General features: G+C 34.8%; 1 protein-coding gene across 1 annotated transcript; it reads left to right on the top strand.

The window, feature by feature from the left end:
• Positions 1-51997: 51997 nt before the first annotated feature.
• On the top strand, positions 51998-53855 carry LOC128043010 (uncharacterized). The gene is made up of 3 exons (XM_052634801.1): positions 51998-52091; positions 53246-53322; positions 53502-53855. Exons 1-3 carry the CDS (start codon positions 51998-52000, stop codon positions 53853-53855), a joined length of 525 nt encoding a protein of 174 aa, XP_052490761.1.
• Positions 53856-72089: the final 18234 nt, after the last annotated feature.

The raw sequence follows: 72089 nt of genomic DNA, 5'->3' as shown, positions 1-72089 counted from the left end.
TTAAGTTATCATTACGAACTGTATGAATCAGGCTATGACAAGAAAAACAGAATAACAAATTTGCAAAGGATAATCACATATACAATATTAAAAATAGATAACTAACTTAAAATGCTATGGCAATATAACGAGACAAAGTTGAGAGGAAAAATATTGTTCAATGGCAAGGTTGGAATTACTCAGATTACATCCTTAAAAGGTAATAATGCCATGGAAAAGTTGTAACCAGTTTACTGTTCAAATTCTAGCTACAGTAGTCTGCTTCTTTCGAGTGTTAACCTTCAAGCTACCATTCCTAAGGCTTTGTATATCTACAAGCTTCAAGGGTGGTACCCAATATTTTTCCTTACTCTGTACATAGTGCAACTCTATGTCTAGAGTGTTATGAATCTTCTTTCGAGTACTTGCTTGTATCATTCGATCATAATCCAACTAGTCTAACCTTTTCAGAATTAAATCAAGTTTGTGAACATACCATACATCCATTTATGTTTACAGATTGCATGAAGGCATTCAAAATACTACAAATAGACTGAAATAATAAATCTAGTCACGATAATGCCTGATCATTAATGGACATAAAGATTCATCAAGTAATTCCAACCTGATGAGATTAGCTCATGGCTTGGACATTAACATCCAAAATAAAGGTATCGTTCAACAAAATTATTTAACAGTTAAAAATCCACATAAAATAATCAAGGTAATGAAGGAAGAACTTCAGAAAGCTTTCTCCAAATCAGCTCCCAACTCCAGTGCTACAATTTTTTGCAAGACCGAGGATTGAATACTTTGTCCCCTTCCTTGTGTCTCTACTCTATGCTTTAGATACTACCCTCTCTTCTTTCTCCAAATTATTTCACACGAGTTTGTTGGAGAATAAGAATTGCTCCTCAAATCTCATGTCAATTTTCTCCCCTATATTTTTTCTCTCGTTTTTTCTTATTTCTTTCCTCTTTTATAGGGTAGGTCCCCTCTCTGAACACACACTTTTCTCCCTTTTTTTCAAGTGGATTTATCTGGTACACGTCTATCTAGCTGAGAGTGACAAGGACTGAATGCTACGTTAGAATCTTCCTAGAATTGTCATGGCATTTATGCTGGCAATCTGCCCAACCTTTTTCCGTGACAATACTTCACTCCCTCATTTCTCTTCTTCCTTCCTACACCTGCTATAAACACAAACAATTCCTTTCCTTCCACCAACAAAAGTAACATATAGTAACATTGAAAGCACATTCCAAGCTTCATGATGCAATGTTATAAAAATATCCTAAAAAAGTAAATCCACTTAAGTACAGACAATTAATCAAGTTTAGAGGCCTGCAATATAACTATTTTCAAGAGTTATCACACCTCAAAACCTAAGTTATTGCTTGTCCTCAAGCAAAATATGTATGAACGCATATATACATAACTGCAAGAATTTCCATAACACATAATCAACTCTTATACTACTAGACCGTATGAAGCATATTTCTTTTACTGTAACCTCCCAAACACGACCTAGACATTATGGCTAGATTGAGAAGGCTACATTAGCCACCGAAATGGCTAAGGTAACTTACGTTACTTTTAAAGACCTAAAATAAACTCATTTTAAAGAAAATCATAGTTGTACTTTGAGTTAGCTTAAAAGCATTCATTCATTAGATCGTGTATATTTAGGATTCATTTTATTATTGATAGTGTTGTTTTAGAAAAATAGTTTGCTTGTCGCTCTTCTTTAAGAAAGAAAATCGATGTTAAACTAATGCAGCGGAAAAAATATTTTTCAAGTCATTTCAAAAACTTAGTTGCCTTATAGATTTGTTTTTCAAAAACGGTTCCTTTGCAATGCAGCGAAAACTAGGGAACAATATCAAATTTTACTTAAGCCTGATATCATGCATTATCCGGTTAATATGCTTGAGTAATTCATGCATGCAATAATCCCTAAAAGAAGAGTTACCAAACCACAAACCAAAAATAATTAAAAATTGCAAACCAAAACCAATAAAGACTTAATAATACTTATTTGGAAAAATAATCTGAGGTCCAAGGTGATTCTCCGAATGCCGAGTCCGATCTTAATTTTAAGGTTTACCTGAAAAGCTAAACACTACTGGGGGTTGAGCTTATGAAAAGCTCAGTGTGAGTCAAACAATTATTTAAACAGACATAAATATCTAATACAGTGACACAGATTAGCTTTAATAAAAGTAAACAGAACTGTCATAGGAATTTCATATCATTACATAGCCATTAATCAAATTGATGTCAAATGGTGTATGAGCATGGGACATCATTTATTCGAGTAACAATCATTAATTTCAATACCATTCAGTACAACACAATACAACACATATCATAAATAAATAAGATTCAAATATGTCATGGGCATGATGCACTACAAAAAAGGTTCCTACCCATACCATCCGCTACACACCACGAGTTACCTAGAACCCATCATCCGAACTCCAAAACATTATGGGTTTAAGCCCATTGTGGTTAAAACCACCGATAATAATATGATAAAAATTCTACCAGTAATAATGCAGACAAGTTGCCAGTAAAAATGAAATAAATCAACATTCCCATTGATACTCCAAGTACCGTGCATTGACTACGAATATTACGGACTTAATATGTTGTCGGTACTCCACGGACCTCTTCCGTCAGCCCTAAAATCCCAACCCAATCCATATATAATATGTCACACAATCTCATACATAATCATATCTCAATACTTTTCACATTTATTTAACATGCTCAGCATGTCCTCAATAAAACGACAATGACACTTTCTTGGTAATTTTCGGGATCGATCTTGGAGTTCAAGATTTTAGAGTTGGGGCTGATTTGAATGAGGAAACATGACAGAAATATGGTAAAGTATATGTTAACAAATCTTGTGGCAAAAAGAAAAAGAAAAAAAAAGAAAGACATGGTGAAACTAGGTGTAGGCAACGACAACAATGGAGGAAAGGAAAAAAAATTAAAATCAAAGAGAAAGAGAGGAGGAAGGGTACGGCTAGGGAAATGAGGAGGAGGATTAAAGGCTGGTTATTAGTGAAAAATTAATATTTATACCTAGGTTAACTAGGCTTGGATGGCCCACACATTAAAACAAGGGGTTTTTGTCAAAAAAAATTAAATTATTTGCATGGGAAGTGAATTAAAGTTAGGACCTCAAGGGTAAATTCACTAATGTTTAACCATCAAACCAATAACCCATTCTTGATATAATTTGGAATATTTATTTTAAAAAACAAGGCATGTCACATACTAGGGTTTAAGCCAAAATTTGTAAAATAATAAAAATGATGCGGTAAAAGGGATTTGAACTTAGGTTTCAAGAAACGTTACACTAACACTTAACCAAGAAACCAATACCTCATTTATTTCGTAAAAATGCATATATAAGCTCAAAATTTAAGGCATGACCACTTTCTCTCGATTCACAAACTCAATTCTACTAACCCCCGATATTTAGGATGTTACATTTACCTCTATTATCATCTATCTTTAGTCTCCGAGAATCGGTTCAAGTTTCATAAGCTTATTTAGCAAAGTAAGTGTAGAAAATATTGCCCTAAAAATAAAACTTTCTAATTGCTCAAACAATTTCGACTATAGCAAGTAGCTCATAATGTACTTAGTTTATCTTTCATCTAAACTTAGTTTTTTTATTAAAGTTAAGATAGCTATTCATAACTCAGTTACAAATATTTTACTAGGGAATTCGTCTTGTCACATAGTTTTTGTACTTGACAATTTCAATGGAGCATCCACTAAATTGCAATGTATTCCATACTGTCACAATTTGAATGAAATGCACTCATGAAGTTAAGGCCTTTAACTAAAATGATGGATGGAACAGACAACTACCTCCCTAGCTACTCTTACTTAAACTTACTTTTCCAATCAACAACATAATGGAGCAAACAAAATGTTGCTGACCTACTTGCCAATTTCAAGCTTTGGAGTAATTTATGGAATTTATTTATTTTATGTTTATTTATTTATTGAGAGTTACCAATACCCTGAACTTAGCCTCAAGAATTTCTAATATTATTAAAAGAAACCTACTATAGACTAATTGTAATTAGAATAAAGGCATTCTATTTTTAAAGGTCAATTCTCAAGCAACCAATAAAAGCTAAACTCACCTAATTCATTGTCACAAATTTTTAGTTATACCGAAGAATTAAATTCCTCATCGAACATCATCAAAAATATACTCATCATAGTCTAACAGTTTTCTGGCATTTATGTGTCATGACAAAATAAACAAATATTAAAACAACTATCTAATGCACAACACACCCCCAAACCTAAAGGATGCATTGTCCTCAATGCATAAACAAACAGTAATAATAAATTTTGGAAAGACCTATATAGAAAGAAAATGGAAAGACAAAAGTTATGAATGCATGATGAAATTGAATTTTAAAATGAAAGCTTGGAAAGAAAATGTTTTTACTTTAGTTTGGGCGAGTGGTTTTGCGGCTAACATGCTTGTAACGTTGCTTCCATTTCAAGGAATTGATTCGCACCTCGTCCTCATCATCATTTGATTTGGTGAGATCATCAATCAACTTATTAACTGCACTATCTTTCTCTGATATGGGCGTAGTCGATGGAGGTGGGATAGGTGTAGTAGTAGGTTCAGTTGGTGTACAAATTGGATTTGCTTCTTCTCTTTCCTGGTCAGATTCAATGTTCACAGATTCTGTTTTCTCTTCCTCTCCATCTGGTTCTATTTGGTCATTCTCCTTAGTGGTAGTGTGGATGGTGGTAGGTTTGGTTACATCAGCTTTAACTTCATCCTCTTCCTTTGCATCAGATAGTAATTCCTTAGGAAAGTGTGGGAATGCAGGCATAGGCCTGGTAAAATTCTTCTGAAGGGACTTCTTGATAGTAGTGTCTCTCTTCCTGACATAGCCCCAAAATAGACACATCTCCTCTTGCACTCTGCCTAAGTTTATGGCAATCTGCACTTGCTACTTTTCGAACATACTGAACTACTTGTGCAACTTCTCAAGGGAATTGAGAACATGTTGCTCAAAGGCATTGTGAGAAGTGGAAGGAGTTGCTGGGGCACAAGTGGGAGTGAAGGATATAGATGCAGAACCAGGGGGTGGAGAACGTGGCATTTCCTCCCCTGCAAATCTCATAGCAATTTTCTTTGTGATGGCATCTTTGTTGGGAGTAGTATCCGTATTGGCTTGAAGAGGAACATTAACACGTTGACACATTGTCGTGAAAAGAGACAGAAAGTTGAGGCTTCCAGCGTTCTGCTGGGTATAGTGGTGGATTTCTTTGAATATAATTTTTCCTACATTTATTTTCATTCTCATCATAATGGAATGAAGTAGTAAGATCCTTTCGAAGGGCTGAGACATGATTTAAGGAAATGATACCATACACGATAGTTGGGTTTTAATGAGGTTCTTTCCACGGTGTAGAGGTCTTGGCGTGACACTGTCCATTTTGTTCCTTCAATATAGAGGTCTTACAAAACTTGAGTTAGAGAGCCTATGGTGATTGTAGCGGCAAATTGGGTGTGTTCATCTTGTTCATCAGGCAGGGTATACTTGGCATTAATAGCGTATGCGTAAAAAAGCACCTAAGCTTCCCTTACATAGATAAAAGCATTGTTGGGACATGTCAAATGTGCATAAAATTCCTTGACAAACTTTGTTAAAACATCATCAGGATGGACACGAAAAACCTACCATTCATGCTGTTCAATGATGAATGCTATAGACTTATCATACCCCATGAAAAGTTCATCTTTAAAAATAAATCATTTTTCAAGACAAAATGACCGCTTGGAGATATTATGGGTATATATTTCTTCTGCTGCATGGTTGAAAAAGGTTCTTGGTGGCGTATTAGCTTCTTGAAGAGGAACACGAGGAGCCATTCAAAATAAGTTAGAGTAACTGTAAAAAGAAAAAAAGGTAAGAACGTTGGAGTTATGGAAGAAATAAAGAAAATGCTGTAGAAGAAGAAAACTGATAGTAACTGCTAAAAAAGATGAAATGATTAGGGTAAAGGAAAGAGAAAAATTAAGTTGTGATTTGGGTGATAAGACGGCTGAAATTATGGCCTGACATGGTAAAAAAATGTTTAGGTGGGAAGATAAAAATTTTTATTGGGGGTAAATAAAGTAAAAACTGGTAAGTATTTCTAATGGGCTAACTACTAATCTACCAAGCACAATCCTTAGTATAACTACAAAAGAAAAAAAAAATTATCCCAATCAAATAAAGAAAAAAATAAAGCAAAAATGAATAAACAAAGAAACTAATGCAGAGGTGGGAACTTAAGCATTTCGAAGAGTAATGGATTGTTTATCCGTAGTTATAGGGACACCCCAATAATGTTTCAAACGTTGGCCATTGAGTTTGAAATTAAGGGCAGTCTTGCCATCTTTGACTTCTATAGCTCCATGAGGGTAGACATGCACTATCTCAAATGGGCCAGACCAACAAGACATCGATTTGCTAGGAAACAATTTTAGCATAGAATTGAATAACACCTATTGTCCAAGTTCAAATTTTCGTGGCAAAATCTTCTTATCATGTCATCGCTTGGTCCTTTTTTATATAGTTTGGCATTCTCGTAAGCCTGAGCTCTGAACTCCTCCATCTCATTCAGCTCAAATAGACGGTTATTTCTAGCATTAATCCAATCCATGTTCAATTTCTTAATTGCCCAAAATGCCTTGTGTTCAAGTTCAACATGCAAATGGCAAGATTTTCCATGTACAAGATTGAAAGGCAACATTCCTAATGGTTTCTTGAACACAGTACGATACTCCCAAAAAGTTTCATCCAATCTTGATGACCAATCTTTGCAAGTTGGATTCACTAGTTTCTCCAAAATTTGGTTAATTTCTCTATTAGACACTTTAGCTTGTCCATTTGTCTGAGGGTGGTATGTCGTGGCAATCTTATGCTTTACCCCATATCTCATCAAGTTAGTAGCAACTAATTTGTAATCAAAATGGGAGCCTTCATCACTAATAGGTGCCCAAGGTGTACCAAACCTAGTCAAAATATTCTTATGCAAGAACTTTAGTATTGATTTGGCATCATTTGTAAGGAGAGCAACAACTTCTACCCACTAGGAAACATAATTTATAGCCACAAGTATGTACATGTTGCCCCAAGAAGCTAGAAATGGTCCCATAAAATCAATTACCCACACTTCAAAAACTCAAATTCTAAAATATTTTGCAGCGAAATTTCATGCCTCCTTGATAAGCTCCCAGTTCTTTAAAAATGATCACAAGCCTGGTAAAATTCATGAGCATTTGTAAACATTCTTGGCCAATAAAATCCAGATTGGAGAACCTTGGTAGTAGTTCACACTCCCCCCAAAGTGTCCTCCATGCGACACAGAATGATAGTGGTGTAAAATACTTTGAATCTCATCATTTGAAACACACCACCAAATTATTTGATCTCACAATGTTTGAATAAAAATGACACATCCCATTAATATTTCTTGGCATCATGGAGAAATTTCCTTCGTCTCTGACTATTGAGCTCGGGTGGTAGTAACCCACTCACAGTTGCTGACTATTGGTAATACCATGGAAACTGACTGTTGCTCGTCTGGGAAATCATCCTTCATGAGTTGAATATTGCTGTCTTCATTGCATGCTACAAGTCTCGACAAGTGATTAGCTATTTGATTCTTGGTTCCCTTCTTATCTCAAATTTCAAGATCAAATTCCTGCAGCAGTAAGATCCATCGAATTAATCTTTGTTTGGCATCTTTCTTAGTCACCAAATACTTAATTGCAAAGTGGTCCATATAAACTATAAATTTGATACCAACTAAATAAGATCTGAATTTGTCAAATGCAAATACCACAGCCAATAGCTCATTGTCAGTAGTCGTGTAATTCAGTTGCACATCTGTCATGGTTCTGCTCGCATAATAAATGGCTTGAAACACTTTATCCTTCCTTTGCCCAAGCACTGCTACTATAGCAAAATCACTGGCATCGCACATAATTTCAAAAGGTAGTTTCTAGTTCGGTCCTATGACAATCGATGCTATCACTAGTTGCTTTTTTAATTCTTTAAATGCTTGTAAACATGACTCATCAAACTTCAAAGATCCATTATGCTCTAACAATGCACACAAGGGTTTGGATATTTTTGAAAGATTATTAACTCCAGGTAGCTGAGTACAACATCTGACTGTAATGGTCTTGAAGTGATCTTTCCCTTGAGATCTTGAATTTTTAGTATCACTCGGTAATGCTCCTTGGGGTCTTGAACTTAATGCACTGGCAATAAACTCTACTTGATTTCCAAAGCTCTTAATGATGCAACTTGACTTTGTATTACAACATTATTCTTGGCCATGTATTCCTTAAAAAGAGCTTCCATCGATAAAGAAAATGGCTCTAAACTTTGTTGAATATTTTACTGTGGCATACGCTGATTACATCCAGGTGGTGCACTTATGACATTCTATCGAGCAACATCACTGGAATTTTCCAATCGTTGATTACTCGAGCTGAAGTTGGGATGTTGTTTCCACCATCGATTATACGTATTGGAATATGGATTATTGTTTTGATTGAAATTTCCCATGTAATATACTGATGCTGGGTTCGATGGGCATTCATCAAAAGCATGATCTTCTCTACAGTAACCACATGTTAGCTCGACTTCTTTCATTTCCTACACTACACCAGGTCTCTTCCATGTTTTAATCATATTAGCTAGGGATTATACCTGTGCTATTAATGAGGTGATCGCATCAAGCTCCATTGCTCCAACAGCTCTTCTGCCTATACTTACTCTTGTTGTCGGATATTGATAATTATTGATAGCTATCATTTCTAGAATTTCATATGCCTAATTGTATGATTTATCTAGCAAAGTGGAATTGGAAAATGTATCAACTACCATCATTGTATGTGCGTTTAATCCATTGTAAAGCATTTCTATCTGTGTCAAATGTTGGAAACCATACATCGGGCATTTTCTAAGTAATTTTTTGAATCTCTCCCAAGCTTTATGCAACATCTCATCATCGGATTGCCGAAAAGATGTAATATCATTACTTAACTTGGCATTCATGTTTGGCAGCTTGTATCGCAACAGAAACCTTTGACAAAGTTCATTCCAAGATTCCACTGTTCCTAATAGCAAAGCATTTAACCATGCTCTGGAACAATCTTGCAATGAATAAGGAAAAATCTTGAGTCTCAATGCATCTTCAAGAACACCTTGTTGCGTGAATGAATCATAGACCTCCAAAAAGTGTCTTAAGTGCAACCGTGGATCTTCAGTAGGTAATCCATTGAACTGTCCTACTGTTTGTAGCATTTGAAACATTATTGGTTTCAACTCAAAATGCTAAGCTTGAATTTATGTCCTTACAATCCCTGGATTCAAATCATCCAAGATAGGCACTACATGTTCTCTAATTGGTCTGTCTCTATCATCTATCACACGAGGAATATCAGTGTAACATCCTGAAATAGGGCCCAAATGGAACAGTGGTTGCGAAAGCATGAATTTGAGATTGAAAAGTTTATTGTGATTAATTTTCATGATTTACTGATTGATTGGATGCATGTGTTAGAATATCGATAAGAAATTTCAGCGATTGCATGTCTGAATTGCATATTAGGGTTTAATTGCAAAAGTGGGTAAATATGAGTTTTAGATGATAAAGGATTTAATTGAAGTGCATAATTGAAGTAGAGGTCCTTAAATGGAAATTATACCATTATATTTTCATGGACAAAAATGGACATGAGATAAGTGAAATAGGATATTTTTATGTTAAGGGTATTTTAGTCATTTGGTAATTAAATGAATTAAAAAGGAAAATTAAGCCAAAATGTGCTCATATTTCTTCTACCATAGCCGAAACTTACAAGTTCTCCATAGCTAGGGTTTTGGCCACTTTCAAGTTTGATTGTAAGTACATCCAAGCCCCGTTTTTAATTTTTTTACGTTTTTGGAGTCCTCGTAGCTCGGTTTTCCTTATTCTACCATTAATTCATGTTAGGGTTCATATTTGGAACAATACTCATTGGTAAAATGTGTTTATTTTGATGTTTTATGGTAGGATATGAAGCTTGAAATTATGTTAAACAACTTTTGCTAGGCGGTTTTAAGTGAAAATGAGTAGAACGACATAATCGGTAAAAATACCTAACGTTCATAAGTAAATGTTAGAGTGGGAATTTGATGTTGCCATACAAGGGAAAGATGTTTAGCATGTCATAAAACATAAGATTAAGGGATGAAATCTAATTTTCGAGCTTTGGCGCAAAAGTGTAAATATATAAAAGTTTAGGGACAAAATGGTAATTTTCCCAAAATTCGAGTCAAGGACTGTTTTGATGAATGTTAGTATTAAATAAGCTAAATTTGCTATTATAATCAAGGGGAATGAAATTTGGAGTTAGACCGGGGAAAGAAAAAGGTTGAGGACTAAGTTGCTAGATTTGATCGTATTTTGTACTGAGGTAAGTTTATGGTAAATAAATGCAATATTTCAATAATTAGTATTAATGTTGTTAATTTTCCAGCAATTATGTACTCATTTCATGAAATTATTTAATGTTGACTCAAGTATGAGATGATAGAGAATCAGTGTTAAAAAGTCCAATTGAAACATTAGGAATGTATCGGATACAAATGTCATGACATTAAGGGGATGAGATCCCTTGTAAGACCATGTCTAGGATATGGCATTAGCATTATTGGGGTTATGAGAGGTCCCACGTAAGACCATGTCTGGGACATGGCGTTGGCACCGAGATGAGAGGTCGCTCGTAAGACCATGTCTGGGACATGGCATGGGCACCGATATGAGAACTCTCATGTAAGACCATATCTGGGATATGTCATTGGCAGTATAGGAAACATCCCATGTAAGACCATGTCTGGGACATGGCTTTGGCATGTTAATATGAGACAGAAGACCCGAGTATCTTTAGTATTCCAAGTGGTTCAACGGGCTAGTAAATAGACTATGTTACATGAAAGTCCAGGTGAAAGCATAATAAATAGATTCAGGTGAGTTATAAGGATTAAGAATATCTCAATTATCAATTGAGAAAAAGAAATTTCAGCAAGGGAGGAGAAGTTATAATCATGAGTTATTTAAGTAAGCAAGTAAGTAAACAAGTAAGAGAGTAAGTAATGAAGAAGCAAAGACCATGATACTTGATGATCATTTATGAGTATAATTATTTATGATAAATGTTGTTATTTATTTGCTTGTAAACTTACTAAGCTTTATGCTTACTCCTTTTATTTTCCTTCTTTATTATAGTAGTGCCAAGCCAATTCGGGGATCGTAAAGACGTCGGGGATCGTTTCACACTATCAAAAGATTATCTCGGTATTTTGTGATTCGAAATGTTTTAAGTTATGGCATGTATAGGGACTTAGTCATTTTGTGAGTGTGTCGTTATGATATGGCTAATGGCTAGCATGTAAATATTCGATAATTATTAGCTATTGAAATGACTATTTAAGAACATGTTTTGGTGTTATGTATGCCTAAATGATTGTTAATACAAAGAAATTATAAAAGAGTAAAAAAATTACAATGGAACAGTTTTTGGAAAGTAGCATTGACGTGATTTTGAAAAATAACCAAAAATATTATAAATGGAATTAGAGAGTGAATGAGATATATAATTAAATCTTATTGGGTCTATTTTCATATGAAAGAAACGGTGTAGGAAAAGGAATTATATATTATGAGATATTTGAATTTTAGTGAGATAGGGGCAAAATGGTTTTTGAAGTCCCCTGTTCTGACTTTAGAAAATAATTAAAAATTGTAAAGAAATAATTATGAGTCATAATTTATATGTCTAGATTACTTAGTTAGTCTACTTTCAGGAGAAGCAAACAGGAACCTTATTCGAGTTCTGTACAATGAGATAATTAATTTTTAGTGAAGGGGGGTTAGACCTATCGAGCAGTGAAACAGGGGAGAATTTAAAGAATAAACTGTACTATTTGGCTAAACCAAAAATTCTAAACATTTTATGGTAAGAAGATATATGAGTCTTATTTTAGGGAAAATTTATAGATCTAAATTTTGAGTTTTGTAACTCAAGTTATAATTAAATTAGTGACTGTTACACAGATGGACAGTTTTATTGTGAATAGTTAAATAAATTATTTTGATTTGTTTAAGTATTCAGAAAATTTTTAATGTTCCCGGTTCAGACCCGAACCATTTTTGTTGTATCTTTTAGGTTCTCGAGGGTCCTTTTTAGGGATAAATTGATTGAACGTGAGCAAATTAATTTTAAAAGTAAATTTTTATGCTCCGAACTAGTAAGTTAAGTCAGATAACGCCTCGTGCTAGACTCCAACATCGGTCTTGGGTAAGGGGTGTTACAATCAGCGTCCCTACCATTTGACATAAAAGATCTTTTCTGTCTGGAAAATTTCCAATCCTTACCATCTCTCACAATTCTTTTCTCCTCCTCCTCAAGGTTCTCTCAATTTCAGGATCAAAATAACACTTTTCGTTTTCGGAAATACCTCTACTCATAAACTAGCAATAGACTTGATGAATAATAAAAAAACAACATAATAAGCTAAAAGTAACAAAACTAAATCAATAATAACAAACCAAAGTTCAGTACGTTGCCAATCCCCAGCAATGACACCAAAAACTTGTCGTGTGTGAAATGATATGGGAATCTGAAGTGTACACGCTGAATCAAGTAATAAATTAGTAAATAAGAACGTCTCCATAGGGATCAGTTAGGATTAATTTGGTTAACTTATCATTGCGAAATGTATGAATCAGGCTATGGCATGAAAAATAGAATAACAAATTTGTAAAGAATAATCACGTATGCAATAAGAAAAACAAATAACTAACTTAAAATGTTGTGGCAATGTAATGAGACAATTTTAAGAGGAAAAAATAATGTTGAATAGGAAGGTTGGAATTAATTAGATTACATCCTTAAAAGACAATAATGCCATGGAAAAGTTGTAACCGGTCTACTGTTCAGATTTTAGCTACAACAGTCTTCTTATTTTGAAAGTTAGACTTCAAGCTACCATTCCTAAGGCTTTGTATAGAGTTCAACTCTATGTCTAGAGTGGTATAAATATTGTTTTGAGTACTCGCTTGTATCCTTCGATCCCAATCAAACTAGTCTAACCATTTTAGAATTAAATCAAGTTTGTGAACATACCATACATCTATCTATATCTAGAGATTGCATGTATGCATTCAAAATACTAAAAACTGAAGAAACAACAGAACTAGTCACGATAATGCTTGATCATTAATGAAAATAAAGATTTATCAACTAATTCCAACCCAATGAAATTAGCTCTTGGCTTGGACATTAACATCCAAAATACAAGTATCATTCAACAACATCATTTAACAGTTAAAAATCAACATAAATTAACCAAGATAATGAAGGAAGAAGTTCAAAAAGCTTTCGCGAAATCAGCTCCCAACTCTAGTTCTGTAATTTTGTGCAAGACCTAGGGTTGAATACTTCGTCCCTTTCCTAGCGTCTCTGCACTATGCTTTAGCTACTACCCTCTCTTCTTTTCTCCAGATTTTTTCACACGAGTTTGTTGGGGAAGAAGAACCGCTTCTCAAGTCTCGTGTTAATTTTCTCCCCTATTTTTTTTCTCCTGATTTTTCTTCTCTATTTCCTATTTTATAGGGTAGGTCCCCTCTCTCAGCACACATTTTTATCCTTGTTTTTCAGGTGGATTGATCTGGTTCACATCCATATAGGTTGCAATCTGCCCAACCTTTTGCCATGACAATACTTCACTCATTCGTTTCTCTTCTTCCTTCCTACACCTGCTATAAACACAAACAATTCCTTTCCTTCCACCAACAAAAGTAACATATAGTAACATTGAAAGCATAGTCCACGCTTCATGATGCAATGTTATAAAAATATCCTAAAAATGCAAATATATCCATTTAAGTAAAGATAATTAATCATGTTTAGAGGCATTTTCCAAGTAGCCTTTTTCGTTTTGTGGTCGCACCAAAAAATCTTAACTAATAGAACTCTCTTATTTCATAAAACCTTCTCTTCATGAGCTAGAATCTCAACCGGTTCCTCTTCATAAGAGAGATAAGGTCAAACCTTCTCCTTTAGTTGCATAACATACGATGGATCTGGACGGTACTTTCGTAGCATAGACACATGGAAATTTCATGAATTTGCTAAAGTTCTTACGGAAGCTTGAGTTGCTAAGCTACTGGTCCAATCCTTTCAACAACTTCATATGGTCCCACATACCTGGGACTCAACTTACTCTTCCTTTCAAACCTCAGAACATTTTTCCATAGAGAAACCCTCAAGAACACCTTATCACCAACGTGAAATTTTATGTCTCGACATTTCAAATTCATATACGATATGTGCCTATATGTTGCTGCTTTCAACCTCTCACATATCAAATTCACTTTCTCTTTGGTCTCTCGAACTAATTCCGATCCAAGAACCCGTTTTTTATCTAATTCTATAACACCCCTTACCCGTGTCAGACGCCGGGACAGAGTACGAGGCATTACGGGACTTAAACATAACCAATCATACAAAACCGAGTTATAAAATTTCATCCAAATTAAAACTTTTCATATTTCATCATAAAGTCCCTAATATGGGCTTACAAGACCCAATACATACTTTGAAAGTGGTCTGGGACCAAACCGAGAACTTTTGAAATCTTTGAAAATTTCTTGAAAAACAGCGACACACGCCTGAGCACATGGTCATATGGCCAGCTGTGTGGATGAAAGTTAGGCTATTTACCAAGCCTTTTTCCATCCAAACATTTACACACTTGTACCAAATCTATCAACACACAACATGGCATAATCATAAACGTACAACTTAACCAATAATAGCCAACATCAATGGCCTTATACAAAATGAACTATCAAATAACATAGGTCAACATTTTAGGCCATAATTCATAATATTGCGTTCAAAATATGAAAAGAGTGTTGATAGTGTGGATGGATCTCCGACGATCTCCGTTCCCTGAGCTAGCTTGGTGACACAATAAGACAAGGGAAAGAAAAGGGAGTAAACATATAGCTTAGTAAGTTGGTATGTAAATAATAAACAATTTATTAACATGCTTTTATCAATCCTCATAATGTGTTCTCAAGATAATAGAATCATATTTGCACATAGTTTTACTATTCACTCATGTTCATATCAAGCTGTCTACACAAGTCATAGTCAATAAATTATTTATATCTTGAGCTACAGAACTCCAAATTAAGATCCACTAATTTTTTCTGAAACTAGACTCACATATCTTTTTACCATAAAATTTTCAGAATTTATGGTTTAGCCAATAAGTACAGTTTATTCTTTAAAGTCATCCCTGATTTACTATCTGACAGTTTCGACCCTTCTTCACTAAAAATTAATTATCTCCTTGTATAGGATTGAAATGATGTTTCTGTTTGTTTCTATTGAAAATAGACTCATTAATAATTTTAAACATATAAATTCTAACCCATAGTTATTTGTATACAATTTTTAATGAGTTTCCAAAATCAGAATAGGGGATTCCAAAATCACTCTAACCCCGTCTCATAAAAATTCAAATATCTCATAATATGAAATTCTCTTACTTACACTGTTTCTTCTATTTAAAACTAGACTCAAGAAGATTTAATTTCATATCCTATTCAACCTGTAATTTGATTTTCACAATTTTTGGTGATTTTTCAAAGTTATACAACGGCTGGTGTCCAAAACTATTTTATTACTAATTTTACTCTTACATATTTTCTTTGTATTAACTTTCATTTACACATACATAACACCAAGCATGTTCATAGCTAGTCATTATCAAATATTTACAAGTCTTCATAGTCATACTTACTCCACATCAACCTTACCAAAATTCAATCACATATCGAGCACATTGCTCATGAATATATATATACACGTACCTGTACTCATTCATCACATAATCACAACCATTTACACTTAGTCATTTCCTGTTGAACACATCAGAATATCAACAGATACATCAGAATATTGCACATAGTGCCACACTTGTAGCCAAAGCTACTTCACATCACTTGTCACACATAGGCTCGTTCTTGAGCTATTCACATTCGTGGGTCTGGTCACACAAGCTGTCGATCATTCATAACTACTCAGTGCTGCTCACACAAGCTGTCAGGTATCCGCAACACATGCCAGATTACCCAATCACTGGTAGACCTTATAAGACCAGCACCTATATCCTATTCTATTCTTAAGGTTCAACCAGGAAATTTCTCACTTGTCGATATTTTTTCAAATACATCAAATATTCAGCCAAATTTCACAAAATGTATCAAAATATGAAAGCATAAGTAAAAATGATGCATTATTTACTTACAAACTTACCTCGGTCAAAAATATCAAATGTTTGCGTCTTAGTCCACAACCTTGCCTTCTCCCCAGTCAAGGTCAATTCCTCGTCTTTCTTGATCTATAATAACACATTTAACTCATTTAACACAAACATTTTCAATTCAGCGCCAAAACACCTTTTTTGCCCCTAACTTTTCACATATTTACAATTTTACCCTTAGGCTCATAAAATGAAAAGTACTCATTTTTCTCATTACTCAACCCTAGCCGATTCATATTCCCTCTTACAACAGTCTACAATTTTCACTAAATCACATTTTTTTCCCTTTTTACACATATTTTACAACTTTTACATATAAGTCCTTTTATGCAATTTCACTAAAAATCACTTAGTAAAATTTGTTTATTACACTTTAAACTTTCATATTCTACCATAAAACATCGAAACACATGCAAGTCATCCATGGGTAAACTTTTTAAACACAAACCCTAGCTCAAAATAATGGTAGAAATAGCTAAACCAAGCTACGAGGATCTAAAAAATGTAAAGAACATTAAAAATAGGGCTAAAACGGACTTACAATCGAGCTTGGAAGCTTGAAAACCCTAGCTATGTCTTCCTCGTGTGAAATTCAGCCAAGGGGTTGAAGATGAGCAAAAATTGGCTTTTTAATTCATTTAATCACCAAATTAGTAAAATGCCCTTAACTTAAAAATATTCTATTTCACCTATTTCATGTACATTTTTGTCCAACAAATTAACCAATGGTCTAATTACCTTTTAAGGACCTCCAATTTAAAATTTCATAGCAATTAGACACCTCTAGCTTCTAGAACTCAAGTTTTGCACTTTTTTTGTAATTTAGTCCTTTCGACTAAATTGAGTGCCCAAACGTCAAAACTTTCGAACGAAATTGTCACGAAATCATTCTATACATCTTTAGATCATAAAAATATAAGAATATTAAATTTTTCCTCGTCGGATTAGTTGCCCTAGAACCACTATTCTGACTAGGCCCAAAATCAGGCTGTTACAACTCTCCCCCTTTAGGGATTTTCGTCCCCGAAAATCTTACCGGAAAAGATGTTTGGGTACTGTTTTCTCATGGCTTCTTTCGGTTCCCACGTAGCCTCTTTTACTCCATGTCTTTTCCACAACATTTTCACTAAGGCTATACTTTTATTTCTTAACTATTTAACTTCCCGAACCAAAATCTTTATCGGTTTCTCATCATAGGTCATATCCGGCCGAATCTCAATCTCTGTCAGCGAAATTACATGTGAAGGACCGAAACGATATCGTCGTAACATCGATACATGAAACACATTATGAATTCTTTCTAACTCTATCGGTAAAGCTAACTGATATGCCACTGGTCCAATCCTTTGAATAACCTCATACGGCCTAATGAAACACGGACTCAACTTGCCCTTTCGGCCAAATCTTAAAATTTTCTTCCACGGAGATACTTTCAGAAACACTTTATCACCCACTTGAAACTCGATTTCTTTTCTTTTCAAATCCACGTATGACTTTTGTTTTTCTGAAGCTTTCAGACAATCACGGATTACTTTCACTTTCCCTTCGGTTTCTCGAATATGTTTCTCACTGAGCTCAGTCCAATACAAAGGAGTTCGACATTTGCGACCATACAATGCTTCGTACGATGCCATCTGTATACTCGATTGAAAACTGTTGTTGTAGGCAAACTCGACCAAAGGTAGATATTTCTCCCAACTACCTTTGAATTCTAAAACACAAAATCGGAGCATGTCTTTGAGAACTTGAATTACTCTTTCGGATTGACAATCGGTTTACGGATGAAACGCGATACTAAAATTCAATTTCGTACCCAAGGCTTCTTGCAACTTTTTCCAAAACCTTGAAGTAAACCTCGGATCCCTATCCGAAATAATAGACATAGGCACTCCATGCAATCTCACAATTTTGGCAATATACAACTTAGCCAACTTATCAAGTGAGTAGTCGGTACTTACCGGTATAAAGTGAGCTGATTTCATCAATCTATCAACCACATCTCAAACGGCATCTTTCTTTTTCGAAGTCAGAGGCAAACTTGTCACAAAATCTATCGTGATTCTGTCCTATTTCCACTCGAGAACCATCACTAGCTAATGTAAACCCGAAGATACTTGGTGCTCAGCTTTCACTTGATGGCAAATCAAACACTTTGATACAAATTCAAAAATTTCTCTTTTCATACCCGACGATCAATACAATTTCTTCAAATCATTATACATTTTCGTACTACCTGGATGAACTGATAAACAACCACTATGTACCTCATGTAAAATTCTTCGAATTAGCTCATCATCTTTCGGTACACATACCCTATCACGAAACGTCAAACAGTCATCTGATTCGATTTGCAAATCTGAATCACAACCTGATTCACATTGAGCTCTATTGGCTTGCAATTCACTGTCATTCTTCTGAGCTTCACAAATTTTCTGAAGAAATACGGTCTAGCCCTCAACTCGGCCAAAATTGAACCATCATCAGCCAAAGCCAAACTCGTACTCATAGCTCTCAAAGCAAATAATGATTTTCTGCTCAAGGTATCAGTAACTACATTCGCTTTTCTTGGGTGGTAATCAATCACTAGCTTATAATCTTTTATTAATTCGAGCCATCTCCATTGTTACAAATTCAAATCCTTTTGATTCATCAGATACTTCAAACTCTTGTGATCAGTAAAGTTTAGACATTTCTCACCATACAAATAATGACGCCAAATTTTCAAAGTAAAGACGATGGCAGCTAATTCCAAGTCATGTGTCAGATAATTCTTCTCGTGTGGTTTCAACTGTCTCTAGACATAAGCTACCACTTTTCCTTCTTGCATCAACACACAACCAAGACCATTCAATGACGCATCACTATAATTCACGAACTCTTTCCCTATCTCAGGTTGCACCAAAAGCGATGCCTTAGTCAATAATGCTTTCAATTTCTCGAAACTTTGGTGACATGTATCTGTCCATTCAAACTTAACATTCTTTTGCAACAACTTAGTCATAGGAAAGGCATTCATCGAGAATCCCTCAACAAAACATCTAAAATACTCGGCTAAGCCCAAAAAGCTTCTAACCTTGGATACATTCTTTGGCGGTTTCCAATCAACAATTGTCGAAATTTTGCTCGGATCAAACCCGAGTATCATCACCTGAAAGTATGTGTCCCAAAAATCCAACTTCTCGAAGCCAAAACTCACTTTTACTGAACTTAGCAAACAGCTTCTTTTCTCTCAAAATTTGCAACACAGTTCTTAAGTGTTCGGCATGCTCGGACACATCTCGGGAGTAAATTAGGATGTCATCTATAAACACAACTATAAACTTATCCAAATACGATCAAAAATTTCGGTCCATCAATTCCATAAAAATAGCCGAAGCATTAGTTAAACCGAAAGGCATTACAAGAAATTCATAGTGTCCATACCTCATTCTGAAAGCGGTTTTTGGCACATCTGACTCTTTAACTCTCAACTGATAGTAACCGGATCTCAAATCGATCTTTGAAAACATTATCGCCCTTTTCAAGTGGTCAAACAAATCATCAATCCTCGGTAACATATACTTGTTCTTTATAGTCACTTTGTTGAGCTGACGGTAGTCAATACAAAGTCTCACAGATCAGTCTTTCTTCTTTACAAACAGTATGGGAGCACCCCAAGGACAAAAACTCGGTCTCAAAAATCCCTTATCTGTCAATTCTTACAACTGAGCTTTTAATTCTGGCAATTCAGTTTGAGCCATTCTATACAGAGCAATCGAGTTTGGTGTAGTCCCAGGTAATAAATCAATAACAAATTCAATCTATCTAATCGGAGGTAACCCAGGCAATTCTTTCGGAAACACATCTGAGAATTCACAAACTACCGTCACTGATTCAAGTTTTGACTCAGAAATATCAGTATTCAACACGTATGCAAGATAAGCTTCACACCCTTTTCTCATGTATTTCTGAGCAGACATGTGCGAAATCACCATAGGCAATTTATTTGATTCATTTGTTTCAACACAAAGAATCTCACTATTTTCATATTTCAACTCAAGGGTTTTCTGTCTACAATTTACCTTGGCATCATGCAATGTCAACCAATCCATACCCAGAATAACATCAAACTCATTAAATGACAACAACATTAGATTAGCCGAAAAATAGTGACCTTGAATCATCAAAGGGCAATTCTTGCAAACCTTATCAACTAACACATATTTGCCTAAAAGGTTTGACACTTTAATCACAACTTCAGTAAGTTCAACAGGAAAAATCTTACTAGATACTAAATTCACACAAACATAGGAATGAGTAGACCCGAGATCAATCAATGCAATGAGATTAATATCATAGAGAGAAAATGTACCAGTAATCACATCGAGAGATGAAGCGTCCTTACGAGCACGTATGGCATATGCTCTAGCGGGTTCTCAAGCTTCTGGCCTCAGAGTTGAATCTTTCACTACACTTTTACTGCTAGCTCAACTTCTAACATTTCTCAGTGGTCTACCTCTGCTGGCAGTATTACCCGGTCTAACACTCTAAAATTTTTCTCCCTTAGCCCTCTTAGGACAATCTTTAATATAATGCTTTTGAGAACCACACTTAAAACAAGCACAGCTAACCATATAACACTCGCTGGGGTGTCGTCTACCACAATGTTGACATTCAAGTCTATTGGATTTAACATTACCCACACTTTCCATTGAAGTAGCTTGGGTTTTAGAACCCAAATACGATCTCCCACGGTCTGGGTACGAATACCCAACTGAAATAGTCAATCGAGGATTCATCTCTTTGGACTTCTTTGACTGAGATTGGAATGACTTACTCATTGGCCTTTTTCTTGCATCTTAGGCCTCAATCACAACTTTTTTCTTTTCTTTGTTTAGCTCTTCGACTTTGCAAGCTTGATCAACCAGTACCACAAATTCTTCCAGCTCTAAGATTCAAACTAGCAGTCAGAGATCCTCGTTCAACCCATCTTCAAATCTCTTACACATGATAGCTTTTTTAGACACACATTCCTAGGCATATTTACTGAGTCTAAGAAACTCTCTTTCATATTTTTCCGTAGACATTCGGGCCTGTTTTAAGTTAAGAAATTCTTTGCATTTTTTATCAATGAACCGTTGGCTTATGTACTTCTTTCTGATTTCTTCCTTGAAAAACCCCATGTAACCCTTTCTTTCGAAACCAGGGATACCGGTGTCTTCCACCAGTGATATGATGAGTCCTTCAATAAAGATATAGCACACTTTAAACATTCTTCAAGAGTACAAGAAAGTTCATCAAATACCTGAATAGAATTCTCAAGCCAAAACTCTACTTTCTCAGGATCATCATCTATATTAGTCCTAAACTCTTCTGCCCCTTACTTTCGGATCTTATCAACCGGAGGCTTAGTCAGTCTTATCATTTCTGTACCTTGCGAAACTACGGGAACCGATTGGGGAATAGGATAGAGTGGAGGAGGTTGGGCATTTGGATTCGCCCAAATAAATTCTTTGTACCAATTATTCATCATATGGAGGAAGGATTTCCGAGACCCATCTCCTTGACTATGTGCTTCAGATCTACTTTCAACTGGCACGGTCCCTTGCGTGGGAGCCGGTGCATTACTCTCCACGCCATCAGCTACAACTCGATCGGGATCCATTTACTATATGAAAACACAATTTAAATTGTCAGGAGTAATCACCTGTCAAAGTATATTTATGACATTAATAACTAGAATCTCACACACGCTATATTAGTTCGAGAACTGAGTAAACCATGGCTCTGATACCACTAAATGTAACATCCCTTACCTGTGTTAGACGCCGGGACAGGGTACGAGGCAATACCGGACTTAAACATAATAAATCATACGAAACTGAGTCATGAAATCCAAATTAAAACTTTTCATATTTCATCATAAACTCCCTAATATGAGCTTACGAGACCCAATACACTGTTTCGACTAGGCCAAAAATCGGGCTGTTACAAATTCCATCTAGCACAACGGAGTCCTATACTTCCTACCATACTATGCCTCAAACTGTGCCGTGCAAGTACTTACTTGGAACCTATTGTTGTAAGCAAACCTTGCTAAAGGCAGACATCGCTCCTACCTACCACTGAACTCAATCACACAACTTCGTAACATATCTTCTAACACTTGAATTACCATCTCAGATAGACCATCAGTTTGGGGGTGATGAGCCCTACTAAAAGTAAGTTTTGACCCCTAAGCCTCTTGCAAACTCTTCGAAAACCTTGAAGTGAAAGGCATATCTCTATCAGAGATGAGAGAAATTGGAACTCCATGAAGACGTGCAATCTTCGTAATGTACAACTCTGTCAACTTCTACAAAGAATAATTGGTATGCACTGTCAAGAAATATACACTCTTCGAAATCCAATCTCCTATAACCCAAACTGAATCTTTCTTTGATGGCATCAAAGGCCTCGAAATAAAATCTAAAGTGATCCTTTCCCACTTTCATTCAGGAATCACAATTGGTTGCAACAAACTTGAAGCAATCATATCACGCTTTAACCTAGGTCAGCAATAAACCTCACGGAGATAATGATACATTTTACCACTACCGAGATAAATAGTGTAAGGGCTACCATGTGCGTTACTAAGGATCACTTTTCTTAAATCCACATCTTGCAACACACACAACCTACCTCGAAAATTCAAAATACCTTCTGTATCAACATCAAAGTCTCCCTTAACACCTTACTCAACTTGACAAATCCTTTTCAACAAATCACCATCTAATGGCTATTTCTCCTTAATTTGTTAAGCCAAAGTCAACCTGAGTTGAAGTTCAGTTAACAAACCACCATCACTAACTAAACTCAAGCTCACAAAGATAGCTCTCAACTCTGACATTGATTTCCTACTCAAAGCATCAGCAACAGCATTCGCCTTTCAAGGATGACACTCAATCATAAAGTCATAATCCTTCAAAAGCTCAATCCAATACCTTTGCCTTAAATTCAACTACTTTTGGGTAAGGAGGTACTTAAGGCTCTTATGATCCGTGTGCAAATAATGGCGCCAAATCTTAAGTGAAAATACCACAACATCTAATTCTAAATCATGGGTGGGATAGTTACGCTCATGCCTCTTCAACTGTCTTGAAGCATAAGCCACAACTTTACCCTCTTGTATCAACACACAACCAAGACCCGAATATGAAACGTCACTATAAACCACAAAATCCTTTCCAGGTTCTGGTTGAATCAACATAGGTGCCTTAGTCAAAACTGCCTTAAGCTGTTCAAAACTCTTTTGCCTTTCATCAGTCCATTCAAACACTACATCTTTCTAAAGTAGTTTCATTAAAGGTGTAACAATAAGGGAAAACCCTTCAACGAATCCACGATAATAATAGCCAAACCCAAGAAATGCAACTTTCTTAGGCATAATTCACATTTACTTAACTTAGCAAACAACTACTTATCTCTCAAAATCTGCAAACAACCCAAAGGTTCTCATCATAATCCTCCTCAAAGCGAGAACACACCAAAATGTTGTCTATAAAGAAAACCACAAATTGATCCAAGTATGAATGGAATACTTGGTTCATCAAATACATGAACGCGGTAGGAGCATACACTAAACCAAACTGCATCACCAACAACTCATAATGTTCATACCGAGTCCTAAAAGCAGTTTTCAACACATCAGACTCCTTCACCTTCAACTGATAATACCAAGATTTTAAATTTATCTTTGAAAACACTATTGCGCCTTGGAACTAATCAAAAAAATTGTCTATTCAAGGTAAGGATTACTTATTCTTGATGGTCAACTTATTCAATTGCTTATAGTTAATACAAATCCACATCGTACTATCCTTCATCTTTATCGATAAAACTGGTGCACCCCACAGAGATACACTCGGTCGAATGAACCGTCTATCTAATAACTCTTGCAATTGAATATTTAACTCTTTGAGCTTATTTGGTCCCATGCGATAAGGCATAATGGACACCGCTGGAGTACCAAGATAAAGCTCAATTTCAAACTCCATTTCTTGTTCAAGCGATAAGCCAAGCAGCTCTTCAGGAAACGTGTCAAGAAATTCCCTAACAGTTCAGGCATCCTAAACTCTTAACTCCTTACTAACTAAATCCATCACATAAGCTAAGTAAGCTTCACAACCTTTCCCCATCATCTTTTAAACCTTCATAGTCGAAACCACATTAGACAAAAATCCTGGTCCTTCACCAACAACAATAATTTCCAACCTATTACTATTCCTCAAAGTAATTCACTTTGTTTCAAACTCTACCTTAGCCTTATGCTCAGTCAACTAGTCCATACCCAAAATAATGTTAAAACCATGAAATGGTAATTCCATGAGATCTATAGAGAAAACATGCCTTTGCATCATAAGAGGCATATACGATAAACTTTATTCACAATAACACTATCCCCAAAAGAACTAATTACAGTCATACCCAAATCAATCATCTCTACAAGAATCCTTAACTTACAAGCTAATTCACTCAAAATATACGAATATGTACAACTAGAATCAACAAAGGAAAATAATGGAATAACTTGCAAATTGAAAGTACCTGCAGTAACATCAGTCAAATCATGATTGTCAAGTTCCCTAATAGCATGGACCTAAGTTAGGCCACTAGAATCAACTAGCAAAGCAACAGTGTGCACAACAATTCACTGTCCAACCGATCTCCTATTACCTCTACCACGACCTCAACCCTTAGCAGGTGCTGAAACAGGTGCCAAACTCTAAGTGTATAAATCCTCAACTCTATTCGGACAATCCCTTAGAAAATGTTCTTTCAAACCACACTAATAATAACCACCTGTCAACTTACGACACTCTCTAGTGTGCCTACGATCACAATGCACAAAAAGTGGCCATCCAGAACCACCAGTGTTAGCCACAATGTTACTTTGCTATTTAGACTGACTCCGTCGAGACCCACGTCTCACACCCCTACCGAAACTGTAATTATCTCACCTTCTCTTGGGCTGTTGTTCAGAAGTGCCATAAAAAAACCCTCTTACAAGTATCAGCCACCACAAAATGAGCTAGCTCAGCCAAAGTCTCCTCATTAGCTTTGGCTTTTTCCACAAGCTCATCAAACAACTTTAGATTTTGGGCCTCCAAGTAAACCTGAATCTCTCGATTAAGCTCAAAACAGAACCACTTACAATGGTTCTTCTAAGTCAAAACCATCTCAAGAGCATATTGACTAAGTCACACAAACTTTGCCTCATAGCCGGCCATAAACAAACCACCTTGCACAAGGTCTAGAAATTTTCACTTATGAGCTTTTAGATACTGCTTGCCCATGAACTTCCTCCTAAATACCTCAAGGAAGTAATCTAAAGTTAGACGATCAATAGTTGTACCTCTCTTGACAATATTCCACCAACGATGAGCTTCACCATCGAGTAAGGACACTGTGCAACCCAATTTCTCCTCGTCAGAATAGGACACCTACTAAAGGATTCTTTTAATTCCTTCCAACCAATACTCAACTATGGTGGGATTGGTCACTTTAACTCTAGAAAATTCTTTACCACCCAATGCTCAGAGACATTTAAGCAGCAACCTACGATTCACAGGTGCAAGATTGACAAGTGCAGGAGAAGGGTTAGCACCAGCAATCCGCTAAAATGCCCCAGTTATCATTTCTATTAGAGAGCCTACATCATTATTAGGTATGTTCACTCTACGAGGAGGCACAGGAGGTGTATAGGATGCACCATTCTCTTGAGCACTAGCTCTCATGTTCACACGTCTAGGAGGCATGTTAAACTAATCTAGCATACATAAACAAATATAAGAGGTGTGAATGGTGGAGGAAATTATCCAAGTCTCATTCCTACAAGAAAAATTTAGGATTAAATGCAATTTGTTCCCGTTCCTACCCCACATGCATTACGAACAAGAGATATCAATGCAATTCAAGCGATCAGAGTAACTTAATTACTTGGATTTCTAAATCCATGGGTTGTGAAACCCCAATCAACATATCAACAATAACCACCTAGGTCTAAGTGTTATGAACCTAGGCTATAATACCACTAAGTGTAACACCCTATACTTGGCTCGGTCGCTAAGCCCGAGAACAGGATGCTACGCCCCTGTCTTACATCGATACAACATAAGTCGACATCTTATTAAACATGCATCTTTTTGTTTCCTTTATTATTATGGCATTCATATGGATTGTAAACATACTTACTTTAGGGTGTATAAAACATGCTAACATACATTGTATAATCATAAAATATGCACCAAACAAATATTAGGACCATCTAGCAAAATTTCCCAAAACTGTTACGTAGGTATTAGTAATTCTCTCAAGTGGTATCGATATCGCTTGGAAAATTGAAACTAAATTAGCTTAATGTTTCTCGTATTAAAAACCCAACTTTCAAAAAATATCGGTACCACTAAAAAACTGTCGATAACTTTACCTCGAATATTGATACCATGGTAAAATGTCGACACCAACTAGTGAAACTGACTTCCTTCACTTTGAAAACTATAGAGGTATCGTTGTTAAAACCCGAATATCAATACCTCTATTCCAAACCTTCAAAACGTAGCATATATCATCACTTAGATCATTCCAAATAGGTTCTAAATGTCATGCATCAATTGTCTCATAAAATAAACACTAAAATATCTCAAATAACAATCATAAACACCATATTTAAGGTCCATAAAGTTGTTAAGCACAATAGGCATGCAAACAACCAAAAATCATAGTAAAACTAACATAACATCTGCCACATTGCCTTTTATTACCAAAACACAAATAATTAAAAGAACACTTACTAATAGCAACTAAAGTACTTGGCTTGGATCACCACTCGAGATGAGACCGCTTACACCGGTACTAGATATCTGCAATGGTTAAAAAGGAGTGGGTGAGCTTATTAAGCTCAGTGAATGCTTAGAACAACCACTACGCAAACAAGTCATTATGCATCGACTAAGCAACATGTCTCATATTCATAACATACTTAACTCTAATATCATATTTCATATGTTTAATCATCTTCCATTTATACTATTACACATTTATCACATTAACCACATGATTATTTAAGCATATATCACTGCACATATCATAACATATATAAACCATATTTAATCACATTCAATCACATTGTATGATAGTTTGGCTCTTGAGATCAGGATACATAATGTGGACTCTATCACCATACATCAAATACAATGATCTCCAACACACAAAAATAACTCATGGAGTCAAACATGTCCCATAGGTGAAGCATCTAACTAACACTCTCAAACACACTAAACACATATATCCCGGTGAATGGAGCTTAGCTCACATTCCCTTATCTCTCCAAAAACTGTCACTGGGCCTCAATGCCCCATAATCACATCACAAAGGTAAGTACTCACAATCCTATGAAATGCCAACTATATCCAACGATCTCATAATATCACAAGGCCAAAATATCCACATTATTATCACATCGTTAGCACATTATAATAACTGTCACATGGTATGAAAACATAATCAGATATTTATTGTTACATGGCATGAATAACGTACCCAAATATTCTCTTCCATAATAGTCATCAAAAGTTTATAGCACATGTCATAGCATCTCATATATGTTTATATTTTCACAATTGTACAAGCACACATATATCACATTTAATCATAGGTGTGAGAATAATTACACTCAAAATTTAAAGTAGGGGTTTAGGTTACCTCTAAATTTTCAATTACACAATGAAACATCTACGAGCAATGATTCCAAAATACTCACAAAAATATTCCTTCGTCAAAAGCCAAAAGCTCAAACAAACTTTTCTTTGCCTTTGTCTCTACTCGTTGAAGGTCCTATTGACTCCGACACTTAATCAAGAAAAACCACACAAACATACAATCAACAATTAGTTCTTGACTCACCTAAGCTACATTCTCATTTGATCGAAACCTTCGACATTGAAACTTTAAATTCGAATATCTCAACCTACACTTAATTTTTTCACACAAAACAAATTTCATTCATCTACCTATTCATCAACGACTAATTCCTAACCTTTAAATTACACAAAACTACATTAGGTGCCAATTTGCTTCTGTTTAACCGATGAGACTCTCAGTATCAAACTTATTGATAGTGTTGGGTGCAACTACTTGCTTCAGATTTATTCGATATGGCATTAGGTGCCAAACTAGTGTGTTCAGTGGATCCGTGCATCCATCCGATTCTGATTCGTGTTAATAGGGAACTAGATCGTAAAAATCAAGATATTTGATATTGAAATGGTAAATGATGATAAATGGAAATAAAATGTGAAATGGAAGAAGCTATTATATGAATTAAGCTATCAAATGTCATATGAAATGTAATTTCCATGTATTACAATTGATAAGATGTGTTTGTTGTGATCAAAGAATATATAAGGTGGCATTATTGACTTGTTATGTTGCATAACATCACTTATTTTATTTTTGCATCTTAATAATTTATGTTAAGTTTAATGTTTGGATTATAAAAATGACACCAAGTTATACTCAATGTACATTTTTGTTTTTCGTGTGCAAGTTATGTACTTAATGATTTGATCATCGACTCATTATCCAGCGGCAATCCTAAACTCGAGTGTTGGTGATGTGTTCATATTGTTCTTGGCATGTACCTAGGATGTCTTATAGTTATGGTGATCATTTTATATTTTGTTGGTATTTTGGAGATTACTTATATAAAGGAATATGTATGTGATGGAAATAGTTGCTCATTGCTTGTAGCATCTTATTAGTTTAGACTTTGAATCATAATTTGTATGTAATTATTTTGTAATTGTTTGTAGCGCTTTATTTCTTGGGTCGAGCAATCAGACAGGGTAAGAGGTGTTATATTTATTGGTATTAAAGCTATAGGTTTAGTCAATTCTTTAACTAAATCAAGACATGAATTAAGTCTAGAGGTACATGACAAAATTAGGTCGAGCCTGTGTCAAGATTTTGATGCTGATGATATTATTTATGTTTTGTAGTTGAATGATGTCAGGAGAATATAGAAATGAAGTAAATTAGAATTCTTGTAGTAGTGGTAACTCTGCTGTGAATGAAATTAGGATCAAATTTGTGGTACCAAGCATTGATTCAGATGGTGCTCAACAGCATAGGGTCAATAGAGAAAGAAATAAGGGGCAAAATGATTCGACTATACTTCGAGCTATTATTGATGCTCTTCAGAGAGCGGTAGGCACTCTTGCTGTTAAATCTATGCGTATTGTTCGATGGGCTCCGATTAAAGAATTACGGAGGTACGATGCTACTGAATTTGTGGGTTTGAAAGAGGTTGATCCTTGAATTACTGAAGTTTGGTTGGAATCAACTAAACAAATTCTGCAACAACCTGAATGCACCCCTCGTACCTGCTGAGTGAGTAGATTGAGAGTTTTTCCAAATTGAATTTCAGAAAGAATACGTTACAGAATTGTATCTAGAGGATTAAAAACAATAATTTTTGTAGCTGAATCAGAACAAAATATCAGTGGTTGATTACGAATGTGAGTTTCTACAACTCAGTAAATATGCCTCAGAGTTTAAACTTACCGAAGATGAAAGTTGTAAACATTTTCGACGTTGTTTTGTGCAAAAAAATTAGTGTACAACTTGTATCTAACAGAATATTAAAATTTGCCAATCTAGTTGAGTGAGTGAAAATGGTAGAGCAAGCTTTGGGCCTCGACAAGGAAACAAATTCTACAAGAGTTGTTGGAAAATGGACAGGGACTACTAGTTCACATTCACTACCAAAACAAACTAGTGATTCTTATGGTAATTGAATATCAACTTTTAAGTCTGATAGATCTAACAGAGACCCAGGTCAAAAACCATTTGTGTTAGTGGATAGTGTGTGAGGTTCAACTCGAGATTTTAATGTACCAAATTACAGGCATTATAGGAAAAAGCATGAAAGTGAATGCTGGAAGTTTTTATGAGCCTATTTTTGTTATGGATTATTGGATCATTTTAGTCCTGAGTGTTCGAACAGCAACAATTCTACTCCTATTCCTACTTAGAGATCTATACCTATGGCTAGGAGTTGAGGGATTAGTCGGGGTAGTTTTGTTTTCTAGAGGTGGTGCAAGAATGGGGAGCAAAGCTGTTACTCACTAGTCACTGGCGAAAGCATTAGCTTGAGCATAGGTTGTATGGTTTTGCTATGAGGGCAATGTTACCGATAATGTATCGGGTATTTTTTTACTTTTCTTTATTCCTGTTTATGCTTTGATATATCCTAGATCCTCACATTCTTATATTAATGTTGAATTGGTTAAACCAGGGAGTATTAAATCTAAGACATCGAAAGTAGCTATGGTTGTATTGAGTCCTTTAGGCCAGTTAGTGTTAGTTGATCGAGTGTGTAGGGGGTTTCCATTAGAGATTCAGAATGCATCTTTTCTTGTCGACTTGTTGATTATGCCATTCAATTTTTTTGACCTAATTTTGGGGATTGATTGACTAATCGAGCATGGGGTGATTTTGGACTGCCATAAAAAGAATTTTTTGATTCAGAGTTTTGATGGGAACTCGTTTAAGGTGAATGTTGTCAAAATGAATGGTCCAACTCGTATTATTTCAGCAGTTCGAGTTAATAAACTCCTAAATTAAGGCTATGAAGCTTTTCTAGCCTATGTTATTAACTCGAATGCTGGTGATATTCAAATAAGTAGGATTTGAACTATTTGTGAACTCTTTGATGTGTTTTTTGACGAATTATAGAGATTACCACTAGATCGGAAAGTTGAATTCAAAATTGAAGTATTCCTTGGTACGAATCTGGTGTTAATTTCCCCTTATTGTATGACATCGATAGAGCTGAAGGAATTGAAAGTTTAGTTGTAAGATTTACTAGCCTGCGACTTTATATGCCCATGTATATCGCCCTAGAGAGCTCTAGTATTGTTTGTTAAAAAGAAAGATGGTTCAATGCAGCATTGTATAGACTATCAACAACTCAATAAGACGACGATTAAGAATCGATACCCCCTACCTTGTATTGATGATATGTTTGATCAATTGAAAGGAGCTTCAGTCTTTTCCAAGATTGATTTGAGATTGGGTCACTATCAGTTGAAAGTGAAAGATAGTGATGTAGCAAAAATATTGTTTTGTACGCGTTATGGCCATTATGAATTTTTGGTGATGCCTTTCAGTTTGACAAACACGCCGACAACATTCATTAATCTTGTGAACCATATTTTCCAACCCTATATAGATCAATTTGTGATAGTTTTCATCGACGACATTTTAATTTATTCGAAATCTAAAGTTGAGCAACATCTCCAAATCATTTTGAAAGTTTTGCGAGAAAATAAATCTTCTGGAAATGTTAGCAAATGTGAGTTCTGGTTTCATGAAGTTGTGTCTCTGGGCTTGTTATTTCGACAGATGGGATTCAAGTGATCCGAAAAAGATTGATGCCATTTTACAAGGGAAATCTTTGATAAATGTGTCAAAAGTTCATATTTTTCTTTGATTGGCTGGTTACTACCGAAGATCTGTAAATGAGGTTTTGAAAATAGCTATGCCGATGATAAAACTATTAAAAAAGAATGTCCAGTTTGTTTGGAGTGAGCAATTCTAGGAAAGTTTCATGAAATTTAAATAGCTATTGACTAAAGCGTTGGTTCTAACTTTACCAGAATCAGGGAAAGAGTTTGTGGTATATAGTAATGATTCATTGAGTGGTTTGGGCTGTGTTTTGATTCAAGATGGGGAAGTGATTGCGTATGTGTCCCACCTACTAAAATGCATGAACGTAACTATCCAACGCATGATTTAGAGCTAGCTACTATGGTTTTTACTCTAAAGAGTTGGAGGCACTACATGTATGGTGAAAAGTGTAATATTTATACTGATAAAAAAGTCTTAAATACCTTCTAACCCAAAAGGAGTTGAACTTGAGACAGTGACGTTGGGTCAAACTTTTGAATAATTACGATTACGTTATTGATTACCACCCTAGTATAGCTAACGTCATGCTAACATGCTGAGCAGAAAAGCATCAGATGAGTTATGAGTGATGTTTGTTCAACTCATTATTAGCAATGATGATAGTTTGTTGGCTGAGTTGAAACTCAAACAAGTGTTGTTTAAGGAAATCACGGAAGTGCAACTTGTTGATGCCAAATTTTCAGGAAAAAGAGAATTAGTTCAACATAACTGGGTAGAAAACTTCAAAATGATAATTGTGGTTGATTGAGGTTTCATAATCGAATATACGTTCCAGATGTTGTAGAATTGAAAGAGTTAATACTTCCTGAAGCTCACGATAGCCCTTTTGCTATGCATCCTGGTCGAATGAAAATGTATCATGATTTACGAGAATTATATTGGTGGCCCGAAATGAAAGAGAGATAGTTGAGTTCATTGCAAAATGTTTAACATATCAGTGAATTAAGGCGGAACATCAGGTTCCCACAAGACTTCTTTAGCTTATCTTGAATCCTAAATGAAAAAGGGAGCACATAACGATTAATTTTGTAGTAGGATTATTGTTGTCTCTGAGCAAAAGAAATGTTGTTTGGGTGATAGTTGATCGATTTACGAAATCAACCCCATTTTATTATAGTTAGAACTGATTGATCACTTCCAAAGCTAGTTGGGGTATACATCAAGAAATTGTTAGACTGCAGGGCATACCTATGTCGATTATCTCTGATCAGGATCCCAATTTACTTTGAAATTCCAGAAATAGTTGCACGAATATTTAGGTACGAGATTAAACTCTCACACTGCCTTTCATCTGCAAATGAATAGACAATCGAAGCATGTTATTCAGATTTCGGAAGATATGATTCGATCGTACATAATTGATTTTGATTCGAGTTGGGAGCCTTATTTAACTTTGGCTGAATTTGTGTATAGTAACAGTTTCCTGTTGAACATTCAAATCTCTCCATATGAAGCATTATATGGTCGTAGATATTGAGCACTTGTTTGTTGGTCGGATTTGTGTGAAAGGAAATATGTTGGGCCAAAATTGATTCAGGAAATAGAATATATAGTTAAAATGGTCTTAGATAGATTGAAAGCAGCTTTTAATAGACAAAAATCGTATGAGGATCTAAATCATCTAGATATTGAGTTTTTTTATGGATGATAAAGTGTTTGTAAAGGTTTCACTGTGGATGAAAGTTATAAGATTTAGTCGAAAGGGAAAGTTGAGCCCTCGATTTATTGGATTGTATGAAATCACTAAAAGGGTTGGACCAATTGCACATCAGTTGGCATTCCCAACAAAGTTACATAAAATACACGATGTTTTTCATGTGCTCGTGCTCAAAAGATACCAATTGAATCAATTTCACGTTATTTTGGTAGAAGAAATTGAAATTTAGCCTGACTTGTCATACGAGGAAGAACCGATCAAAATTCTAGTTTCGTGGCGTAGCCACAGTGTTGAGGAAAAGACTTGGGAGTCGGAAGAGACACTGAGATCTCATTATCTCCACGTCCTTTCTGGTAAATTTCAAGGACAAAATTTACAGAGTTAGTTTTTAAGTGAATTGAATTTCGGTCAAGTAATTTTGGTGAATTAGGGATTAATTTGGTTACAAGGACTAAATCGTAATAGTGGTAAAAGTTTAATTGCTATATATTTTCATTAATTAGAAATTGAATAGGGATTAAAGAAGTAAATATACCTCTAGAAACTTTATATGGCCGACTAATTAAGGGAATACGTATGTTAATTTTATAAGACATTGATAATTAAAAATTATAAAATGAAAGTTTAATTAAATAAAACATAAGTGATAATGGGATTAGGTGAAAAAAACAAAAAAAATTTCCATTCTTTTCTTCATGCAACCAAAGTGAAGAAGAAGAAAACATAGACATGAACGTGTTATGGTTTTCAAAGTTTCAGGCTGAAATTGGCATGTTTAATTTAGTCATTTTCTTGTAAATTTATGTTTTTAGAACTTCGGGAGCTTAAGCTTGCTGACCCAAATCGTATATTTTAATATTGTTCAAGTTGGTGGTGGGATTTAGAAATAGGAAGTCCTATACTTTGTGAGTGTGCAGGAGACCATTAGAGGGCGTACAAACTCAATACCGATTGTTGTGTTGCAACACGAGAAGTTTGATGTCACGACGTTGGGAGTAGAGAGCAAGAATTCCAAGACTGCCTTCAGTGTCATGACACAATCAAGGGATGTCGTGACACATCCTTGAAGCTACCCTGAGTACGAGCATACTGCCTTCGATGTTGTAACACAAGCACTAGGGTGTTGCGACATGGTCCTGTATGAGAAATACTTACATGCTAGGGGCATTTTGGTCAGTATAATCAAATATTAAACACGAGAGCATCAGCTGACCTAGGGTTGAGGAAAACAAAAACCCTAACTCTATAAATAGGCTCATTTAACACTTGTTATGGATAGCTTTTCATATTGTACAATTTTTGTCAAAGTGTCGATTTTTAGTTTTTCCCATTTCTTAAACTTTAGGTTCTTTTTAGTTTTGCATTTGTTGGGAGATCTAATTTATGGAACTCGATCAACTCTTTATGGATTTTGTGCTTCAATTAAATACAATTTAGGCTTCTCTTATGCCATCGTATCTTGATTTACTATTAATGTTCATCTTTTATATAAATTTTATTATGTGTTTTGAGATCTATGAGGAACTAATCCTCTTGTGGGGGACTAGCGAGTGGAGGTATGGTTAATTGATCGTTGTACAGGGTTCTATTAAGCGGATTAGCTGTTTGGGAAAGGAAAAATTTAAACCCTAGACTTGAGAATCTTAGGAAGTCATTTAGGTTGGAAGTAACTCAAGATTGGTATGGCCTATCCGTGAACACCTTAACCCTAAACCAGTCTAGACTACGAGGTTGAGAGATAAGAGTTCCTTCTGACTCATTATTCTAGCAGAAGATCGAGATATCCTACTAGGGTAATGACTAGTTGATTGAACAGGGAATCGGAAGCAATAATTAGTTATGATTACCGAAGTGAGCTAGTCACCCATGCTCAGATCTGATTAAGTTTCCACAGCAAATTTCTTAAGATTTTCCATTTATATTGTTTTGTTCTTTTTTATTAAAATACCAAAAATATATCTTTATGTTTAGACATAATATAATTTATTTAAATTACTAATTAGCTCTATTAGTGCTTAGGTTAAGATTAATTTAGTGCTTGCCCCCTTGGGTATGATCCTCGGAGTACTCACCTTCTTCATTGTAACTGTATTACAACGTGACCCGTATACTTATGGATACAACTTATTCAACATATTTTGTACAGGATTTCTACTCTAAGCGTTGGTACGTTCGGAGGCGATTGAGTTGTTGGCACCGTTACTAGTGAGACAATGTCACTAGATTGATTTTAATTTTTTCAGTTGTTAAAATAATTAGGAAATGAGAAAAAAATACAGATATGATCTTTGTATGTTATTTTTATTAACAACATCTTGTTTTCTTATAATTTCAGGTTATAAGAAGGCATTCGCAATGATTCTTACATATCTAAGATGATCAAACGACTAACTCTTTATAGTGATACCAAATATAAAGCATCAACAATATTTGATCTTTGCAATCTGATAAGTAACTTTTAATAACATGAAGCAACCATTAGGAGTTTTTTCATCTACAGTAGTTGCATTCTAGCATTACCCTCCCAATTATATATTGTCCTCATTTTGAATTAAATCCTTCATTATTAACCTAGATTTCTAATAATGTTAGATTTAATGATTATAAAGCAGAGGATCCTATAGCTTTCCTTTGACAGTTTGAACACATATGTAGCACTGTCACACATGCTTGTGTTCCAAAAACCACTATTAAATTATTACGAATCTTATTCGCATTGGATGGGAAAGAAAAAGCTCGGTTAGATGCACTTTCACCTGACACTATCACTATATAGGCTAATTTTGTGCAATTATATCTTCGACGGGTCTTGCCTATGACTAGGTACTCAGTATTTCTGAAAAATTCTTTCAATTGAAAAATTACATGACTGAAACATTAGTGCAAGTGTGGGAAAGATTTAAAATAATTCTCAGGTCAATGCTAGGAGGAGGCATACATTTTGCAATCCAAATCCAACATTTCTATGATGAATTAGATAGTCAAAATAGGTGAAAATTTGACATCATGACTGGGGGAAGTACCCAAAAGAAAACGAGAAAGGAAGTCATAGAAATATTTGAAAAATTCAGTAAAAATGATTTTACTTGGGGGAAACACCAACAATTGGAAGCTTGGGAGTTAGAAAAATCCAAGCCAGAAGAGCAAAAGTGCAACAAACTAGAGTTGAGCACAATAAATGGAACTAAGTACGATGAATATGACTCATAAGAAGAAAAATGGGATGATACAAAGCAAAAAAATAACTAAATAGCTCTTCAACTTGATTGGGGGTGATAGATTAAGGGGCAACTAGAACAAATCAATCGAAGCACAACAAAAATGGTACCCTTTATTATCAAATCGCCTGATTGGAGTTAAAGCAATTATCAGAACACTTGAAGTATGAATATTTGGGGGAGAAAAATTCATTACCTGTAATTATAGCTACTGGGTTGAGTTCAAAGCTACTGGGCTGATATTAAAGGAATTAATCCTACACTATGTGAACATAAGATTAGATTAGAAAGAAGGGAAAAAGCCAGTGGTAGATGCACAACGTCGACTACATCCGACTATGAAAGAAGTGGTAAAACAAGAACTCCTCAAATGGTTGGATTCAGGTATTGTTTATGCATTCTTTGACAGTGAATGGGTCAATCCAACACAATGCATCTCGAAGAAAGGGATATTAATGATAGTTGAGACTGATAAGAATGAGTTGATACCAATAAGGGCAATAACTAGATGGAGGGTATGTATAGACCATCAAAAATTAAATGATGCAACAGAAAAAATCATTTCCCTCTCCCTTTTATTGATCAAATGCTTGATAGATTAGCATGAAAAGAGTATTTTTGGGACATACTGGGTTCTACAAGCGGTTCATTAAAGACTTCGCCCACATATCCAAACCATTGAATCAACTTCTTCGGAAAAAGATACCTTTCATATTTGATCAAGACTGTATCAAAGAATTTGATTTAATAAAAGAAAAACTTATCTCTGCACCTATAATTATTACTCCTAATTGGTCAAGACCTTTTATTTTAATGTGCGATGCTAGAGATTATGTTGTAGGTGTATTATAGGAACAAAGGAGAAACAACATGTTCGGAGCTATCCATTATGCAAGTAAGACACTCAACCCACCACAATGTAATTACACTACTACTAAAAAAGAAATAGTTGCTATCATATTCGCTTGTGAAAAATTTCGTCCTAATTTGATGGCAAATATGTTTACACTGGCCATTCTTCATTAAAATATGTCATGAAAAAAAAGGAAACAAAAGCTAGACTAATGAAATGGGTATTACTGCTTTAAGACTTCGATCTCTGGATACTGAACTAAAAAGGAACGGTTAATCAAATCGTTGGCCATCTATCCATAATAGAAAATGATTCAAAACAGCAAAACTCTGAAGAAATAAAGAAACCCTTTATAAATGAACAATTATTTAGAATAGATGCCCATCAGGTGAGGGTCAGAAATAACAGCACACCATGGTATGCAAATTATGTGAATTACAACGCTAAAGGCATCTTTCCCCCACAAGCATCATGGCAACAAAAGAAGAGGATCATGCCTGAACCAAAAAATTATATTTGGGAAGACCGCATGTAATCCAACACTGTGCAGATCAATTAGCACAAAGATTTGTAGCCGAAGAAGAAGTAAACAATATTCTTCAAGGATGTTATACATCACCATGTGGGGGCATTTCGACAAAAAAATGACAGTGCAGAAGGTACTGCAATCAGGATTTTATTGGTCAACTATGAATAAGGATGCTTCAAGGATACTTATGAATATGTACAAGGATGTGATAGATCCCAAAAGACTGGAAGTATATCACGAAGAGATGAAATGCCACAAATTGGGATACTCGAAGTACATATATTTGATGCTCGGGGAATCTACTTCATGAGACCCTTTCCAAGTTATTTTGGGAATTAATACATCCTATTAGCCATTGATTATGTTTCCAAATGGGTTGGAGCAGTGGCATTACCTACTAATGATACAAAAGCAGTAGTACAATTCTTAAGAAATATATCCTTGCTAGATTTGGAATACGTCATACGCTGGTAAGTGATGAAGGATCTGATTTTTGTAGTAAGCAGTTTGAAACTACTCTAGCCAAGTATAGTGTAAGACATTGGATGACAACAACATACAATTCAGAAGGTAATGGCCAAGCAGAGGTGTCCAATGGAGAGATCAAGGGAATTCTTAAAAAAAAAAGTAAATCCAAGTGGGAAAGATTGGGCAGTGAGATTAGGCGATGCATTGTGGGCCAACAGAACAAAATACAAGATGCTGTTAGGAATGTCTCCTTACAAATTTGTTTATGGGAAAAATTGTCACTTGCTGCTTGAGTTAGAAAAGAAAACATGCTATCAAAGAATTAAAATTAGATTCATAGTTAGCCAAGATATACAAGGAGAGGAGCAAACTTAGGCATGACACAAGAATATGAAAATGTGAATCTTTACCTGGACAAAAAGTGCTATTGTTTAATTCAAGATTAAAATTATTTCCTGGTAAGTTGAAATCTAGATAGACTGGCCCATGCACTATAAATCAGGTAACACCTCATGGGGAAATAAAACTTATTGGAAAGGGATGATAACTTTTTCTGGTAAATGGTCAGAGAGTAAAACATTATTTTTTGGGCACAACAAAGGAAATAATTAACACTCAAGCCTTATAATGCAAAGTTTTATAGAGCCAAAGTAGGAACGAGGGTATATTGGAAACTAAACGGGAAAATAAAGAAAATAAGACAATAGAAAGCCTAAAGTAGAGAAAGAAGACAATGGAAACTAGCCTCAATGTTGCGACACCAGCCTTGCATGTTGTGACACTACATAAAGTTTAGCACATGTATACTGTCCTCGATGTCACAACATTCATAGGAGATGTCGTGATAACCCTACGTAAGGTGTTGTCCAATTTTTAAACTAACATCTGACATTTTTATAATTGAATTTTAGTAGATTTATAATTCTCTAACTCCTTATTGATCAGGAATAAGCTACCTAACTCAAATATAACTCTTAACTTTATCACTATCTTTCTCTAAAATAAATTGACCAATCAAATCTTTTTATCATCCATAAACGTTGTGTAGAAAGCAAGATCCCTCTATCGATAGTCAAAGAAGCTCTATAATCTCGGAGTGCAATGCCACAACAATATTTAGGTTCAAATAAGTTATAGATTATGATATAGCATTATGGATCCATCTATTGAATTTTAGGAAAACAGTATAGATAAATATCTATAACGATTGCAGTTGTACATGTTCATCCAAGAACAAGGATTTGACCCATTAATGAGAATCTGTAAAGGAGTATGGGAGATTGCAATAGATAGAGAATGGACTAAATTTTGCTTTCCACTTGAAGAACCAAGAATAATACTCGTAGTGCAAGAATTCTATCTTGCATTAGAAGAAAGAGAAACGACAAAATCGTACTATGAGCTACGGACATATGTCAAAGTCAGAGGGGTCAACGTCCTAGTAAATGAAAGAATTATTTGTCAAATTTATAATTCTTCGTACTATTACCGAGATTACCTATACAAAATAGGTCTCAAAGAATTTTAAAAAGTAGATATGGAGGAGTTTTTAAGATTTCTGATAGAATAGAAAGAAGCATGGACGTATCAAACAGACAAAACAATAACTGAGACATTCAACCAAGCATTAATGACTCCAAGAGCAAAAATATTGATGAAGTTCATATGTTTAAGAATCTGGCCTACAATTGACCTTTTTGATATCATCCCAGTACAAGCCATTCTAGTATATGCGATCTTTCAAAAAAGCATATATGTATTGGTACTTGGATATATCGAAATATTATTGAATGTGCAAGAAATCAAGCAAAAGAAACCTTCTTCTCACACCTTATAACGGAGTTGTGCAAGAGAGCCAGAGTACTTATGGAGCAGATGGATAAAGAGATGAACCCTCCAAAGAAATTGCTCAAAGACGATGTGTATAAATAGTTTGTAATTTTAAGAGAAAATAAAAAGAAGAGAGGAAAAGATGACTCTAAGGGGAAGATGAGTAATAATATTTACATACATTAGGACATTTTTTAAGTTTAGTTTATTTTACGATAAGAGAGTTACTTGTTTCTTTTAGGATATTGACGAAATATTAGAACTAAACAAATATTTATATTTATTGGTGAAGTTTTGTATAAAGTCCCACACGACAGAAACACAAACGTTGCGAACTTTCAATAATCAAAGGAGGAGGCACCCACCATTTGACAATTGCAATACCACGATCAGTCAGGTAACTTTTTTCCTTATCCTATCAGGGCTACACATTGAGGACAATGTGTTATCTAAAGTGTGGGAGGTAACATAGAAATTTTTTTTTTTAATTTTTATGTTTTCTTTTAGTTTTTATTGTCAATTGTGTACTTGAGCTTGTAGGAACACAAGTGATTGGTCAGGAGCATGTCTATAGGTTGAATGTATTTATTATAAGTTTGGCATGATAGGAGATGATTTTAAATTTTTCATTACTAGACTGTTAAGTTCTATATATTACATTGTAAATAGGTATTTTGCAATTGAATGTACCGGATGATATAAATAATACAAGGAAATGAGCATGTTAATATGTATGATAAATTGTTGAATTTGTGATTGTTTGGTCCACTAAATTTGTGAATATTGATATACTTAGGGTTGACCTAAGGCATTGATTGGTATATACCTACAGCCAAAAAGCTAACCCCATATATTCACCCTTAATACTTATATTTGAGACAGTAAACACTTCTTGATGTACCTTCATGCAAAACCTGAGCCAAAAATGTTAATTTATATTTGTCCTTTCTCTTTGGTCCTAAACTGCACAACTATAGACGTCTAGCAATATGTATAGAGGGTTAAGTAGATACATTACGGTAGAAATTTTCAAAAACAGAGTGAAATAGGAAGGAGTAGTGTGATAGAGTGAAATAGGAATTTTGGAGGGTTATCTTAAATGGATTAGCTATTTGGGAAAAGTAGAATTTAAACCCTAGGCTTGACAATCCTAGAAAGTCATTTAGGTGGGAATTAACCTAAAACTAGTATGGCTTATCCGTGAACACGGTACCCCCGAACCAGTTTAGACTGTGAGGTCGAGAGATAAGTAGTTCTTTCTAACTCGTAATTCTAGTTGAAGATCGAGAGATCCTGCTAGGATAATGACTAATTAATTGAAAAGGGAGCTAGAAGCAACAATCATGATTACGAAAGTGAGCTAGTCACCCACGATCAGATCTAATTAAGTTTCTAAAGTAAGTTTCCCAAAGTTTTTCCATTTATATTGTTTTGTTCTTTATTTATTAAAATAACAAAAATCTCTCTTTATGCTTAGTCGTAATATAATTTCTTTAATGTACTAATTCAGTCTATTTGTGCTTAGGTTAAGATTAATTTAGTACTCGCCTCCCTTAGGTACGGTCCTCGAAGTACTTACCTACTTCATTATAACTATATTGCAACATGATCCGTATACTTGTGGATACCGCCTATTCAACATATTTGGTGTAGGATTTCTACTTTGGGCGTTGGTATGCCTGGAGGTGGTTAATAACATCACTTATTTTAATTTTTCCATCTTAGTGATTTATGCTAAGTTTAATGTATGAATTATAGAAATGTCACCGAGTTATACTTAGCATACGATTTTGTTTTCTATGCATAGATTAGGTACTTAATGATTTGATCATCGACTTAGCTTCCAGTGACAATCCTGAAGTCAAGTGTTGGTGATGTGTTCATTTTGGTCTTGGCATGTACCTAGGATGTGTTATTGTTATAATGATCATTTTGTATTCTGTTGCCATTTTGGAGATTATGTATATAAATGAACATGTATGTGATGGAAAAAGTCATGTTGTTATCTTGTTAGGTAGCTTGGTTTATATGCCTAATGATTTAATGGTTGAGAATATAATATGCTATGTGATGTGTTTTTGGTTGATACTTGGTTATGGAATGATGGATGGTATGTTTAGGCTATATTTTTGAAATGATTTGGAAAGTTTGATGCTTAAAAGATGAGATTATTTAATTTTTTTTTTGATGCTTGATTAGGTAATAGTGAAAGTACTATTGAAGGTTTATTGGATATGCATGTATATGGTCTTTTGGATGGTTTTAAATTGTTTATTGAGGTGCCAATTGTGACATATTTTGAATAACTACACTTTTGACCCACAAGAACTTGGTGATTGCACACAGCTGTGTGACTTCAACCCCATATGACAACAGTCTGTTACACGACTTACCTATACGGTTGTGTGTCCCATCCAATAGACCTTAGCATTTCCACACGGTCAGGAGACACGACCATGTGCCCCTATTTATATATTTTTCCTATCTTTTTGTTTTTATTTCAATTTGATCCTTGTATGTTGTCCGGTTGGTTTTAAGCTTTCAGAAGCTCGATATTAACCAAAAATTTATTAAATTACATGATATACTTTTTCATTTGTGATGGAATGATATTAGTTGAGACTTTGAATTATAATTTGTATGTAATCATTTTGTATTTGTTTGTAGCGCCTTATTACTTAGGTTTGGCAACTGGACCAGGTAATGGGTGTTACATGGCAGACTACGTATGCGTGACTTGTACACTTTGATGTAAGTAAAAGCATGAGTTCAAAAAGATTAGGAACTGAACACTGGTACATTAGGTGTATGACTTCTGCAGTATGTAGTCTCAATCACAACAGTGGAATTCATTGCTTGAGACATGGGTAAATGATATCCTCTCATTGACATTACATGGTTGATGAAAAGTAAACGCGACCAAGAGTGATTTATCATTGTGTTGAGCAACTTGATTACCATTTAATAGTAATTGAGTTTTCATGAACGAAGTTGTAAAGATTACCATGAGATAAAATAGGATCATATTGGAAGAGCGGATATTATCCTAAAGAGATCAACGATATCCTATGAGGGTAACACACTAATGATAAGGTCATTAGTCACTGTATCAACTGTCGTTTTGGTTTCCTCATCAATCAACTAGTCACTACACTAGCAGGATCTTTCGATCTTTCGATCTTCCTCTAACATGAAGAGTCAGCAAGAAGTACTTATCTTGCAACCTTTCAGTCCAGACTGGCTTGGGGTGAAGGTGTTCACGGATGGGTCATACCAATTTTTGGTTAATTCCCACCTTGATGACTTCTTGGGGTTGTCAGGCCTAGGGTTTGTTTCACGTTCTTCCTTTCCCAAATAGCTGATCTGTGGAGTAACCCTACAAAATAGTTAACAGATCATACCTCTACTCGCTAATCCCCCATAGAGGGATTAGTTTCTCTTGGCTTTTATAGAAAATATAGAATTGATGTAAAAAGAAAGCATGCTAGTTAAATTGACAAGATAGAGCAAATGAAAGAGCCTGATTGTATTGAGATTAGCTATGAATCCACAAAGTTTGAATACTTCTACAATTTAGATCTCTTGAAATCAACAAGAAAAACTGAAATAAATCTAAAACCTAAGAATGAAAGAAAATACTTAACTAAATTTTACACAGAGAATCTAGGCTGAAGTAATGGTGTCCATAACAAGTGACAAATGAGCCTATTTATAGCCATCAGATGGCCATCATCCTTAACACTAGGTTAGATGAGGCTCTTGAGCTTTAAGTTTGATTGTCCATACAAAACATTAAAATACTCATTAAGACTTGATTTTTTGTCACGGAGTCGATGTCGCAACACATTAAGACTTGTGTCGCGACATAAAAATCAAAATACTCATCTTCAGTATCTCCAAAGGGATGTCGTGACACCCTCTGTCTGTGCTGGGACATCGAAGACAGTCTTGAACTTTCTCCATTTTGCTCCCTATGTTGTCAAATTGAACATCCTGTGTTGTGACATAAAGACTAGTATCGGTTTAGTAGGCCTTCTAAAAGTCTCCTGCACACTAATAAAGTGCGTTATCTCTTAGGCCTCATTCGGCCTCTAAGGTTAAGAAAAGACTCAATTTGAACATTTTATTGAATATAAATAGAACTACATAAACATAACTAAAACATCACAAAAATGATTGTATTTAAGCTCCTTAAATGTGAAAACAAGTTTAATCTGGTACACCAAATTACGACAGATCAAACTCCCCCACACTTAAGTGATTGTTTGTCCCCAAGCAACATAAATAAAAATGAAAAAACAAAAATGATGACCTTTGAGAAAATATGATACATGTATTGACTTTAGAGCGTATGAGTTGGGCATTTTATGCTTACTAAAAACTTTAGCATGATGAATAATTGACTTACCACTTTTTATCCCAAACATCCAAGTTCAATATGTTACAAAATATACAAGCATTAAGGGTCTCACCTGTAGGGGTTCATCAACAAATCGTAGAAGTACTTTCAATATGATAAAAATACAAAGTCATTTATGGGTATGTTTAGTATGAAGTCCATTCATGTATAATGATATTTAGGACACATAGAACTTTTCAGCTTGTAACATTCTAAGGCTTAGGACAGGTATGAAATTCAAAAATAATAAGCATCAAAAGGGTTTACAAACACGAAAATAGTTTAGCACATCGTATTGGTCCCCATTCTTCCCCTATACTGACCCTTACTCGCTCCCACCTTATTTCTCCTTCTCCCACCTTCCTTGTCTCTCCATGTATAGGAAATCATAGCATGACAAAGTAACTACGGCTAGCCTACGAGTTTCTGTGCACTAATGAATGAGTTTCTATTTCTTTGGGGACTTTGTCACTATCTTTTTCAGTTCATCTCACTCAAGAATGCTTTCCATTTTTCGAGAACTTTTTCTACTTGTGTTACTTTTTTTTAGATTTTTCTTTTATTTTTCATTTTTCAGGTTAACCTATAGTCCCTATATCACACTAATCCTTCCTATTTCACTCTGTTTTTACAAACTTTACCTTAACGTATCTACTTAACCCTCAATATGTATGACCAGATTTCTATAATTATGTAGTGCAGGACCATAGAAAAATGGCAAATACAAATTAATGTTTTTAGGCATGAGGTCTGTAATGAGGTTCATTAAGAAGTGTCAATAGGCTCAAAAATTGGTACTAAAGGTGGACATTAATAGGTTGGCTTTTTGGCTCTGGATGTGTTCCAAACACTACCTTAGGTCATCCTTAAATATCCCAACATGTACAAATTTTGTCAACCAAACAAACTCAAATTCAACCATTTATCATTCATACTAGCATGCTCGATTCCTTTTATTTTCTATATCACTTGGTACAGTTGATTGCTTAATGCCTATTTACAGTGTAACATATAGAACTTTAGTAGTCCAATAATAAAAAATTTAAAATATCCTATCACCATGCTAAATTTATTTATAAACATAAGCAACCTACGTACATACTCCTAACCGATCACTTGTATTTTTACAAGCTCAAGCACACAAAATACAATAAAAATCAAAGAAAAATTAAAAACCAAATTTTTATGTTACCCCATAACTTTATTTGACACATTGTCCTCAATGTGTAGCCCTTAAAAAGATATGGAATGAAGTTACCCGATTGGTCATAGTTGCTGCAATTGCTAATGGTGGGTGCTTCCTCCTTTGATCGTGTAAAGCTTGAATTGTTTTTGCCTTCGTGTTGGGTTCCTACGTAGAAAACATACACAAAATGCAATATAACTAAAAATCTACTATTAATCCTACTCCTACAGACTCTAAATCAAAAACATCCAAAAATTAATAAAAGTCTTAAAAAGATTGAAATTAAGAATTATTCAATCTCCTTCCTCAAAATCCATATATTCGCTTCCATCGTCCTCCTTATCCTCTCATTCCATTTCGCTTTCGTGTACCTCTTCTTCTTGTTTCAGATTTGTTGGCCCAAACATATCAAATGTATAGTTGGGGACTCGAATGTTGTTTTGCCTAGTGAATTCATGAAAATTTTGTCTCGATTCTTGCATCCACTAATTCATCCAATCTAAAATTTGATGACTACTCCCACCAACTTCCTGTTGATCTCGTGTAAAACTTTGGGATGAAGTTGGTGTAGCTGTCGCTTCTTTCAGTCGCTTATCCAAATCTTTTATCTGTTTGGCTCGTAGCTTAATGTATTGTTGGAACAACTTATCACCAATGATACTTTGAGAAGGTTTTGGCGGCTGCTCAGTATATGTCATAGGTACACTCGCTTTTTTGCGTAAAGCCATCACTAGATAGGGAAAAAAACTCCCACTTTATGGCCACTAATACATCTCCTCATGTTTTGGTAAAGACTTGTTTTTTCTGCAAAATAGCATAGAGTAAAATTGCTCTAAAAGTATTAATGTTAGAAACATTTAAAGCAGGTACGATTCGTGTGCACATGAATTGAATCCACATCTTAGCCTTAGAAAACATAATAGCTTGATGAAAGGATACTAGGATATTGGTACCTGAGTGATATTTTCATTCACCCCTCCCTTTAGTTGAAAAGATTATACTATTATCCATATCTATTTATCGAAAATATTCTAAACCAGTGTCATCAATGAAATGATTCTCATAGTATCGAGCATTATAAAAGTCACAAATAATTCGAGGGGTTACTCGCACTTTTTTCCCTCGCACGAGTACCAATTCTCATATATGGCCTTCAGTATTTTTAGACTCTTGGTCCCCTAAAGATGCATAAAATTCTTGAACAACAGGTAACACAACACTATCTATAGGGATTGTCCAGAAATGGTCCCACCTATGATATCTAACCAAAGGCTATATTTCCTTACACAAAATCATCGACGGATCAAATGCCCTTTCTTGGATAAAAGTTTTTCCCTATAGTTCAATAAAATGTTTTCCAATATCCGAGTTTGTGAAATTAGAGGGCTTTGGAACCGTCTATCACTTTTTATCTTATATTTCTAACTCATTATTTTGTGCGTTTTAGTGTCGAATCTTCTTTTTTAGTCGATTTTTCAAGAAATATTTTTGAGCCTTTCCCTTCATTATTACGTAAGTATGGAAGATCCTCTAATTCATGACTTTCTTTCTTACTATTATTTTGATTGGGATATTACTAACACTTTGTTTACCGTACCTTCGTGAAGTGATATTTAAAAATCTCAAAATCGTATTCTATTTGTAGAAGTGTGTGATTTGACAATTAGTGCATAAGTCTCACCGAATCACAACCATTTTTCATCAAGGGTTGTTTACTTATTTATTTAATCCTTACTAACATGAGTATTTGTTCAAAATCGTAGTGACTTAACAATCAAACTGTAACATCCCTGACCTGTATTTATCGTCAAAATAGGGTTACAGAGGATTACCATACAAATGAATCATTAAAAACATGCATTTCGTACATCATTATAACCGTATTTTAATACCATTACAAGTCGTCCTATACATGCCATTATAAACCTTAGCCAAAATACTCGACAATTACCGAGTTGTCTAATGGTTAGTGTGATAGATCTCCGACGAACTTCCAACTGATTGAACTTCCAATAATCTGTAAAGTAAAAGAAAATAATTACATAATCAATGGATGCTTAGTAAGCTCATATAAAATTTAACATAATAAAACATTTCAATAATGAACTTTACAGAATTATATAATTAACGAAGGTACGAACTAGCTGGACCTAGATGCAACGATCTTAAAAACATAAAAATTATAAGAAATAAGTGAGAATTAAGCTCACATGCATAAGGATGAAAGAACTGAAGCTTGAAGCTCTCCCTAATAGTGAATTCAGCCAAGGTTGAAGAAAAATGAATAGGAATTGTGTAGATTTTCAATTTGTTTTACTTAATTTCAAGTTATTTACCATTTTGCTATTAATTACATAATATTTTTATCTTTTTCCTTACTAATGCCGTCCTACCACATTAATTAAGGCCTAATTACCATATAGCTCCTTTCTCAATTAATAATTGAGCCATTTAGTCACTAAATGCATTCATTAACAAATTTCGCACCTTTTACAACTTAGTCTTTTTTAATTAATTAACTATCTAAACATTAAAATTTCTTACCGAAACTTTAATATGGCCTTAATAACACTCCATAAATATTTAATAAAATACTTACGGTTTGGTTTACAGAAATGAGGTCTCGATACCTCATTTTTAAAACCAATTGACTTTATGGTCATACCACTTGAACCTCATTGTTCTCTCAAATAACATAAATTATCAATTCAACATTTATTTTAATACCATATTTGACTCGTAAATATTAAATAATAGTATTTACAAACTTGGTCGTCAGATCTGTGGTCCCGAAACCACTGTTCCTGACACCACTAAAAAATAGGTTGTTATACAAACTCTTCAGTTTCAAAGTGGTATCAGGATTTGTGCAATTAGATTTACAAGGTGTGGGGATTTACTTTTAATAAGGATGGTTGATGATAATATTGATAAAAATAATTTAATAAGTAATAAAGTATTATTGTTAGTATTATTCATTGAATAATAAAATATTGGGTGAACAAAAAAGTGTTCTTAAGGATTGATTTAATATTCAATAAAGAGGATACCAAATAAGTTATCGAAACTTTAGATCTGTGATAATAATAACAACCCGATTTTAGCTAAATCAAAATAGTGGTTTCAAACCCACAAATTGAGCTCGTAAATTTATTTTAATATTATTTATGGCATTTACGGTATGTGAATTTGATGGTATATTAGATTTTCATGATTTAATTTTCTTGATTGAGTTTTTAAGTTGATAAAAGGACCTAATCGCGTAAAATGTAAAAGTTCCTATTAATTGTTAAATGTGTTAAATTGCTATAGCTTATTAAATGTAAAGCCCTTATTATGTAATTAGACCATAATTTTAGTAAATGGACATGGATGGACATTTGTTAGTGGATTTTAAATGTATTAATAAAGGTTAATATAGTAATTTGTGAATTAATGTTAATAATTTAAAACAAAACAAAAGATTAGTGGAGGTTCATCTTTTTTTTGTCGAAAATTGAGAAAAAAAGAATTCATCCACGGATATTTAGGGTTCGATCACTTGAAGCTTCAATTGGTATGTGATTTTTCTTCCGTTTTTGATAATTTCTATGTTTTTGAGATCGTTGCTTCGTATTCTAACTAGCCCATGCCCTAATTTTTGTATTGGTTGATGAATTTGTGAGTTTGCATTGATGATAGCTTGGTGGTTTTGTAGTTTGATGATGAAAAATAAATATTTGTTGATATATTATTATATTTTGCTAAGTATTTTTTTATAAAAATCTAAATCAGGGATTTATTTGTGAAATTTCTAAATTGAGGGGTTGAAATGTGAAATAAATGGAATTAATGAGCTACTAGGGACATAAGGAAGATTCGGCCAAGCATGAGTCTATTGAAATTTTGTATATTTTGTGTTGTTTTGAAATAGGGACTAAATTATGAAAATTTGAAATGTTAGGGGCTAAAGTGAAAAATATCCATTTATGTGTTTTTGGATGAAATTGAGTATGTCTTTAAATAAGTTAAATTTAAATTGGTTTAGATTAAGAAATGAAGAAATCAGATTTGGATCAGGGGAAGTCGAAAGTTATTGAATAGTCGTTCTGACCTGTTCGTTTTGTATTCGAGGAAAGTTCATATGAAAATAAATGCATTTAAATTGTGTTAGCTATGTTTGATTATCATTGAATTGCATCAACTATTGAAAAGATGAAAATGAGCCAGAATTAACAGAGTTACTATGTCCGAAAGTCCCGTACAAACCTTAGAAATCGTATAGGATACAAATGTCATGACATTAGGACCCTAGGTGTGATTTCGTGTAAGACCATGTCTGGGACATTGGCATTGATATGAGATTACGTGTAAGACCCTGTGTGGGACAGTGGTGTCGATATGTGATAACATGTAAGACCATATCTGGGATATGGCATTGTATGTGATATATGTGTTTTCGAGTATCCTTAATAATTCTGAATGGTTCAACGGGCAAAGTCGATACAATACGGAATGGGTATAAGAGATAAATGATTTAGGTATGTGTGAAATTGATATGTACTTTGAAAGAAAATGGTAAGTGATGTTGTTAATGAGACAAAATGAAATACATAAGAAAAGTGTTTCTATATGTGTTTAAGACTAGTTACATTCGACTTAGTTGAAATAGATTATGTATGTTTTTACGGCTATTTATTTGCTTATGACTTACTAAGCTTTCAAAGCTTACTTTGTGTGTTTTTATTTCTGTTTTATAGTTATAAAGCTAGCTCGAGTTCAAGGATCGTCAAGGAACATCGTCAGACTATCCTGCGCTATTTTGGTACTTTAAAAGTTTGTAGTTTTGACACATGGCATGTATAGGCTAGTTTCGATATGATTCATTTTGATCTGTATATATGTAGCAATGCGAAATTGGCTTGATAATGATGCTAATGTTTGTGTATACTCAGTCATGGTATAATCTTATTTTGGGAAGTATGTTTCATGGTATATATGTATTGTGTATTGGTTGTTTAGGTATGGTTTGTGATGGCAAAGCACGAATATGTTTTATAATTTATTTGATGGTTATCTAGGTAAGGACATAAATGGTAAATAAAGTATATGATTTAGGTATGTTTAGTTATTTATATGGATAAAGTGACTTTTTGATGTTTGTATTAGGCTATGAAATGTATAATTAGCTTTGATTTGAGTTGTGAAATTGGTTTGATTATTGGAGGTTGTATTAACGACCGAATAGATGAAGTCAAATGGCTTGGTATAAGTAGTTTGGATTAGTTATTGAGCATATAATGCAGATATACTATAAATTGTCTTTTGTGTCCGAAAATGGTAAAGTACAAGATTATATTTAATCGTTTGGTAATATTTGATAATGTCTCATGTTTGGGTGTTATTTAAGTCGTATGGTGTGTCTTATTTTGACTTAATAATTTGAATGTGCATAGGTATGTAAAATGTACGTTTGAGAATTTGCTAATGAAATAGATTTATAAAATTGAAGATCATAATCTATGCGCTAGGTACAACATACGAAATGATACATGCTTGGTTTTAATTTAGGTAGTCGAATACCATGAATGTCATATTCATATGGTTCGAAAATTATATTTATAAAGCATGTATTGTATGACTTTGATGCATGTTAGTTGGATCGAAAATTTGATTGAATGGAGGATATTAATTTGAATGAATTTGAAGCATGGGTCGTATTTGTAATATGATTAATAATGCAAGTTTGAATTAATTGGTTATGTGTTGTATACATATGAACTATGTTTTGTTTGGTAATGCCTCGTAACCCTAATCTGACGATAGATATGGGTTAGGGGTATCAGAGTCATCGTTTAGTCGGTTCTAGGACTAACGTAGCTCGTGTGAGTATAGTTATACATGCCATATATATAAACTACGATAGTGTGATGATTCTTGACAATTAAAATGTGTTTTTGTATAGTAAATGGATCCCAATCGAGTTGTAGCTGATGATGTAGAAATTAATGTGCCTGCTCCTGTTCAAGGAGCAGTGCCGGTTGATTCTAGGCCAATTACAAGTAGCCACGTGGGAGAGGCTAACCAAGCCTTCTTCCAGATGATGAACTAATGGTTCACATAGTATATCCAGACAAACCCGGCTACTCAACAACCTCTACCCCCGCCTAATCCTCCCCAAATACCTATGATACCTCAAGTTACTAATCCGATGTGATTAAATAAGCCTCCAGTTGATAAAATTAGAAAGTATGGGGCTGAAGAGTTCAGAGCTACTATCGATGATGATGTTGAACAAGCTCAATTCTAGCTTGATAATACGATCCAGGTGTTCAATAAATTACTTGTACTTCTGATGAATGTATTAAGTGTGTTGTATCTTTGTTAAGGGCCACTGCATATCACTGGTGGAATACACTAGTATCAGTGGTTCCAAAAGACCAGGTTACCTGGGAGTTCTTTTAGACTGAATTCTGGAAGAAATATATAAGTCAGAGATTCATAGATAAAAAATGCAAAGAATTCCTCGAGTTAAAATAGGGTTCCATGACGGTGATAAAATATGAGCGGGAACTTGTGAGACTTAACAGATATGCCCAGGAATGTGTTTCGACTAAAGCTGTAATGTGTAAAAGATTTGAAGATGGTTTGAGTGAAGACATTAAGTTGTTAGTCGGGATTTTGGAAATAAAAGAGTTTGTGGTACTCGTTGAGTGAGCATGTAAAGTTGAAGAACTTGGGAAAGAGAAAAGAAAAGCTGACTTTAAAGCTAGAGATTCGCGAAAAAGATCATCGAGTAAGTCATTTCAGTCAGCATCAAAGAAGTTCCGAGATGATTATAGTCATTCAAAGGCTACTGTGGGTTATTCTAGACGAGATCGAGACAGACCACCTGTAAGTTCAAAAGCTACTTAAATAGCTAGTGTTGGAAATGTCAGACCAAATCAACTTGAGTGCAAACATTGCGGTAAATGACATCCCAAAAATTGTAGATTGAATGATCGAGCTTGTTTCAAACACTGCAACCAGAGGTAGACCACCTACAAAAACGAGTAATATGAGTGGTAGCCTGAGGGGAATTAAATACACTACGTTAGATCTAAAGCACACGCACCTACCAGAGCTTATGCTATTCACGCTCGTGAAGAAGGTTCGTCTCCAAATGTTATTATCGGTACTTTCACTCTCTATGATACTACTGTGATTGCATTGATAGATTCAGGATCAACTCATTCGTATATATGTGTGAACTTAGTATCCAGTAAGAATTTGCCTGTAGAATCTACTGAAATTGTAATTAGAGTATTGAACCCCTTAGGTAAGTGTTTATGGCAGATAAAGTGTGCAAGAACTATCCGTTGATGATTCGAGATATGTGCTTTCCAGCTGATCTGATGTTGTTACCATTTGATGAATTTGATATAATTATGGGTATGGATTGGCTAACGTTGCATGATGTGATTGTGAACTAGAAACAAAAGACGATCGATTTGAGATGTCAGAATAATGAGATTATCCAGATTGAGTCAGATGATCTGAATGGGTTGTCGGTTGTGATTTCGTCGATGAAAGCTCAGAGTTATGTGAGAATAGGCTATGAAACTTACTTTGCTTATGTTCTTGATACAAAAGTGACTGAAAAGAAGATTGAATCTATACCAGTTGTGTGTGAGTATCCGGATGTATTTCCCGAAGAGGTACTGGGATTACCACCAATTCGAGAAGTTGAATTTGGTATTGAACTAGTGTCGGGAACTACTCTGATATCAATAGCTCCAGATAGAATGGCTCCGACAGAGTTAAAAGAAATAAAATCTCAGTTGTAGGAGTTGACCGATAGAGGATTTGCACGACTGAGTTTCTCTCATTGGGGTGCTCCGGTATTATTTGTGAAAAAGAAAGATGAAACTATGAGAATGTGCATTGATTATAGATAGCTCAATAAAGTGACCATCAAGAATAAATATCCTCTGCCACGAAATAGACGATTTGTTTGATCAGCTGAAAGGGGATATAGTGTTTTCTAAGATAGATTTGAGTTCGACTTATTATCAGCTACGAGTTAAAGACTCCGATGTGCCGAAAACTGCTTTCTGAACGAGGTACGGGCATTATGAGTTTCTAGTTATGCCTTTCGGACTAACGACTGCACCTGCTATTTTTATGGACATAATGAATCGGACTGTATTTGGATAGATTTGTTGTTGTATTTATAGATGACATTTTGATCTATTCCCGTGATGAATCTGAGCATACTGAACATCTGAGATTAGTGGTACAGACTTTGCGAGATAAATAGCTATTTGCAAAGTACAGTAAATGTGAGTTCTGGTTATGAGAAGTTGGTTTTCTAGGGCATATTGTGTCAACATCGGGTATTCGAGTCGATCCGAGTAATATCTCGGCAATATTGGATTTCAAGCCTCCAAAAAATGTATCCGAAGTTTAAAGCTTTCTAGGACTCACCGATTATTACAGACGGTTCGTAAAAGGTTTTTCAATGATTGCAACTCCATTGACAAAACTACTTAAGAAATATGTTAAGTTCGAGTTGTCGGACAAGTGCCAGAAAAGTTTTGATCAGCTGAAAGCTCTATTAACTGAAGCTCCAGTGTTAGTACAGCCAGAATTGGGTAAAGAATTCGTAATCTATACTGATGCATCTTTGAATGGTTTGGGTTGTGTTTTGATGCAGGAAGGCGAATTCATAGCTTATGCCTCGAGACAATTAAAGGCGCATGAAAAGAATTACCGGACGCACGATTTTGAATTAGCAGCTATCATGTTCACATTGAAGATTTGGTTTCACTATCTGTTTGGTAAGAAATTTCATGTTTATTCTGATCAAAAGAGCTTAAAATATTTGATGACTTAGAAAGATCTAAATCTATGATAGCAAAGATGGTTGGAATTGTTAAAAGATCGAGCTAATGATTGATTACCATCCGGGAAAGGCCAATGTTGTTACTGATGCTTTAAGTCAGAAATCTTTGTTTGCTCGTGCAATGAATACTCAGTTGGCTCTATCTGATGACGGCTCGATTATAGCTGAGTTGAAAGCAAGACCGTTATTTATGCAGCTGATTTGCGAAGCTTAGAAAGTTGATAATGAATTGTTAGCAAAATGGGCTCAATGTGATTTGAATTCTGATTTAGAGTTTTGAGTTGATGCTAATGATTGTTTAGGATTCAGAGGCTGAATATGTGTACTGAGAAATTCAGGGTTGATTTAGATGATTTTAAATGAAGCTCATAGTAGTCGTTTGTCTGTTCATCCGGGAAGCATGAAAATGTGTAACGATCTGAAACAACTTTATTGGTGGTTTGGTCTGAAACGTGACATCTCAGAGTTCGTTTCTAAATGTTTGATCTATTAGCAAGTTAAAGCTTAACATCAGGTACCGTATAGTTTATTGCAGCTGATTATGATTCCTGAGTGGAAATGGGATAGAGTGAGTATGGATTTTATGTCGGGATTGCCCCTATCTCCGAGAAAAAAAGATGTGATTTGGGTTATAGTTGACAGATTGACGAAATTGGGTCATTTCATTCCGGTACAAATAGACTATTTGCTCGATAAGTTAGCTGAGTTATATATCTCTGAGGTTGTGAGATTACATAGAGTACCTATGTCCATTGTTTCAGATAGAGATCTGAGATTCACACCGTTTTCTTGGAAGAAATTGCAAGATGCATTGGGTACAAAGCTACAGTTTAGTACTGCTTTTCATCCACAGACAGATGGTCAATCTGAGCGAGTCATACAGATACTCGAGGATATGTTGAGATGTTGCATTCTTGAGTTTGAAGGTACGTGGGAATGACATCTGCCATTGATTGAATTTGTGTATAATAACAGCTATCAGTTCAGTATAAAAATGACACCGTAAGAAGTTTTATAGGGTCGCAACTGCCGAACACCTTTGTACTGGATCGAACTTAGTAAGAATAAGATTCACTGCGTCGATTTGATTAAAGAGACTAAGTAGAAACTGAAAGTGATCCGTGATAGTCTGAAAGTAGCGTCAGATTGCCAGAAATCGTAAGCAGACTTGAAACGAAAAGATATTGAGTTTTAGATTGGGGAGCGAGTGTTTTTAAAAGTATCTCTGTGGAAGAAAATACTTAGATTTGGCAGAAAAGGCAAGTTAAGTCCGAGATTCATCGGGCCGTATGAAATTATTGAGTGAATCAGACCGATTGCTTATAGATTGTATTTCATATATCAATGCTTTCATATATCAATGCTTTGATGATATCGATCCGATCCCTCACATGTGATTTCCTCGTCTGAGATTTAGATTCAGTCTGATATGACATACGAAGAGGAACTGGTCCGAGTTTTAGATCGCGAGGTTAAAGATTTGAGAAATAATAAAATTTCATTAGGAAAAGTCTTATGGCATCAACACGGGGTTGAAGACGCTACGTGGGAGCCCGAGGATGCTATGAGAGAGCAATACCCAAACCTATTCATTGGTAAGATTCTTGGGGACAAAAATCCCTAAGGGGGGAGAGTTGTAATAGCCCGATTTTAGATAAATCAGAACAGTGGTTTCAGCACCACAAATTCGAGGTCATAAAATTATTTTAATATTATTTTTGGCATTTACAACATTTGAATTTGATGGTATTAAATTTTTGAGATTTAATTTTACAGATCGAGTGTTTAATTTGATAAAAGGACCTAATCGTGTAAAATGTAAAAGTTGCCTATTAATTGTTAAAGTTGTTAAATTGCTATGGCTTATTAAATGTACAGCCCTTATTATGCAACTAGACCATAATTTTAGTAAATGGACATGGATGGACATATGTTAATGGATTTTAAATGTATTAATAAATGTTACTATAGTAAATTGTGAATTCATGTTAATAAATTAAAACAAAACAAAAGATTAGTGGAGGTTCATCTTTGTTTTTGTCGAAAATTGAGAAAGAAAGAATTCATCCATGCCTATTTAGGGTTCGATCACTTGGAGCTTCAATTGGTATGTGATTTTTGTTCCGTTTTTGATAATTTATATGTTTTTGAGATTGTTGCTTCGTATTCTAACTAGCCCATGCCCTAATTTTTGGATTGGTTGATGAATTTGTGAGTTGCCATTGATGATAGCTAGTTTTTTTGTTGTTTGATGATGAAAAATAAATATTTGTTGATAGATTATTATATTTTGTTAAGTAATTTTTTTATAAAAAATCCAAATTAGGGACTTATTTGTGAATTTTCCAAATTGAGGGGTTGAAATGTGAAATAAATAGAATTAATGGGCTGCTAGGGACATAGGGAAGATTCGGCCAAGCATGAGTCTATTGAAATTTTTTGTATTTTGTGTTGTTTTGAAATAGGGACTAAATTGTGCAAAATATCCATTTATGTGTTTTTGGATGAAATTGAATGAATATGTCTTTAAATAATTTAAATTTTAATTTATTTAAATTATCAAAGGAAGAAATGGATTTGGATTGGGGGAAGTCAACAGTTCTTGAATGGTCGTTCCGACCCGTTCGTTCCGTATTTGAGGTAAGTTCATATGCAAATAAATGCATTTAAATTTTGTTAATTATGTTTGATTATCATTGAATTGTATCAAATGTTGAAAAGATGAAAACGAGCCAAAATTGAAAGAGTTACGACGTCTGAAACTCCCGTACGAACCTTAGGAATCGTATAGGATACAAATGTGATGACATTAGGACTCCCGAGGTGTGATTTCATGTAAGACCATGTCTAGGACATTGGCATTGATATGAAATTACATGTAAGACCCTGTGAGGGACAGTGGCGTCGATATGTGATAACATGTAAGACCATATCTGGGATATGGCATTGTATGTGATATACGTGTTTCCGAGTATCCTTAACAATTCTGAATGGTTCAACGGGCAAAGTCGATACGATACGGAATGGGTATAAGAGATAAACGATTTAGGTATGTGTGAAATTGATATGTACTTTGAAAGAAAATGGTAAGTGATGTTGTTAATGAGACAAAATGAAATACATGAGAAAAGTGTTTCTATATGTGTTTGAGACTAGTTACGTTCGGCTTAGTTGAAATAGATTATGTATGTTTTTACGGCTATTTATTTGCTTATGACTTACTAAGCTTTCAAAGCTTACTTTGTGTGTTTTTATTTCTATTTTATAGTTATAAAGCTAGCTCGAGTTCAAGGATCATCAAGGAACATCGTCAGACTATCCTGCGCTATTTTGGTACTTTAAAAGTTTGTACTTTTGACATATGGCATGTATAGGCTAGTTTCGATACGGTTCATTTTGATCTGTATATATCTAGCCATGTGAAAATGGCTTGATAATGATGCTATTGTTTGTGCATATTCGGTCTTGGTATAATCTCATTGTGGGAAGTATGTTTCATGGTATATATGTATGGTGTATTGGTTGTTTAGGAATGGTTTGTGATGGCAAAGCACGAATATGTTTTATAATTTATTTGATGGTTATCTAGGTATGGACATAAATGGTAAATAAAGTATATGATTTAGGTATGTTTAGTTATTTATATGGATACTTATAAAGTGACATTTTGATGTTTGTATTAGGCTATGAAATGGTATAATTAGCTTTGATTTGAGTTGTGAAATTGGTTTAATTATTGGAGGTTGTATTGACGACCAAATCAATGAAGTTAAATGGATTGGTATAGGTAGTTTGGATTAGTTATATGATTTGGATATACTATAAAATGTCTGTTGTGTCCGAAAATGGTTAATGATATTATGGTAAACTGCGCATGAATTGGTAAAGTACAAGATCATATTTAACCATTTGGTAATATTTGATAATGTCTCATGTTTGGATGTTATTAAGCCGTATGGTGTGTCTTATTTTGACTTAATAATTCGAATGTGCATAGGTATGTAAAATGTATGTTTGACAATTTGCTAATGAAATAGATTTATAAAATTGAAGATCATAATCTATGTGCTAGGTACCACATATGAAATAATACATGCTTGGTTTTAATTTAGGTAATCGAATACCATGAATGTCATATTCATATGGTTCAAAAATTATATTTATAAAGCATGTATTGTATGACTTTGATGATGTTAGTTGGTTCGAAAAGTTGATTGAACGGAGGATATTGATTTGAATGAATTTGAAGCATGGGTCGTATTTGTAATATGATGAATAATGCAAGTTTGAATTAATTGGTTATGTGCTTTATACATATGAACTATGTTTTGTTCGGTAATGCCTCGTAACCTTAATCCGACGAAAAATACGGGTTAGGGGTGTTTAAACAATGATTGTGATTTTGCAATTTTTTTAAAATATGTAATTATGTGATTTCTATTACTCATGACATGTTATTTATGGCTACTGGATTATGTATGTGCAAATGATGTGAAACTATGATTATTGATGTTTTGATTTGCATGAAAAATAAGTTACTAATCTAATCCCCTGATTCACTGTTAAGTAGGCCATGTTGTTTATTCTGATTTCTATGTTAAGCATGCCATTGTGATAAAATATATACGAGATCTGATCCACATGTTAAGCATGCCATATTTCGATATTTTGATTCAGATATAAAGCATGCCTATTGAAAATATGTTCTATACACCTTCTCACATGCATGGGGTTGGGAAAATATGTACAAAGGAAGTATCTGGCAGTAAATCTGCATTATTTGGTGGCTTGTCCAAAATATTTTGTATATGACACTAAATCTGCAATATCATGTGGTTTGACCACATTATTTTATTTCTGGCAGCTTGATTGCACTATCTGGTGGCTAGTCCACATTAATTGTGTGTTATTGGATGGATGAGTTCTGGGGAACTCTTTATGGTGTATAGCGGAGCCAGGTAGGATCCTTTTTTTCAAAAAACTGCACTATTTTCTAAAAAGCGTTACCTTGACATCGGCATGGTGCATTCCACCATATCTGATTCTATGAATGAATATTTGGTAAGTTATGATATACTTAAATTGATGTTGTTATGAGTTAAATTATGTTATTGTTATTATTGGTAACCCACACTTGGCTTTCTAAGCTCACCCCATTAAATTTTGATTTTTCATATAATCGAGGTTAGGATGGGTCGGCTACGGAGGCATTTTCGGCCATTTTTTCAATTTTTTTTATTTTTTGGTATTTGATATTCTGAGATTTGTTTTATTACTTTGGACTTGGACTTTGGTTTTATTAAGACTTTGGATTTTGGATTGCGATTTTTCTGCATGCTTTATGTTTTAAAAACTATCATATAAAGGATTTACGAAATTAACAACTTAATATTGATTTTATATAAAATAAAAAAAGCTTAATAATGATATTTTCAAAAATTCAATATAAGTTTCCATTACGAGACACAATTTGCTCACGAAACTAATATTTTAGGAGATGTATGTTAATCAATGTTTTCAAAATGACAAATGAGTTTTAGATATAGAAATTTGTTGACTGTGATGTTTTAATTGAATTACAACGTTTTTTGATAGCATTAGAAAGATCATAGGTTTTCCCCCTTACTTATTGATTAAATTGTTGCCATTTTGTTATCCTTAGCATACATTTTAGCATTTTCAGTTTAGTAAATTGTATTTTATAACTCAGTGAATCCTAGCCTATTTTATCCTTAATTTTTCTATCTTATTGCATTAATTTCGTTACATGAGTTAATCTTAGATTGCGTCAAGTATTGTCGTCGCACCTGACAGTTGTCTGGATAAGAACTAAAACTGTGTGAGCCATCCAGTCTGGTATAACCAACCTGTATGTACAAGGACAGAATAATTTTGAGGAAAGGACACCTGTACTATTAGAGGAGGACATAAAAGGTGGACATGAGAAGAAAAAGGGGATTTTTTTCTCCATCATCATCTTCATCATCCTACCTTGAAGCTTGCGGCCATGAAAGCTTAAGCCTCTTACGGGTGAGCCAACGTGAAAACCGGATGTAGACTAGCTCCTGACGAGGAGATCTAAGTACGAGACAAGAGGGGATAGAGAGATTCAGTTGAGTTCTCTAGGAATAGAATTCTCTGCTCGATTCTTTCTTACTTCTTTCTAAATGTTGGTGATTACTCTCTGATTTCTGATTGTATGGAAGTAATGATGAAGTCTTGGTGAAATGTTAACTTATTTAATGTTGCTTTTATTTTTTAATATTGGGGTTTGAACATTTTTAACACGGAAGTGTTATTCAAGTCACTGACACTAGAAAGTGCAATGACAGTTTGAGCCAATAAGCATTTCAACTGAAGTTGAGTGAGGATCAAAAAAATTTAGTCCACTTGTTCTTAATGGTGCCATATTGCCCTCATCGGAAGGTGAGGTTAATATGCATGTTTAAGTCTCATATTATATAGAGGAGTAACGCTGGGTAAGATTTACATTGAATTTTATTTCCTCGACAATCACCTACACTTTTATACCTTGTGAGCATTTAGTATTCTGATGAAGATTCTTGTTGGGGATCCCAGTTTATCATTATCATATTTTATTTTATTGTTTTCAAGTTATTGTATCGACAACTATCCTCACAATTTATCTTTTTTATATTTAGTTATTGTACCGACATTAATAGATAAAAGACTACCATCCTTGTGGGATCGATATCCTACAAACTCACATTTGTCTACTATACTTGCATTGGCAGTGCATGCTTGCACATTATTGCTGTGACGTTAAACAGTCGATCAAGTTTTTGGCGCCGTTGCCAGGGATGGCGTTTGTTTGATGTTTATATTTTGTGTTTTTTTTACTTTATTTTCCTTATATAATATTTAGTTTTCACTAATTGATTTTTCTTTGTTGCTATTTCTTTAACTTCGATTTAGGTGTTTTATGACCTGAAGAAATTTAGATTTTCTTACCAATTTTGATCCAGAAATTGAAACGACTGTTCGGAGTAGACTTCGAGAACAAAAATATGGCTTTATCAGGGAACAATGCAGCCATACCTCCGATGCAATAGCAAAATGTTAATAACCCATTGTTGTCGCAAGATGCTCGCATACAAAATAATACTATACGAGATTTTGTAGTACCTGTTTTTGACGATTTACAACCAAGAGTTGTTAGGCCAGCAATCCAAGCTGGGACTTTTGAACTCAAGCCAGTAATGTTTCAAATGCTGAATTCTAATGGATAATATGTTGGACTGCCACAAGAAGATGCTAGAGAACATCTTAAATCCTTTTTATTGATCAGTGCTTCCTTTAGTCAACAAGGCATTCCTGATGATGCCTTGAAGATGCAGATATTTCCTTATTCCTTATAGGGAAGAGCCCGAACTTGGTTTTTTGGACTACCTGCTAGATTAATTACTTCTTGGGATGCATTAGCAACATAGTTTGTTTTGTGATTTAAGCTGCCGACAATGAATGCTCGTCTCGAAATGATATTACTACTTATCATCAGCTGGATGATGAAAATCTTCACACCACATGGGAACATTATAACTCTTTACTTCAAGGTTGTCCCATGCACGACATTCAACCCAAAATGCAAATTGAGATTTTTTATAATGGGCTGAATTCCCATGCAAGGAATCTTGTCGACGCATCAGCCAATGGACCTCTACTGGATTGTACTTATAATGATACTGTGAGAATTCTTGAAAGAATTACTCAGAATGATTATCAGTACCCTATCTCTAGAGCTGCACAAGTAAAAATTACTCAAGGAGTTACTGAATTAGATGCAATAACCACACTAAGTGCTCAAGTTTCTTCTCTCACAAACATGATTAAAAATATGCAAGGGACTAGCAGTGTTGCACCTATACAAGTCGTTCAGCAAGTTGATGTTCCTACCTTTTTTGTGAGATTTGTAGTGACAACCATAACTATTAAGAGTGTCCGCAACATGCAGAGAATGGCTGCTATATTAGTAACATCCGCAACAATTTTTATGGAAATTCTGACAACTCTACATGCAACAAACAGATTTGGGGAACTTAGAATGCTGGACAAAATGCTACGAAATTTAGATAAGGGAATACATATACTCAGGGCAATTATAATCCCAAGCAAGGGAACTACAATCAGCACACTCAGATGCATCCACAACAAGGCCAGACACATCCACACCAAAATCTAATACAACCACAACACTCTTCACTACCAAATCAACATGTTCAACAACATCGACAACAACCATACACTTAAGCTTCTACTTCTGACCCGTTAGTAACTCTTGAGGCATTAATGCGGGAGTATATTACTTGCACGGAAGCTATCATACAAGGGAATTCATCTGCCATTTGATCATTGGAAGCGCAATTAGGAAAACTTGCTTCAAATCTAAATACTCAACCACTAGGTTCATTACCTAGTGACATAGAAAATCCTAGTCCGATGGGGAAAGAACATTCTAAGGATATCACTCTTAGGATTGGTAAGCAAACTAGCAAACCATTTACTGACTCTACTATAACACCTCAAGATACGGATGGAGTGATCACTGGTGAGAAGGTTGAATCTGAAGAATTTTTCGATGTATCAGACAAAGAAGTTCCACAAATTGTCACTCATATACCTAATGTCAGACCTTCAAAATTGCCAATGAAATCAAAGGTGTCGGCGTAAGAAGATATATCTCTACCTTTACCTTTCCCACAAAGATTCAAGAAGAATGAGCATGACAAATAGTATCAGCAGTTCCTAGACACACTGAAGCAACTACAGATCAACATTCCTTTAGTGGATGGGAAATTTATGAAAGACTTCTTGTCCAAGAAGTAGAAGCTCACTGATATTGAAACTATTGCACTCACAGAAGGCTGTAGTGCTATTTTGACAAACAAGTTGCCCCCTAAATTGAAAGATCCTGGGAGCTTTACCATCCTATGTTCAATTGACAATCATTATTTGAGTAAGGCTTTATGCGACTTGGGAGCTAGCATTAACCTAATGCCACTATCCACTTTCAGAAAGTTGGGAATTGGTCACATGAAATCTACTGCAGTGACAATACAACTAGTCGATTGATCATTGGCTCAACCTGAAGGGTAAATAACAAACATCTTAGTTCATGTGCATAAATTCATTTTTCTGGCTAATTTTATCATACTTGACTGCGAGGCAAATAAAGAGGTTCCCATAATCTTGGGATGACCATTTTTAGCCACTGGTAGAACTTGATTGATTTTTATAAAGGTGAACTAACCATGTGACTTAATGATGAGCAAGTCACCTTCAGTGTTTTTGAATCTATTCAATGCAAGGACAAAGAAGAATGACATACTGTTGATGTACTAGATGATCTAATCGAGGAAGAATTCAATGACCAAAGCATAGTACTTTCTAAAGAGTTTGTAGTGACATCTGATGTCGAATGCTTAGACGATTGTTACAGCATGGTTGAAGCTAATAATCTTGAACTCAAGCATGGATGGCAGATTGAATCCTTAGACCTAGCCAACAGAACAACCCCAACTTTCAAACCATCTATTGAAGAAGCTCTACTCTGGAATTGAAACCAGTACCTTCTCATCTTAAATATGTCTTTCTAGGTGATCACAATACTCTCCCAGTTATTGTCTCCGTAACACTGGATGTAACTCAATAAGAGAAATTGGTTTATATTCTCAAGTAACATAAATGAGCTATTGGTTGGAGTATTACAGATATTCAAGGTATTAGTCCTTATTTTTGCATGCACAAGATCAATTTGGAAGATGAAGGCAAGCAATCGATTGAATAGAAAAGAAGATTAAATGAGAAGATGAAGGAATTATCAAGAAGAAAATCATAAAATGGCTTGATGCTGGAATTGTTTACCCGATTTCTGATAGCAATTGGGTAAGTCAATGCAATGCGTACCTAAAAAGAGTGGCATAACTGTGGTTCGCAATGATAAGGATAAATTAATTCCTACACGTATTCCCACGGGATGGCGAGTTTGTATGGATTATCACAAATTAAATGTGGCCACAAAGAAGGATCACTTCCCCCTTCCTTTCATTGACCAAATGTTGGATCGGCTTACTAAAACGGCCTATTATTGCTTTTTAGAATGCTATTCTCGGTACAATCAAATTGCTATTGCACTGGAGGATCAAGAGAAAATAATCTTCACCTACCCCTTGGGTACTTTCGCTTTTCGCTGTATGCCTTTCGGTCTCTACAACACACCAACCACATTTCAAAGGTGCATGATAGCAATATTCTTAGATATGATCAAAGACTCTTTAAAGGTATTTATAAATTATTTCTTAGTCTATGGGTATGATTTTGATCATTGTGCTGACAATTTGGGTAAAGTACTAACGCGATGTGAGTACACACATCTTGTTCTTAATTGGGAAAAATGTCATTTCATGGTAACTGAATGTATTTTGTTAGGAAACCATATCTCTAGTCAAGGCATTCAAATGGAAAAAGCTAAGGTGGAAATCATTAAGAAATTACCTCCACCAACAAACGTGAGGGGTATTCGTAGTTGTCTGGGACATGCGGGGTTTTACCAAAGGTTTATTAGAGATTTTTTGAAAATTTCAAAGCCCTTGTACTCATTGCTGGAACAAAATAAAAAAATTTTCTTTGACAATGCATGTTTGGATGCATTTATTCAGTTAAAAGAGAAGCTAGTAAATATGCCCATTATCGTTGCACCCGATTGGTCTCAACCTTTTGAAGTTATGTGGGTGCGGCTCTAGGTCAACAAAAGGGAAAAATATTTCACGCCATCTATTATGCTAGCAAAACTTTTAAAGAGGCTCAACTCAATTATACCACCACTGAGAATGAATTGCTAGTTGTAGTCTTTGCTTTCGACAAGTTTCGTTCTTCTCTTGTCGAAGCAATGGTTACGGTATTCACTAATCACTTAGCGCTGAGATATCTCTTTGTGAAAAAAGGATGCCAAACCAAGACTGATACGTTGGATATTTTTATTACAAGAATTTGACATCAAGATAAAAGACCGTAAGGGTTCAGAGAATCATGTTGCTAACCATCTGTCTCGATTGGAAGTTGGTAGGGAAGATGGAAACATACTTCAAATTGTCGATGCATTCCCAAATGAGAAGTTATTTGCTATAGATGCAACCCATTGGTATGTAGATTTTGTTAATTATCTAGTGTATGGAAAACTCCCATTGGGCAGGCCATAAAAAAGAAATATTTCTTTGTGATGTATTGAAGTATCATTGGAACGAGCCATATTTATTCAAGGTATGCAATGACAACATTATTCGACGTTGTGTTTTGGAAGAGGAGATGCTTTCAATGCTAAAGCATTGTCATGATGCTCCTTATAGAGGTCATTTCGTTGGTATGAGAACTGCTACTAAAGTTTTCCAATCAGGATTCTACTGGCTGACATTATTCAGAGACGCCCACAATTTTGTGAATCAATGTGATAGGAGTCAACACACCAGTTCTATATCCCGATGCAATGAAATGTTGCACCAGCAAAATATGGAGGTTGAATTATTCGATGTTTTGGGTATTGATTTTATTGACCATTTTCGAGTTCATTTGGAAATATTTATATATTAGTAGCTGTTGACTACATCTCAAATTGGGTTGAAGCTGTTGCAGTCCCAATGGATGATGCAAAGACAGTGCTAAAATTTTTTTCACAAGCATATACTCACCCACTTTGGCACACCAAAGGCATTCATTAGTGATCAGGGTACACTCTTTCATTGCAACCAAGTGGCGACCGCACTGAAAAGATACAGAGTTAATCATAGAATAGCTACTACTTATCATCCACAAACGAATGGACAAGCCGAAGTTTCAAATCGACACATTAAGAACATTCTTGAGAAGCTTGTAAACCCTTCGAGGAAAGATTGGTCTTTCCGATTGGATGACAATTTATGAGCATTGTGGATAGCATACAAAACTCCATTAGGGATGTCGCCGTATCAATTGGTTTTTGGGAAAGCATGTCACTTGCTAGTCGAACTGGAACACAAAGCAATATGGGCATTTAAACAAGTGAACGTGGACTATGAAGCGGCTGGAAAGAAAAGATTCTTGGATATCACTAAACTAGAGAAGATGCTTACGAAAATGCTGCAATTTACAAGGAAAAGAGCAAACGATGGCATGACAAGATTATTTTATAGCAACAATTTATCACGGGTTAACAGGTTTTATTATTCAATTCTCGACTCAAATGGCACTCAGGTAAGTTGCGTTCACGTTGGTTTGGAGCTTTTGAAGTTGTCAATGTATTTCTTAATGGTATAGTCACAATTTGAGATTTACGTGATGGACACCAGTTCAAAGTGAATGGACAGAGGCTGAAACACTATTTTGGCAACAATGATCAATAGCAGGCAAAGACCATTAAATTGGTTGAAAAGTTTTAATTTTTATTTACTACTCCATAATTTTAGTTTGTTTTATTTATGTTTTGTTAAATTTTGTTTTCCTTCCTTTTTGCAGAATAATTAGGTACCATTGTTGACGGATTGAAATCGTACAGTCAGCTCATTTCATAAGTCTGTACTACCATTTATAGCTCATCAGAATTCAGAGAAATTCATATCCCACTGTTGGATCAAAACTCACTCAGCTGTTTGATCCTTCTGAATGGGAACAATTTCTATTGGATACAACTCTTCCCACCAGCCTTATATCTCTCCACAAAACAACACGCCTCTCCATCTTTCTCTTTCACCCACAATAAATCCTCTCTCACTGTACTGACTGTAACGCATTCAAGCAAACATTTTTGTTTCTTTTATCTTCTCAAAAACATATTTTTTACCTTTAAATTGTTCTCCTTCATCAAAAGATAGCCAAAAAAAGAGGCTCGATCCAGAAAGCCACCAAATCTGCTAGAGAACATGTGCCCTCTGTGACCACAGTTCGTGAATCGGAATCCTCCAGGCCAGTGCAGCCAAAGGAACCAGTAATCTTTTTGAATAAAGTGGCAAAGGAACGATTTCACGATAATATACTGAAGCAAAACTTCCATCCTGAACAGGGCATTTCCTTTTCGCCACAACAAGACTTGGGTAAGCAAGTCTCCAAAACCATCTCGAAGATAAAATGGGAAACCTTTTGTACCCGTCCTAGCAACTACTCTCTTTCACTAGTACGTGAGTTTTCTGCTAATATCTATGATCATGAGTTAGATTTCATTTTCGTTCGAGAAGGTTTAATACCATGGGACACTACAACAATCAATGAGTTATACAACACCAAGGTCGATGTTGACGAACAGTCTAAGTTCATGGATGACATCATGGATGAAAAACGAGACCTGTTGGTGAGAGACTTGTGTGTCAAGGGAGCAATGTGGATAGGTTCCCATCAAAAGAATTACACGATGCACCTTAGCTTCTTGACGCTACAAGGCAAAATTTGGTTTCATTTTGTCAACTCCATGCTAAAGCCCTCCACTCACAGCATGTGTCTGATACATTCTATTGTTAAGGGAAAAAAAATGATGTAGGCGCAATACTTTACCAAGAAATATCTTACTACACTGCAAGGCAGACTGAGATCTTGATTTTCCCATCAATGGTGATGTTATTATGCCAGGAAAGAGAAACCATGCCCTGTGCTGGTGAGGAAGTCTTAAAAAATAAGAGTCCAATCAATGATGCCTCTATAGAAAGAATGAATCAAGGGAAGGACATACTGGTACCGAAGGAGGCAGAGACCCGCAAGACAATAAAGGGTAAAGCCAAAGTCGAAAGAAAAGGAACAAACTTGAATGCAGAGACATCATTATGGCACAAACTGAAGGATGTCGAAAAAATGGTAAATTTCATCAACAAAAGGAAGATTAGGCTTGTTGCTACAGTAGAAGATATGGAGAAATCCCAGAATTTTTTTTATGTTTATACCAAGCCTAGAACAGTTCTATTATAGCCTCATTAGGCCAACTGAGCCCATCCCCACTACTGGAATTCCCTGTGTTTCCACCAATCATTCACAATTATGACCCTTCATCCTCGGATGACGACTTAGAAGACTGAGATAGACCGGTGACATCCCCACTCATTGTGTAAGTCTCTAATAATAAGAAAGAAAAGGAATCCAGGAACATTGAAGAATGCCTTGAAAAGATTGATAACTTGTTTGTGGATGGTATTTTTGCTAATTAAGAAGACACTGTTGTTGACAAGGAAGTTATTGCTGCAAAAGAGGAAGTTGTTGCTGAAGAGGAAAAAAGTTGTTGAAAATGAGAAAGAAAAAGAAGAAGAAGATTCTATTGAGAAGATTATCATCAGAACCGAGTCTGTAGGTGCAAATATTGATAATTTGGAGTGAACTGGAGCGAGACCGGTAGAAGTTACAAAGGTAACCAGTAAGGAGCAATGTAATTCATTAGCAATAACGGTTTACACTAGACCACTCCAAGTGGCCTCTCCTACACAAACAACAACCGATGATGATGGGGTAGAGTCCGGCATTGAGGAGCAATTTGAAGATTGTGTAAAGCCCAAAGAAAAGAGAGGAAAGTGGTCCAAGGATAAAAAAAATGAATGAATGAGGAGAAAGAAAAATCATGCAGCCACATCAACGGCTGCAGATAATGACATTAGCTTATTTTAAGCTTTAGTTATAGTATCCATGCATTGCATGTAGCTGTAGGTTTTATTTTGATAAACATATATTGTCATTGTATTTTTATTGTCATTACGTTTTCATGTTAGTGCATTGGGGACAATGCAAACTTTAAGTTTGGGGAATGCACACGGGACTTGGAAATGCAACCACATTTCAATTTTTTTCGAAAATGAAGCATGCAAGGTTTAACTACAGTTAATGAAAATTGTTCAAATTTTTTGTTACATCCGATGCTTAATTCTTGAATCATGTAAATTATCAATGAATGAGTTAGATAAATTTGACAGAAGGTTGTAGCTTCAATTCTTTGATGAATGGATTAGGTTACATTAGTAATGGATGACTGCCATCATTCCTTAAATATTGAATGAATCTGGTTTTTACAACTGCTTATATATGTATATATAGTTGTAAAGTAGAGACACTACAAAATGGGTGTAATATGGAATGTTAAAAAGGGAACACTCCAATACAAGCATTAGAAAAATCAATCTAGCCAAAGACTGTCACTGTATGAATGTGTGTCAGCATAATTACGTACTCCATGGGGGTTTGTTGCACCTATCGTTACTTCTCAGGAACAAGGGTATAGTAATGCAACAATATCTCTTATTCCAAAAATATATATATTTAGTATTGTACAATAAATGTTGTAATGGTAGATATAACTTAGGGTTTAAAGCATAATGCTAGCTTTGATGAAGTTGCAACCTTATTCATTCATGCTTATGAATTGTCGATGCAATATTCTTTCATCTGAATGTGATTCATCCATTGGGAAATTAGAGGGTTCAAGTTGCTAGAATGATCATTTGCCTTACTAAAATTTTTGTAGCCTTGCTAGTTTGTGTTTTACTTGAGGACAAGTAAAAACTCAAGTTTGAGGGGTGATAGCACTAGAAAGAACATAAGTTTTCCCCTTACTTATTGGTTAAATTGTTCCCATTTAGTTATCATTAGCATACATTTTAACATTTTCAGTTTAGTAAATTGCAATTTATAGCTCAGTGAATTCTAGCCTATTTTATCCTTAATTTTGCTATCTTTTTGCATTAACGTCGCTGCATGAGTTAATCCCAGATTGAGTTTAGAATTGTCGCTGCACCTGATAGTTGTCCACATAAGAATATAAACTACATGAGCTGCCCAGTCTGGTATAATCAACCTGTACGTACAATGACAAAATAATTTTGAGGAAATGACACCTGTATTGTTGGAGGAGGACATAAAAGGTGGACGTGAGAAGAAAAAGGGGAGTTTTTTTTCTCCATCATCATCTTCATCATCCTACCTTGAAGCTTGCGGCCATGGCAGCTAAGCCTTTCATGGGTGAGCCAAAGTGAAAACTAGATGTAAACTAACTTCTAACGAGGAGATTTAAGTGCGACACAAGAGGGAATAGAGAGATTCAGTTGAGTTGTCTAGGAATAGAATTCTCCACTCAATTCTTTCTTATTACTTTCTAAATGTTGGTGATTACTCTCTGATTTCTGATTGTATGGAAGTACTGATGAATTCTTGGTGAAATATTATCTTATTTAATCTTGTTTTTATTGTTTAATCTTGGGGTTTGAATTTTTTTAACATGGAAGTGTTATTGTAGTTACTGACACTGGAAAACGCAGTGACAGTTTGAGCCAACAAGCATTTCAATGGAAGTTGAGTGAGGATTAGAGGAATTTAGTCCACTTATTCTTAATAGTGACGTATTTCCATCATCGAAAGATGAGGTTAATCTGCATGTTTAAGTCTTAGATTAAATAGAGGAGTAACGCTGGGTAAGATTTACATTGAATTTTATTGCCTCGACAATCACCTACACTTCTATACCTTGCGAGGTTTTAGTATTATGCTGAAGATTCATGTTGGGCATCCCAGTTTATCACTATCATATTTTATTTTATTGTTTTCAAGTTATTGTATCAATAACTATCCTCACAATTTATCTTATTTATATCTAGTTATTGCACTGGCATTAATAGAAAAAATACTACCATCCTTCTGGATCGATATTCGACAGACTCACATCTGTCTACTACACTTACATCGACAATGTACGCTTGCTTATTATTGTTGTGACGTTAAACAGTCGATCATTTTCCTAAAACACTCTCAATACTTGAGTATTTCTAAAGTTAAGCAATATCAACTAAATTTTGGTTTTACTTAAAACAAGACTCAAAGACATTTTGCAAAGGCGATTTTTAAAAGAGAAAAACTTCTAAATGCCTTTACTACGCAATTGTCATGGACAATGCGATCTTCAAGATTCTGCCATAACGTCTAGGCCGAGTTTAAGGGGTCACATTTAGTGGTATCAGAGCTCTAAAAAATTATATTGTTTATTTTAAAAAATACATGCATATTCATGAAAATAGGGTATTTTTGGAAAATCCATACATTGGTTAAAATACCGAGACTCTAAAGCTGGCCCAGATAACTACTTCTGCCTTACTAAGTTTTGATATGAGATTGTAGTATACTGTAGATTCTGAAATTATAGATTTTGAAAACTACACTATGAAACTTTAGA

Source organism: Gossypium raimondii, chromosome 8 (genome assembly GCF_025698545.1).
Source record: "Gossypium raimondii isolate GPD5lz chromosome 8, ASM2569854v1, whole genome shotgun sequence".
In the NCBI taxonomy this organism is placed as follows: Eukaryota; Viridiplantae; Streptophyta; class Magnoliopsida; order Malvales; family Malvaceae; genus Gossypium; species Gossypium raimondii.
This window is presented reverse-complemented; position numbering and strand designations above follow the sequence as displayed.

What these genes read in the sequence shown, in the direction of transcription:
- LOC128043010 (XM_052634801.1), top strand. Translation starts at nt 51,998, where the DNA reads ATGGATCCCAATCGAGTTGTAGCTGATGATGTAGAAATTAATGTGCCT. An exon ending in TGATTCTAGGCCAATTACAA is followed by an intron (nt 52,092 to 53,245) that starts GTAGCCACGTGG and finishes TTGCATTGATAG; the next exon opens with ATTCAGGATCAACTCATTCG. An exon ending in CTGTAGAATCTACTGAAATT is followed by an intron (nt 53,323 to 53,501) that starts GTAATTAGAGTA and finishes ATTGTGAACTAG; the next exon opens with AAACAAAAGACGATCGATTT.